This window comes from Felis catus, chromosome B1 (assembly GCF_018350175.1).
Source record: "Felis catus isolate Fca126 chromosome B1, F.catus_Fca126_mat1.0, whole genome shotgun sequence".
In the NCBI taxonomy this organism is placed as follows: Eukaryota; Metazoa; Chordata; class Mammalia; order Carnivora; family Felidae; genus Felis; species Felis catus.
In genome coordinates, this window is record NC_058371.1 from 129,087,959 (window position 1) to 129,160,047 (window position 72,089).

General features: G+C 35.5%; 1 pseudogene; it reads right to left on the reverse strand.

The window, feature by feature from the left end:
- Positions 1-24,351: 24,351 nt before the first annotated feature.
- LOC101090937 lies at positions 24,352-33,943 on the reverse strand (annotated as a pseudogene).
- Between the last annotated feature and the right edge of the window lie 38,146 nt (positions 33,944-72,089).

The window sequence follows — 72,089 nt, forward strand, 5'->3', positions numbered from 1 at the left end:
AAATATATGTTGCTTAGTGAAAGACATGAATCTGAAGAGACTACATGCTGTATGATTCCAACTATATGGCAGTCTAAAAAAGGTAAAATTATAGAGACAGTGAAAAAACAATAGCAGCTTCCAGGGTTTCAGGGAGAAGAGTGAGGATGAAAAGGAGGAACACAGGGGATGTTTAAAATAATAAGTCTTTTCTGTATGACACTGTCATGATAGATACATGTCATCATGTATCTGTGAACACACAGGGATGCCTGGTTGGGTCAGTCAGTTAAGAAACTCATTCTTGATCTCAGCTGAGGTCATGATCTCATGGTTCATGAGACTGAGCCCTTCATCAGGCGCCTAGCTGACAGCAAGGAGCCTGCTTGGAATTCTCTCTTTCCCTCTTTATGTGTTCTCATGCATGCTTTCTCTCTCTTACTCAAAACAAATAAACTTAAAAAAAAACATACAGTGTACAACACACAGTGAACCCAAGTTAAAATATGGACTTTAGATAATAATAATAATAATAATAATAATGTATCAGTGTTATTTCGCCAATAGGAACATATGTACCACACTAACGCAAGGTATTAATAATAAGCGAAACTTTTGGTAGGAGGAACAGGGAAGATATAAAGGAAAATTATGTGTTATCTGCTCAATTTTCTATAAGCCTAAACTTCTTTAAAAAATAAGTTCAATTAATATTTTTAGTGTTATCCATATTTGATTTAAAAATTTAATTATATTTATTGATAGTCAGGGCTGTTGGTCCACCAACTACCAGAAGTGGTAATGTGTGTGTGTGTGTGTGTGTGTGTGTGTGTGTGTGTGTGTGTGAGAGAGTGTTTAATATTACTATGGCTAAGAAAAATATTTAAAATGAAAGCTCACCTGCCCCTACCCAAAACTAGACATTTTCAGAGAATAAAATGTAAATGGATAATTGCAGATTGCTTTTAGTGAAGAGAAAAAAATTCTGTCACATAATTTTTCCATGTAACTGCCATAAAGAGTCAAATCTCAGTTAAATCCTCTGACCCAGTTATTGTTTTTTGTTTTGATCACAAACAATAAAATAACTTATTTTCACTAAATTTAGAGGTTGCTGCCCCTCATATATAAAAGTCTCTGGTTTTAATGGGTCCTACTCTTATCAATTATTATGTGGGATTTTGGGGGGATGTAGTTTTATATCAATAAAAGTAAAGAAAATGTGCAGTGACCATTTCCTATTTAATGGTAGTTGAGAGAATTACTTAAACAGTCTAAAAAAACAAAAAAAAGGTGACGGCTATATTCAATGCCTGATCTTAGGTGAGTATTGCCTCTTTCTTTAAATAATGGTGCCAGAGTTAAGACTAATCTTGTTTTGTGTGTCTTTCATTACCTACATTAAAACCAGATGACTAGAAAGGGAAAAAATAAATTTCATTTTAGTGATTGATACAATCAATTTCAATTCTACTTGAATATGTTCCAATGGACTTAATAGAATATGTTTCTTCTATCTTCAAATGATTTGATATAACATGTTATTAGTGGGCTACACATTGTCATTCTCTTGCTGTTTTCCTCCCTTATAATAACAAACTGATAAGCTCACAGTTTTTCCTAAGATCATGAACTAAAGCTGCAATCTATTCAGATATTTAAACCTTTTTTAAAGTTTTTAATTAAATTTCAGTTAGCTAACATAGGGTGTAATGTTAGTTTCAGGTGTACAATTTAGTGATTCAACACTTTCATACAACACCCAATGCTCATCACAAGAACTGCACTCCTTACTCCCCATCACCTATTTCATCCATCCTCCTACCCACTTCCCCTCTGGTAACCACCAGTTTGTTCTCTGTGGTTAAAAGAACCTATTTCTTGGTTTGCCTCCTTTTCTCTTCTTTTTTTTCCCCTAAGCTCATTTGTTTTGTTTCTTACATTCCACATATGAGTGAAATCATACGCTATTTGTTTTTCTCTGACTGACTTATTCGCTTAGCATGATACTCTCTAGATCCATCCATTGTATTGCAAATGTCAAGATTTCATTCTTTTTATGACTGAGTAATATCCCATTTTATATATATATATATATATCACATCTTCTTTATCCATTCATTAGTGAATGGACATTTTGGCTGTTTGTGTAATTTGGCTATTGTAGGTATTGCTGCTACAAACATTGGGGTGCATGTATCCCTTTGAATTAGTGTTTTTGTATTTTCTGAGTAAATACCTAGTAGTGCAATTGCTGAGTAGTTCTATTTTTAACTTTTTGAGGAACCTCCATACTGTTTTCCGGAGTGGCTGCACCAGTTTGCATTCACATCAACAGTGCGAGGTTCCCCTTTCTCCACATCCCCGCCAACACCTGTTGTTTCTTTTTTTGTTGACTTTAGCCATTCTGACAGGTGTGAAGTGACATTTCATTGTAGTTCTGATTTGTATTTCCCTGATGATCAGTGATGTTGGGCATCTTTTCATGTGTCTGTGGGGCATCTGTGTGTCCTCTTTGGAAAAAATATCTATTCGTGTCTTCTGTCCATTTTAAATTGGATTTTTTTCATTTTTGGGGTGATGGGTTTTATAACTTCTTTATATAGTTTGGATACTAACCTGTTATCCATTATGACATTTGCAGATATCTTCTCCCATTCCATAGGTTGGCTTTTACATTTTTTTTATTGTTTTCTTCACTGCACAGAAGCTTCTTATTCTGATGAAATCCCAATAGTTTATTTTTCCTGTTGTTTCCCTTGCCTCAGGAGACATATTTAGTAAGAAGTCGCTATGGCCAATGTCAAAGGGGTTACTGCCTTGCTCTTTTCTAGGATTTTTATGGTTTCCTGTCTCACATTTAGGTCTTTAATTCACTTTGACTTTATTTTTGTGTGTGGTGTAAGAAAGCGGTTCAGTTTCATTCTTTGGTATGTTGTTGTCCTGTTTTCTCAACACTGTTGAAGACACTGTCTTTTTCCTGTTGGATATTCTTTTCTGCTTTGTTGAAGATAAATTGACCATATAGTTGTGGGTTCATTTCTGGGTTTTCTATTCTGTTCCATTGACTTATGTGGCTGTTTCTGTGCCAGTCTTGTGTAGTTCACAATTTATTTATCATTAAATTATAATATCATTTCACAATATCATGCCTGTAACTAAGGAGTAAATAAATATGAGGGCCAATCTTGCTTTCCTCAACCCAAAGGAATGCTTTATAAATAAAGATTTAAATTAAATTGCTAACCTTTTAACTTAATGAAATAAATATTTATATATGCTCAACATTCGATTTCATTATATTCAAACACTCCTTTATAAACCAGTTTTCCTCAGTAATTCTCGAAATGTTTGAATTCAGAACACTGTTAGAATGAAGGTGCTGGATACAAAGCAATGTTGTACACTACATTCCACTCACCAATTATCTGTGTTACTTTTTTTTAAAGTGGATACTTCTGTCAATTTTAATTTCATCCTGGCTGAAACACAAAATGGTGTGAAGGCTAAGCAGATGGTTGTCACAAACAGAGGAACACAAAATTTATGGGAAATTTTCCAGTCTGGTAGTAGCAAAGGAAATTAGTCATCAAAGTCATTTTATTGTTCGTGAGCATTATGTGCCAAACCTTTCTTATAGCATGTGGAAAATAATCCTATTTGTGAACCCAAACAGTTTATAAAACATTTAAATAAACTGTCAGTATGACTGTTTGCAAGTACCTAGTAATTGTCAGAGTACTACAATAATTTTCTTATTAATAATAAAAAGAAAAACTATATATAACAAAATATTGAATTAGGAAATGAATACTATGCTTATCTTTTGCATTGCTAGGCAGCCTTTGCCTTGAACTGAATTGTGGTCCATTCAAGTGAATGAATTTTAAGAGGAATTATTTATATTTGTGTGTTGTGGTGGGTTGGGTAGTGGGAGCATTTGAATTCTTCTTTCTCTTTTTTCTTAGGGTAACTTGCTCCTTAATGTAAGTGGATTCATACTTTGAATTCAAACTTTGTAACAAGAAGAAGAGATGAGAGAGAAAATCTTGTATCTTTCAAGTCCAGAAAAAAACTCTATATGAAGTTTTATATTTTATGAGTTCTGAGACAATTCACATGTTTTAGTATAGAAGAGTGTGGCCAAAATGCATTGGTTCAGATATTTCTCATTTTATAAATTAACCTCAAAGAATGAAAGCTACTCACTTCTGGGGTCACCTCGGTTATTTCTATTAAATGTGTCAAGTTTAACATATAATAGGTATAAACTTACAACATGCAAGTCAGTCACAGAATTTAGGTGCACTTCAAACACAAACACATCAAGTTCAACTGACTGTTGACAAGAACCTGCAGACTCTATCTCTCTTCTCCTTGAGATAAATTTAAATGAGCAAATGCTGAGAAAGAGTTTTATCTCATTTACTCTAAGGAGAGTCACAATATTAAATAGTGATTCTTCAGGAAAATATAAGAGTACAAATTAAATTCACTTGAAAAGAAGAAACAACACATTTATAAATTGTGTCACTGAATTTTTTACTTAGTGTGTTTTTTGGATACAAACCAAATATAGAATTTATCTTTTTGATATTCATTGTATTGTTAATCTTCAGGGTCTATTAAAAATGTACACATCATACTTAATGCTTCTTACTAGAATATTAAAACCAACATATAACTGTATGAATAAAAATACAAAAGGTCATATGCATATGAGAGAAAAGCACTCAAGTTCATTTTGGAGTATGCATTATTGGTTCAAATGTAAGGTAACATTAACTTCTATTTTTGAGTAGGATAGAGTAGTTTAGAATACACAAATGCCTCCCTCACAAATAATTCAAAAATCTGGGCAAACTGTAAAAAAAAAAAGTTGGAATTAAAAAAAAATGACCTGTTTACAGGCATCAGAAAATACTGAAGCAGCCAGGATGTGAAAGACCAATATTACCAAGAAGGGAAGGCCAAAACGTTGAGCCAAAATTCTGCATTTTGTTTTCCTCTGGAAAGCATTTGCCAATTCTGGGTGCAGAGCGAGAAGCTGGGAATCCAGGTTTTCCCAGGCAGAGCTGCTGCTGGAGGACACTGAAACCAGCAGAACTTCTGGAAGAATTACAGAGTTAGAACTGTAAAACTAAAGACATTAGGAGACTGAGCCTACATGGCCATTCTGTATTTTGGGGTGAGGCTTTTTCCACATGGATAAGAGATCATAAAAGTCAGATAACATTTTACTGGTTTCCTTACACTCACTACAAAATGAGTATTTTTTCAGAAGTTGATCTTAGATGAACTCTCAACATTCTATAACAAGGTGTTAGCAATTGACATTTGGTATTATATTAGTTTGCTAGGGCTGCAGTAACAAAATACCAAAAATTGGGGTCCTATACAACAGAAATTTATTGTCTTATAGTTCTGGAGGCTACAAGTCCAAGATAAAGTTGCCAGGAGAGTTTTTCCATCTGGGGAAGAGCCTGTTCCATTTCTATCTCCTAGCTTCTAATGGTTTGCTGGTAGTCTTTGGGATTTCTTGGATTATACATGTATCATCTTGATCCCTGCCTACTTGATCCCATGACATTCTCCCTTTGTGCATATCTGTTTCTGTGTCCAAATCCCTTATTTTATAAGCACACCAGTTATACTGGATTACAGTCCATCCCAAATGATCTCATTTCAATTTATCTAGGTAAGGATCCTGTTTCCAAATAAGGTCGCTTTCTGAGGTACTGGGGGTGAGAGCCTCAACATATTTTGGAAGCACACAAGTGGACCCATAGTGGGGTGTCTAGCCTTTCAGGGATATCATAAGTACCTCTGACTTCTCATTTCTTTTTGCACAAGTTTCTGACACTATCAATATCATGCTGCTGTAGGTGATTTGACACTACTCACTTCTATCTTGGTAATTATTACATTTTATCACTTAGTTTTGTTGCACAGTTTGTCTGAGGGTTTTATTATGCCTACTTGCTCTATCTGTATTTGTAGGTAATATTTTGAAATTCAATGACTGTAATACTACCATTCTGCTGTTAGCCTCCCAATCACATGCAACACTCTGAAATTTTTCGGTTTTGACAATCCAGAAAATTTTCAGGTATTTCCTTCTGTATCATTTTTTCCTCCTCAATTATCTCTGTAAATAATGAGAAATACCTTTAGAACATCCTTATAGTCATTCGTTTGGATGCATTTGGATTAAATTTCCTGTCTGTAACCTCTTACCTATATTGTCTTTATCTTCATTTCTCCGCTTTTCCTACAAATAGATTTGATAACTTTGTTTCTTAATATCCTCTCTTCAATTTGTCAAGATCATAATTTGGAATAAATAATTGCCAGCTGATTCTTTTTAAATCTTACCTACTTGTTAATTCAGAACCTCAGATGATATTATTCTACGTGTCATTTGAGGATTTTGATCATGCTTCATTTAACATATTTTCAAATATTATATTCTCTCCATTTTTTTGAATGTTTTTTAATCTTGGATTTACCTCTCATGGCATAGATTTTCTTAATGAATTTGTAATTTTTGTTTGACATGCAGACTTATGAGAAGAGCTTTCTTTCCCTGTTCAATAGTCTTTATCAATTACTTCGTTCCAAGGTCTTCTCAGTTCATTTCTCCAAATTGAATCTTGTATTAACAGCTATAGGTCAGAGGCTCATTCTGTCTCCGACCTTTAATATGTGCCTCTGATTCTTTTTTCTGCATGTAAGCAACTGTAAATTTTCTGTTGAATCTTCCTAGGTGAATGGGTGGAGACATTTTCTCTCCTGTTTATCGTTCACAAGTGTAATCTCAGTACTCACCTCAAACATGGATGTCAGTATCATTTTTCTGACATTGATCATACGTACTTGACCTGAGGGTTCAGGCATAAAAACACTAGTTCTTAAAGCTTGTACCTTATGCCAACTTTTGTAGGACCTTGTGACTTCAATACTAACTCAGAAGCTTGGCTTTTCTTTTAACATAGGTTTATGGAAAACTTCATCTTGTTTTTACACACTGACATTTATTTTAATAGTTTTTTTAATTACTCTCATAAGTTTGAAACAGATTGTCAAGTTTTAAAATGTGTTAATGCTACCATCTTGTCTCAAAATTCCAAGAATAAAAAAAAATTCCAATAATACGTAGGGGATTATAAATGCACTCACTATTCAGTAACCAAGCATAGAGATCTTTCTTTTAAATGTTAGCCCAACTAATTACAGCTTTATTATTGATCCCATTTGCGACAGCTAAGCAACTCAGTTTATGTGCTTACACATGATGCGTATCTTAAATTTTGGTCCTGTGTCTATCTCCCTATTTCACCAAAGTTGAGAATGGCCATTTTATTCTTGCAGTTAGCCTAAAAATGAGGTTGTACATGTCTTCCTCCAAGGAAGATGATGAGTTTGTGAAGGCAGAAATAGAACACCTTACTTCCAAAGAAGGCAATATAGGGATGAGCAAAGTTCCTTCTTCTCTAGGTCACTTGCCAGATGGATCACCACACGCCTCCTAAATATTCCTCCTATGATTAATTAGTCACTTGGCACAACCAAACATGGCTTAGTCATACTTTCAGGGATGAAACCCGTAAGAGACTATTATATTTGGACGCCAGAAAGGTCACAGTTCAGAATGGCTCCAAGTGACTTTTCACTGAAAATTTTGTGAACTTGACAATACTACTAAGTTTATGAAAGTATCAATTTGTCTTAAAATCCTAATTATAATTCAAAAAGAGTTTCATAATTTTAGACAGTATCATAAAAAAATTAAGAAGCATGCATGTGGCTACCAGCTCTGTCGTCATACAAATATAGTTTGCCATGTAATAATTTTAATGCTTGAAATTAAATTTTATGTAAAATATGAAAAGTCTAGAATAAGTTATCCTAAAATTACATTGTAGCAAGTCAGTGGCAATATCTGCTAAGGTAATCAAAAATGTCAGGTTTAATTTTAACATGCTTGAAGCATTTATTTAACCATCTGCCTACCTCCCTTAGTAATATAGAAAAAAAATTAAGAAATCATGTGGATATCAGTGAAACACACAAGGTAAGAACAGACCTTCAATGAAATGTTATTATGCTGTTTAAAAAATATACTCTAGGCTAACCTTATTCTACATCATGGGAGTACAGAACTTTAGGAACTCATGAGCAACAAACACACTAATATTGAACTAAAGCCCAGAGCACATATATCAGAATTGTTGGCTAGAAAAGAAACACACAAACTCTTTTGTTTATATTTTACCCTTAAAAAAACTTGTACCTAGTTACATACTCCTGAAAATTCACATCAATCATAAAGCAAACCAAGTTTTCCAGTTTCTATAACAGCAGCCATTGTGTCAAATCTTTTATTTTTATACCAGTGTTCCCCAAAATACATTTAATGGAAAAATGGTTTTGCAGCATGTTGACAGGTGTTAGAGAAGTTCCCTTTATCTCAGTAAAACTGGTAGCAGGAAAAGTCCAATTTAACTGAATCCACTTACAGAAGGTAACTGCATGGTAAATAATTATAATACTTTGATTTGCACACATATCTTACAAAATAAGATGAAAAATAATGGAAATCAGTTAAGAGCATTACCTTTTTAACAAATTTTAGGTTATCATTATACTAATTTTAGAAATAAAGGATAGCATCTTGATTTTTGCACCATTTTTCAATACCATGCAATAGGATGGGATCACCTACTGGATTTCACATTTGACTTATATACAAAACCATGATCATTTTTGCAAAAATATCTGAAAATGAATTCAGTTTTCTTAAAGGCTTCTTAACACTTTGATATTCAATCAGTCATTGTGTTATTTGCAACATTTTCCTTTCATTTGCACCGATTGTAACTGTATTTGCTTTGTTTAACCATACAATACGATCAGCCACAGGCTGTGCCACTGCTGTGTTAGCTCGTTACCTGTCTTTCAGTGTCAAACTGCTGAGGATGAGAGTCTCACACTCTTTCCCAGTCTGCCTTGCTAAGGGCTTTCTCTAGGCACTGCCAACAGGAAACAGTGGTGGGAAATCACAAGGCAGAAAAAAGAGAGAAACATCTGTCTTCTTTCTCTGTAAATATGTGAGTTGCTGGAGGTCGCCTTGTGCAACAGGAGGGATAAGGTAAGTTTGGATTCCTGCAACCTGAGCAGAGGCAGCACGCCTGTTGACACCCTAGCTCTGGTCACAGCTGCACTGTTTGGGCTGGATCCAAAACCAAATGTAACAAAGTGTCCAGAATATGGCAGCAGTTGCACACTTCTGAGTTCCAGAATAAGAGCTGAACAATTTCTCAATATTACCTTTCTTTTGCTCATCTAAGGACACTTTGTTTTTCCTTTGCTCTTGTAGCCCTTTCAACAACTTTAGAACTATTTTTTTTTATCTGGGTTAAATTCTGCCTATTTGAAATTAGCAAAATGACTTCTGTTTTCTTGATTGTGTCACACTGACCCAATGACTGAAATGTCAATCACATTGGGCAGGGATAAATTTTCCTTTGAAGACTGTGGGAATAGACACTAATTTTTAAGAGACTGTTTTGAGAATATTGTAGTATAAGGACTACTTTTATTTCTCCCAAATAAAAGGTACTTTGGAAACCAATCTGATGAATTCTTAGACATCAGAGATGTCCTTTAATCTGAGTAGAGGTTACCACAGTCAAATCATTTCTGGAAAGGTGGGTGTTATGGACTGAATCATGTTTCCCTTACATTCAAATGTTGAAGCCTTAAACCCTAGTACCTCAGAATATGATTATATTTGGAGATAGGGCCTTTACAGAGGTAATTAAAGTTAAATGAGGTCATATAGGTGGCACTAATCCAAAATGCCTGGTGTCTTTATAAGAAGAAGAGAATAGGACTTACAAAAAAGAGGCACCAGGGAACATGAACACACAGAGAAAAGGACAGATGAGGACATAATAAGGCAGCCATCTGCAAGATGAGAGAGGCCTCAGCATCAACCAAAGCTGCCAACACTTTGATCTTGGACTAAAGGTTCAAAAGTATAAGAGGATAAATTTCTCTTGTTTAAGCCATCCGTCCTGTCCTGTGGTATTTTGTTATTGCATTCCAAAGAGACTGACAAAGAAGGTGAAAATTAGGTAAATAAGTTTCTTTACTGTGCAAATCCCCACTGTGATTTTTTCAAAGAGATTGTGCCGTATTTTCAAAATATCTCACTCACCTCTTTTTCTTCCCAGAACATGTCACACATCTGGTATCAGCAGAACACTGATACCAAATCTTAGCCCCATGCCTTTTGCTCCTTGTCTCATTTCTTCTCTTTATCCCCAAGTTTTCAATTCATTGATAAGACATTTAGGTCTGTGACTCTTGAATCCAGGCAGCACTTTTTTTTTTCATAATTGTAGCTACAGATGTCACATTGCAAGTCCTAATACATACTTCTCAGACAGCTTCTCCATCAGTCCCTTTTCAAAGGTGAATTTCCATCTGTGAGCATGACTTTATGACTCCCTTATCTCCTCCTCAACATACACCAGAAAAAAAATAGGAAATTAACTAGAAGTCTCAAAACGAACAAAAGGATATATTTAACATAATGTCAGTAGACTTGAATCTCAAAAATATATCAATATTTTGTCCAAGTGTATAATATAAAACGCTCACATATTTGAAAGATTTATTAATTTCTTGTATTTTTTAAATAACATATTTGTTTTTATTGTTGTATAACAAATTTCCCCAAAACGTACAGTGTTTATTATCTCACAGCCTCCATAAGCTTGGAACTTGGTAATTGGGGCTCAGAGTTTCTCATGAGGTTTTAGTCCAGATATTGGCCAGAGATGCAGTCCTCTGAAGGACTCAGGAAGGCTGGAGCATCTGCTTCCTAACTCATGTGGCTGCTAGTAGGATAAGATGCCTTTGTCCCTTATTAGCTTGTCTCCAGAAACCTCAGTTCCTTACCACACGGACTTCCTACTTTGTGAGAACTAGCTTTCCCGGAACCACTGATCCGACAGAGAGGAAAAAGCCACAATGTCTTTAAAGATCTACCTTAGAAGTGACATGCCATCATTTCTGGCATATTCTATTGGTTATAGAGACTAGCCATGATATAAGGTGGGAGGGGACTGACTGTAAAAGAATGTGAATACCAGGAGGTCAAGATTATTGGGGCCATCTTGGAGGCTAGCTCCCACAATAGAAATATGTAAAATAAATTGTCAAATTAAATTTTGACCCAAATTACTTATGTCTTCCTTAGGTTTTTATTTTAAATATATTTGTCAGGATTTTTTACTCTGTGATTCTTGATATTTTCATTTCATGAGCTGTTCCAATAATTTTATACCAACCACAATAAAATAAATATTAAGAAAGCTTTGCTCACACTTGTGGAAAAATAGAGTATCTGAAAAAAATGTGGGTGGTATGAACTTGTCTTGCTTCACTCAGATCTCACACATTAATTTTATATCAGGCTTGTTCTTCATGTTACAAAAAAGTAATTCATAATAGACTGGAAAATGAATAATAAATTTATGTATCAGATAATGCACATTAGACTACTTCTAACAATTTAAATAATAGAAAATTCCCCCTCCCAAGACAATATTTTCCTTGTGAGTATCCCTAGGATTTTTAGCTGTCAGAGAAATTCATTGTGTCAGCCTCCATCATTATAGAACTTGATAGTATTTCCCGCAATCTTGGTGAATGTCTCATCATACATATAATTGCTTGAGCCTGAAATCTGTGCCTTCCTTTTTGATTTCTGATTTTACCTCATTCCTCCACATTCATTTCATCAGCAAATTCTATTGATTCGACCTCCAAATTACATGATGAATCTGTCCACTTTTATCAGTCTCCGCCTCATCAATCCTACAGCATGTCATTAATATTCCTTCCTTGGTATATGTGACATTCTCTTGTCTCCTTTCCTACCATTTTTCTTCAATCCAATTTAGTCTTCACTCAGGAACCAGAGCCATTATTTTAACAGAAAACCCAAAGTTTACAATTATCAATGGCTTCCCATTGCATTTAGATTAATATCCAAACTCCTTACAATGAACTTCAAGGCCTATATTATATTTGCATCCTTGACTCATTTCTCTTGAAGTTCCAGGCCCACTAGTCCTTCATTTACTCAAAATGAACCATTTTTTTTAATTCCTTAAACTCTTCACACATGCACTGTTCTCTTTTAAAAAAGTTTTTCCCTACTCTTCCTATGATTGATGTTTCTCACTCTTCAAGTTTCAACTTAAATATTATCTCCTCATAGGTTTTCCTGAACAACTCTCTCTTGTTAGAAAGAGGTAAATTCTCTTGATAGCAACATCTTTTTCAACCAATAATCCCTAGCTTCTATGATAACAATATCCACCCCATTGCTTCCCTTACTGATTTTTCTATTTTTCCATTGTCATCTAGAATGTACAAATTCTTTCATTCATCCTGAGGCTGAAATGCCTACCACCATGGCCTTGCATACTTTTGAATAAATATATGGCTAAATATATAGCCAAAGATTCATGACAAATTATTACACAAATAAATAAAATAATTGGAGTAGTTCCTCCTTAGCAGATCCATTCAGAGCCTGGCCATTTGACCTGTTAGTCTGCCCCACTGTCTTTCTGCCCTCCACCGTGCATAGCTTTATCAAGCAGGGAAATTTTCACATCTCAACCACGTTCTTTCCAATTTCCAGTATCGCATCAGACACAGTTTTTCTATATGGAAAATAGCTTTTGAGATCCGAAAAAAAAAAAACTCAAATAATTAAAATATTTTATTGTAAGTCAAGTATTTTTTATAAGTCAAAAACTTAAATGTTAACTGGGCTGGAGCCAAAAATAAAATATAACCTTAACTTACATTTAAAAAAAGCTGTATATAGAACTATTTCCCTGTGGTCTGGAAGTCACTCAGTACTCTTAAAAGGTTTTTACCCACTGAAACTAATATGACATTAGAGACACTAAAAACATTTGCAGATAACAGGGAATCTAACTCGTGGAAACTAATAAAAGGTATTACCACAGTACACCATTTATAAACCTTATAAAATGTCTTGGGGTCATTCATGCTTCCTAGCAGTTCAAAAATCATGAATGTTTTCAACATCTCAGAAGCAGCAGACACAGCAGGATAAAGAAGTGTGTACTCTATTGGTACTTTCAGCCATGTTTTTGGATGACCTTACTCAGACAAATGTTGACATATTTAAATAAAGTGCCTATGTCATGGCTAATAGGCAGGAAATGAGGCAGACCAATAAATTCAAGACAGAAAATTCTGAAGTCAGAACAAGTAAGTGATTGTTCAACTATTTAAGACATTTTTTAAGTTTTAAACATCATAAACATCATAAAAATAATTCATTTATATACCAAAATAAAGCAATTTTCACTTTTTCTTGTCCCATAGTTCAGTGAAGAAATTTTTACATTTATATTTATTATTTGACATTCTAGTCAGATATAGGATTTGGAGTGTTTTGAAATAGTTACTTAGAGTAGGTTTTTATCTCTCTTCCCTGATAAATAGTTTTACTCCGAATGTTGTCTAGTAAGTCTTTCCCTAATGATTTTCATTTTTATTGAATGTAAGAGTGTGATTATCATACTTTGGTGTATTCAGTTGGGAGATTACCTTGCTCTCAATCAATACCTAATACTAATTGAATGTCTATTATGTCTATTGTGTGTTAACTATACATTATTATGTGCCTGGCAATTTGTTAGGCTTTGTATAAAACTCAGACGGATTTATGTCCTGGAGATGAATCAGGCAGAGATAAATCTGAACACCTCAAGGCTTTATTCTTTCCACTCTGCCCCTGAAAAATCTCTAGTTTCACTTGGAAGTAATGCTGCCTTCTGAATTTGTTTCAGAGATGTCTTGGATCAAATACATGGACTCCATCTCCATTTTTTCTGAAATGTGTTCTTCAGAACAGAAGAGCACAGTGCAGATGCCATGAGAAAGACTCATGATAATCCTGCTGCATACAACAGATATTGTCTTAGCACAACTCACTTTTAGACCCTCTGAGTTGCACATGACTGAAGGCTTCCACTAGATTTTTATCACAAGAAAAATTCAACCTGTATAGTAGAAAAGTTATAGCTATAAAAGTATGGTATCAAATTGAGCTAGACTGAAAATTTGAATCAATTTAATGTTGGCTTTCAATGAACATACTCCGTGAAATTATGATTCACATAGTATAAAGATATAAATAGCCTGCTATTAAAAACAGACACATATAAGATATTAGTTTAAAAGTTGCATTTTATATTAGTTTATAGGTAACTCACCTCACCTTAACACTGTCCATTCATAGAAAAAGTTCCTCCTCTATAACACTTTATAACTACCACTATTTCAACCATATTGTTCTGAGGTTTTGTTAGATATTTTTTCCAGGTTAATGAAACGTCTAAATATCATAAAGAAGACACTGCCTCCATCAATGTCTGAAATTCCCAGGAAGACTTGGCCCATTAATAAAAATCCAAAACTATTCAGACTTGAATACTTATCATTTCTCTAAGAGGCTTATTAAAGATAACAACACTAAGTATTTGTTTACAACTGAATTGCTAGAAACATGTTCCAACACTCCCAAGGAGGCAATCATCCAAGAAACATCTTGCACAACAAATCTCTTTGGAATGATCTGACACTATTGTTGGCCCCTTGATTTCTCTGATGACTAGAAACAGAGCATAGTGTGTGTTTTGGAGGTATTCTGTGATTTATGTGGGAATGATGATCTTACTTTCCTGGCTCAACAATTTGCTCATCATTGCTTTTCTACTTTATCTTTGTTATGCTTATCTGCTTCACACTCATGAGCCATTAATTTACCTGTATGTTTTTGAAGTTATTCTCATAGTAGAACAAATGATCTGAAAATTAGTTCTTTAAAACCGGCAACTAAATCAAAGGGAATGTTTTCTTTTTCTAAATTAAAAAGGGAAATTTATAGAAATTATGTATTTTTGTTAGCATAAATGTAAAAATCGAGTTTTTTTTCTAATGAATATGGAAGTCAGTACTCTAAAAATGGCCCTCCAAGATTACCTGCACTAATACTTGAAACTGTGGACATGATCATATTTCATGACTGTGAATATGTTACACACCATAGCAAAAAGGATTTTGAAGAGGGGTTCCTGGCTGGCTCAGTCTTGATCTGTGACTGAGAAAGAAACTGTGACTCTTGATCTTGGGGTTGTAGATTTGAGTCCCAGGTTGGGTGTAGAGATTACTTAAAAATAAAATCTTAAAAAAAATTTTTTTAAATGACCCTGCATATATAATTATGGTCAATTTACATTACAATCAAGAGATTACTTTGGATTATCATGTGGGCCTAATCACATAAGCCTTTTAAAAGAGAGTTTTCTCCAGCTACTAAGAACAGGTGGAAGTTAGAAAAATAGAAAGCCTGAGATTGACATGCTGTTGTTGACTTGAAATGCAGGGCATCATGTGGAGGGACTGGAAAGTGGTCTCTACTCGCTGAGAGTGGTCCATGCTGATAGTCAATAAGGAGGGACTTCATGTCTCCAAGTCATGGAACTGAATTTAGCCAACTTAGGTGAGCCTGAAAGGGGATTCTTCCCCAAAGCCTCCAGAGAAGAGCTCATCCTTCCCAACACCTTGATTTCCACATTGTAAGACCACAATCGGAGATCCCAGTTGAGTCTTTTCTGTCCTATAGGAGTTTTGAGATAATACACGAGTGTTGTCCTAAGCCACTAAAATGTAAAACAGCAAAGAATAATTAATGCAGACATATTCTGAATTGACCTTTGGATTCCTTCTTAGAATTTTTTTTATATGAAATTTATTGACAAATTAGTTTCCATACAACACCCAGTGCTCATCCCAAAAGGTGCCCTACTCAATACCCATCACCCACCCTCCCCCATCCCCCATCAACCCTCAGTTTGTTCTCAGTTTTTAAGAGTCTCTTATGCTTTGGCTCTCTCCCACTCTAACCTGTTTTTTTTTTTCCTTCCCCTCCCCCATGGGTTCCTGTTAATTTCTCAGGGTCCACATAAGAGTGAAACCATATGGTATCTGTCTTTCTCTGTATGGCTTATTTCACTTAGCATCACACTCTCCAGTTCCATCCACGTTGCTACAAAAGGCCATATTTCATTTTTTCTCATTGCCACGTAATATTCCATTGTGTATATAAACCACAATTTCTTTATCCATTCATCAGTTGATGGACATTTAGGCTCTTTCCATAATTTGGCTATTGTTGAGAGTGCTGCTATGAACATTGGGGTACAAGTGGCCCTATGCATCAGTACTCCTGTATCCCTTGGATAAATTCCTAGCAGTGCTATTGCTGGGTCATAGGATAGGTCTATTTTTAATTTTCTGAGGAACCTCCACACTGCTTTCCAGAGCGGCTGCACCAATTTGCATTCCCACCAACAGTGCAAGAGGGTTCCTGTTTCTCCACATACTCTCCAGCATCTAGAGTCTCCTGATTTGTTCATTTTGGCCACTCTGACTGGCGTGAGGTGATACCTGAGTGTGGTTTTGATTTGTATTTCCCTGATAAGGAGCGACGCTGAACATCTTTTCATGTGCCTGTTGGCCATCCGGATGTCTTCTTTAGAGAAGTGTCTATTCATGTTTTCTGCCCATTTCTTCACTGGGTTATTTGTTTTTCGGGTGTGGAGTTTGGTGAGCTCTTTATAGATTTTGGATACTAGCCCTTTGTCCGATATGTCATTTGCGAATATCTTTTCCCATTCCGTTGGTTGCCTTTTAGTTTTGTTGGTTGTTTCCTTTGCTGTGCAGAAGCTTTTTATCTTCATAAGGTCCCAGTAATTCACTTTTGCTTTTAATTCCCTTGCCTTGGGGGATGTGTCGAGTAAGAGATTGCTACGGCTGAGGTCAGAGAGGTCTTTTCCTGCTTTCTCCTCTAAGGTTTTGATGGTTTCCTGTCTCACATTCAGGTCCTTTATCCATTTTGAGTTTATTTTTGTGAATGGTGTGAGAAAGTGGTCTAGTTTCAACCTTCTGCATGTTGCTGTTTAGTTCTCCCAGCACCATTTGTTAAAGAGGCTGTCTTTTTTCCATTGGATGTTCTTTCCTGCTTTGTCAAAGATGAGTTGGCCATACGTTTGTGGGTCTAGTTCTGGGGTTTCTATTCTATTCCATTGGTCTATGTGTCTGTTTCTGTGCCAATACCATGCTGTCTTGAGGATGACAACTTTGTAGTAGAGGCTAGAGTCTGGGATTGTGATGCCTCCTGCTTTGGTCTTCTTGTTCAAAATTCCTTTGGCTATTCGGGGCCTTTTGTGGTTCCATATGAATTTTAGGATTGCTTGTTCTAGTTTCGAGAAGAATGCTGGTGCATTTTTGATTGGGATTGCATTGAATGTGTAGATAGCTTTGGGTAGTATTGACATTTTGACAATATTTATTTTTCCAATCCATGAGCAGGGAATGTCTTTCCATTTCTTTAAATCTTCTTCAATTTCCTTCATAAGCTTTCTATAGTTTTCAGCATACAGATCCTTTACATCTTTGCTTAGATTTATTCCTAGGTATTTTATGCTTCTTGGTGCAATTGTGAATGGGATCAGTTTCTTTATTTGTCTTCCTGTTGCTTCATTGTTAGTGTATAAGAATGCAACTGATTTCTGTACATTGATTTTGTATCCTGCAACTTTGCTGAATTCATGTATCAGTTCTAGTAGACTTTTGGTGGAGTCTATCGGATTTTCCATGTATAATATCATGTCATCTGCAAAAAGCGAAAGCTTGACTTCGTCTTTGCCAATTTTGATGCCTTTGATTTCCTTTTGTTGTCTGATTGCTGATGCTAGAACTTCCAGCACTATGTTAAACAGCAGCGGTGAGAGTGGGCATCCTTGTCGTGTTCCTGATCTCAGGGAAAAAGCTCTCAGTTTTTCCCCGTTGAGGATGATGTTAGCTGTGGGCTTTTCATAAATGGCTTTTATGATCTTTAAGTATGTTCCTTCTATCCCGACTTTCTCAAGGGTTTTTATTAAGAAAGGGTGCTGGATTTTGTCAAAGGCCTTTTCTGCATCGATTGACAGGATCATATGGTTCTTCTCTTTTTTTTTGTTAATGTGATGTATCACGTTGATTGATTTGCGAATGTTGAACCAGCCCTGCATCCCAGGAATGAATCCCACTTGATCATGGTGAATAATTCTTTTTATATGCCATTGAATTCGATTTGCTAGTATCTTATTGAGAATTTTTGCATCCATATTCATCAGGGATATTGGCCTATAGTTCTCTTTTTTGACTGGGTCTCTGTCTGGTTTAGGAATCAAAGTAATACTGGCTTCATAGAATGAGTCTGGAAGTTTTCCTTCCCTTTCTATTTCATGGAATAGCTTGAGAAGGATAGGTATTATCTCTGCTTTAAACGTCTGGTAGAACTCCCCTGGGAAGCCATCTGGTCCTGGACTCTTATTTGTTGGGAGATTTTTGATAACCGATTCAATTTCTTCGCTGGTTATGGGTCTGTTCAAGCTTTCTATTTCCTCCTGATTGAGTTTTGGAAGAGTGTGGGTGTTCAGGAATTTGTCCATTTCTTCCAGGTTGTCCAATTTGTTGGCATATAATTTTTCATAGTATTCCCTGATAATTGTTTGTATCTCTGAGGGATTGGTTGTAATAATTCCATTTTCATTCATGATTTTGTCTATTGGGTCATTTCCCTTTTCTTTTTGAGAAGCCTGGTTAGAGGTTTGTCAATTTTGTTTATTTTTTCAAAAAACCAACTCTTGGTTTCGTTGATCTGCTCTACAGTTTTTTTAGATTCTATATTGTTTATTTCTGCTCTGATCTTTATTATTTCTCTTCTTCTGCTGGGTTTAGGCTGCCTTTGCTGTTCTGCTTCTAGTTCCTTTAGGTGTGCTGTTAGATTTTGTATTTGGGATTTTTCTTGTTTCTTGAGATAGGCCTGGATTGCAATGTATTTTCCTCTCAGGACTGCCTTCGCTGCGTCCCAAAGCGTTTGGATTGTTGTATTTTCATTTTCGTTTGTTTCCATATATTTTGTAATTTCTTCTCTAACTACCTGGTTGACCCACTCATTCGTTAGTAGGGTGTTCTTTAACCTCCATGCCTTTGGAGGTTTTCCAGACTTTTTCCTGTGGTTGATTTCAAGCTTCATAGCATTGTGGTCTGAAAGTATGCATGGTATAATTTCAATTCTTGTAAACTTATGAAGGGCTGTTTTGTGACCCAGTATATGATCTATCTTGGAGAATGTTCCATGTGCACTCGAGAAGAAAGTATATTCTGTTGCTTTGGGATGCAGAGTTCTAAATATATCTGTCAAGTCCATCTGATCCAATGTCTCATTCAGGGCCCTTGTTTCTTTATTGACCATGTGTCTAGATGATCTGTCCATTTCTGTAAGTGGGGTGTTAAAGTCCCCTGCAATTACCACATTCTTATCAATAAGGTTGCTTATGTTTATGAGTAATTGTTTTATATATTTGGGGGCTCCGGTATTCGGCGCATAGACATTTATAATTGTTAGCTCTTCCTGATGGATAGACCCTGTAACTATTATATAATGTCCTTCTTCATCTCTTGTTACAGCCTTTAATTTAAAGTCTAGTTTGTCTGATATAAGTATGGCTACTCCAGCTTTCTTTTGGCTTCCAGTCGCATGATAAATAGTTCTCCATCCCCTCACTCTCAATCTAAAGGTGTCCTCAGGTCTAAAATGAGTCTCTTGTAGACAGCAAATAGATGGGTCTTGTTTTTTTATCCATTCTGATACCCTATGTCTTTTGGTTGGCACATTTATTCCATTTACATTCAGTGTTATTATAGAAATATACGGGTTTAGAGTCATTATGATGTCTGTATGTCTTATATTGTAGTGATGCCTCTGTACTTTGTCTCACAGGGTCCCCCTTAGGATCTCTTGTAGGGCTGGTTTAGTGGTGACAAATTCCTTCAGTTTTTGTTTGTTTGGGAAGACCTTTATCTCTCCTTCTATTCTAAATGACAGACTTGCTGGATAAAGGATTCTCGGCTGCATATTTTTTCTGTCTAGAACCCTGAAAATCTCGTGCCAATTCTTTCTGGCCTGCCAAATTTCAAAAGAGAGATCAGTCACGAGTCTTATAGGTCTCCCTTTATATGTGAGGGCACGTTTACCCCTTGCTGCTTTCAGAATTTTCTCTTTATCCTTGTATTTTGCCAGTTTCACTATGATATGTTGTGCAGAAGATCGATTCAAGTTACGTCTGAAGGGAGTTCTCTGTGCCTCTTGGATTTCAATGCCTTTTTCCTTCCCCAGTTCAGGGAAGTTCTCAGCTATTATTTCTTCAAGTACCCCTTCAGCACCTTTCCCTCTCTCTTCCTCCTCTGGGATACCAATTATGCGTATATTATTTCTTTTTAGTGTATCACTTAGTTCTCTAATTTTCCCCTCATACTCCTGGATTTTTTTATCTCTCTTTTTCTCAGCTTCCTCTTTTTCCATAACTTTATCTTCTAGTTCACCTATTCTCTCCTCTGCCTCTTCAAGCCGAGCTGTGGTGGTTTCCATTTTGTTATGCATTTCGTTTAAAGCGTTTTTCAGCTCCTCGTGACTGTTCCTTAGTCCCTTGATCTCTGTAGCAAGAGATTCTCTGCTGTCCTGTATACTGTTTTCAAGCCCAGCGATTAATTTTATGACTATTATTCTAAATTCACTTTCTGTTATATTATTTAAATCCTTTTTGATCAGCTCATTAGCTGTTGTTATTTCCTGGAGATTCTTCTGAGGGGAATTCTTCCGCTTGGTCATTTTGGATAGTCCCTGGCATGGTGAGGACCTGCAGGGCACTTCCCCTGCGTTTTGGTGTATAACTGGAGTTGGTGGGCGGGGCCGCAGTCAGACCTGATGTCTGCCCCCAGCCCACCGCTGGGGCCACAGTCAGACTGGTGTGTGCCTTCTCTTCCCCTCTCCTAGGGGCGGGATTCACTGTGGGGTGGTGTGGCCCATCTGGGCTACTTGCACACTGCCAGGCTTGTGATGCTGGGGATCTGGCGTATTAGCTGGGGTGGGTAGTCAAGGTGCACAGGGGCAGGAGGGGCAGGCTTAGATCGCTTCTCCTTAGGTGATCCTCTTCAGGAGGGGCCCTGTGGCAGCGGGAGGGAGTCAGATCCGCTGCCGGAGGTTTGGCTCCGCAGAAGCACAGAGTTGGGTGTTTGCGCGGAGCGAGCAAGTTCCCTGGCAGGAACTGGATCTCTTTGGGATTTTGGCTGGGGGATGGGCGGGGGAGATGGCGCTGGCGAGCGCCTTTGTTCCCCACCAAACTGAGCTCTGTCGTCAGGGGGCTCAGCAGCTCTCCCTCCCTTTGTCCTCCAGCCTTCCCGCTTTCCGAGCAGAGCTGTTAACTTATGACCTCCCAGACGCTAAGTCGCGCTTGTTGTGGGAACACAGTCCGTCAGGCCCCTCCGCTTTTGCCAGCCAGACTCGGGGGCTCTGCTTGGCCGGTGAGCCGCCCCTCCGCCCCGGCTCCCTCCCGCCAGTCCGTGGAGCGCGCACCGCCTCGCAGCCCTTCCTACCCTCTTCCGTGGGCCTCTCGTCTGCGTTTGGCTCCGGCGACTCCGTTCTGCTAATCCTCTGGCGGTTTTCTGGGTTATTTAGGCAGGTGTAGGTGGAATCTAAGTGATCAGCAGGACGCGCGGTGAGCCCAGCGTCCTCCTAAGCCGCCATCTTGCCGCTTCTCTCCTTCTTAGAATTTTTATAAGATTTATTGTAACTATCCAAAATATCACAATATTCATTAATTTCCTTTGCAATGAATTTAATGAAAATGTTCTCTATACTGTCAAATTAGAGAATAGTTATCACTTAGGATATTTCAGTCTATACATCTTCAATAATTATGTTAGGGTGTGTTATTCAAGCATAAAAGTAAGCAAGAATCCACTATGAGTGGTACTATAAAACATTAGGATTAAACTTTAATGAAAATTTAAAATGGAAAACTTTTATTTTTAAAGTTTGTACATTTGATTTATGTCACTCCTGGCTTCTACCTTATCTCTAAGCTCAGATAAAGTATATAGAATGGTACTTATAAAATCAGTTTTCATCAGATTTTTATTTTAAAAATTCTATTATAAAATGGAATTTCATATGAAAACTCCCTGCAGTGTTTTGCATATATTTAATTTTTCTTAAGTAAATCTGTTTCAGAGCCATGTACATCAGTCAGCACTGTTTATTATGTATTAACTCAATTCTACCATTATTTCCGTGCCCTCAAACTCTGAAAAAAGTTCAAATTAAGTATAATGAAAATAATTTTACTTTGAGAAAAATCACCTATTTCATTCACAAGAAGGTTAATCTATTTCCTATCTTTTAATTGTGTTTCTCAAAGTTCCCTTATCCTTATTTTCTCAAATTCAAGTCTCTTTAATATGGAGAGAATTAAAGAAATAACAGCTCAAAAACTTAGTGAAATACATATCACCTTTTTAATCATGATTATATATTTCTGTGTCTATAAGGTGCCATTTGAGCTTTATATCCCATTGAATTAGTGTTGTTTAAAAGGGTTAGATTCATTAAATCAAATAATTAATTTGGTACATCTCATAATTAACATATGAATTATTATTTCCTGTTTTTGTACTGTCTCTGTAGCCAAAGTAAGATTTTAGGATAAATTGAGAAGTGCCTACCTACAAGGCATAATTTGAGGGATGTTTTATAACCTAAAAATATTTTGACTCCTTCCACAGCCTCTATACCAACCCCTCTTTCTGAAAGAGTTTCAATTTGGGAGATACAAAATGTCATTAATTCATCCGTTCATCTATTCATCTATATTCATTCTTTTAATAAATTTTTATTCAGCATTGGTATAGATTATGGAGGCTAAAATGGTGAATAAGAAGTATTTATTGCATTTCTATTCCATTTTGAAGATAGAGAAAATGATGACAATAACATGTAATGTGTGCTCACTTGACAGATGAAAATAGTAATATGGGATCATGAATATTGTCTTAAAATATTAGGAGATGCTTCCTAAGATGTGAAATTTAAGGAGGATCCTTAAGAACAATGTAAGTTAGATAAGCAAGGTGAGAAGCAATTATATTTATTTCTGTGAACTTTCCTGGGGAAGAACAGGACAAATTCTATGTGTAGAAGGTGGGAGAGGTTAAGAAAATTATGATACCTCTAAGGAACAGCAAGATTGGTGCCTTTGGAAATATACAAAACCTTGTAGTCCATATGGCTAGGAGTGTAGAGTATAAAGCTGGATTTGAAGTTAGGATGTTGAGGTTGGAAATATAAGCTTATCCATACTTTAAAGGACTTTGCTCTGTTGAGAAGTTCAGAGTGCAGATGTTACCAATATAATTTAACAATGTATCTTGATATTTTGCCTCATTAGATTCTGTGTGTCTGTGCATGTGAGTATACATATGGTTTTATTGTAACAAAGAAACTTGTACACTTTTAACATTTAAAACTGAGCACCCTTTTTCCTCTCCAGTGAAAACAAAAAGAAAATTTAAAAATAAACAGGATACTTATTTACTTAAAAATAAATACAAATAAACATTGTCTATTACAATAGACAGTGTCAACTCCAAATAAGATCCTACAGGTTCTGCCGATTCTCCCATCGAGTGACAGGGCTCAAGTCATTAGGAGAGAATTTTATTTTAAAAAGTTACTTTCAACTGCAAGGATGTCTGTGAAACATCACAACCAAGCATGCCAAAGGAGAAGCCATGTTGTCAAAATGCCCACTTAACCCACCCAAACATCTCAAATCCTGAACTTCTAAAACCCCATTTTTAAAAGGTTTTTTTTTTTCTTTAAACAAGAGAAAGTAGACAGATACATGTTGGTAAATGCTAACTGTCCATACTCACATAGAGACACAGTGTAATCTCTGAGCCCAATATACAAAGAAGGGAGGGGAAAAGCTAGAACTCTGTGCCCTACTACACAGGGGACCAGCACCCTCCAGCTTCCAACAGAGCTAGGGGAGCAGAAGGTTTTTCTTTTTTCCCACAGAGCACGATGGTGTTGATTCCATCAAGTTTTTGTGGAGACAGAAAGGGATATAAACAAATTTGGATCAGAAAGGGGTAGAGATTCTTTTCCCACTGTATTCTGCTCAAGGTATCTCCCTCCCCAACCCCCCAAAATAAATTGAGAAACATGGTATAAAGGGAGAGAAAAAAGTCTTCAAAAAATAGGGCAAATGAGCACAAGAGGAGGAAAAAAAAAAAGACTGCAACTGCCTCCCAGGGACTGGAGAAAATTAATAAAGAAGGATGGAATCCATCAGTGTTTCGTTAGTCATCTTCTCCTTCATCCTCCTCTCCTTCCTCCCCCTCATCATCTTCATCTTCTTCAGCTTCATCCTCATCCCCTTCTTCATCGATATCTTCCAATCCTTCTTCATCATCATCATCTTCTTCTTCTCCTTCCCCTTCATCATCCATATTGGGAACCAGGTAGTACTGTAATGGATTTGGCCAAATATCACCTTTGATGACCTCTCCTAACTCATCTGCACCCATATCAGAATGGTCGGTAAACCAGGTGAAGAAGCTCTCTGGTTCCTCACGCTGTCTCTTCCTGCTGGCCTTATTCTATGTCTGACTTGAACGTTTGTCAAATCCTTTCCAGATTTCCATTTGATTTCAGTGGACTTTAAAGATAGATCATCACTCTCATTCCTACGATATTCTTTGGAGAAAACTTTATTTTCGAAGTGAGGGTTTTCATCAAAATAAAAATCTATTCTGTAACCTGATGTAACATCTTCAAATTCTGTCACTTCAACTCTTGTCAAATAATGCAGCGCCTCTTCATCCTCCTCCCAAGCAGTAAAAGCACTTGTGAATGGTTGACAAATGTTGTTACCCCAAATTTGGGATTTGGGTGATCAATTCCAACCAATCTCTTCTGAAAAAAAAAAGTTTGGTGGAATTTGTTATATTTCTGTTCTACTTCAAAAATCTCCCCACAGGCTTTTTCATTTAGTCTGTCTATTTCATTTTGTACTTCATCAATATGCTTAGTTGTTTCTTGCTGTCCTTTTTCTTTGGCAAGTGCTGAGAGGACAACGTCTCTTCTGGCTTGGGGACATGAGGCACTAGCGGTTTCTCGGTTTGAGGAGGGAGTGAAGACGTGTTTGGGGCCCATGCTGCGAGGAAAATCCACAAAACAAAGGCAGGCACATGTCTTGGAGAAACTCAGATTATTTGCCTAATTAGATTCTTATCACAGTGTTAAAAGTTATCAAAATGAATTTCTCATGATGTAGAAAACCTTTGGAAGTTATGATAAGTATATCCCTAAGCTGGAAGATTATTTTAATGCTTTCTTGAAATGCTTGTTTATATGTGTATTAACTAACTTATGTATTATTTCATATGTACCAATATTATCAGAGTATCTTGTATTGGAATAACTATTCCAAGATAGCAATGATAAAATTGGGACAATATGTTTAAAATATACATTTCAAGGTACTTGTGGATGAATAAACAAACCTGAAGGTGAGCCAGATTTTAGAAGAGGATATTTGATCCAAGTGAGATTTACATTTATGTGGCATTTTGCCTGAGGGACTCATTAGTACTCAGGGCTCAGGATAGGTGGAACTTAAGGAAAAACCCAGGGGGTTATTGATTTGGGGAGTCAATGGATGGAGACTAGGATTGTTTAGGTAGCTGAAACATGAGGTTGAATATGCCACAAAAGTACAGAGCTACAGAAAAGGTGACCTCAAATATCTGGGTTTCAGTTAATTTGGCTTATTTATAAATGAGGTATTCTATATAAAGTTTCTCACCTGAGGCCTGATGTTAACATTAGCTGAATAGCTGAAAAAATTCAGTGGAGGTTTCAACTGTTGCCCACTGCATGGAAAGACAGTTTAGAAAATAAGCCCAGTGAAGTTAACTGACTCTTTCAACATAAAGCAGTACTTTCCAGAGCAGGATAACACAATCCACTGTCTCTGCAATATCTCCCACAATGTTCAATAAACAATAAAAAAGATATTAGTTATCCAAAGAAACCACAAAGTGGGACCCATAGCAGAGAGAATATGCTGCTAATAGAAATAGGTCTTCATATTTGTTGATTATTAAGGACACAGGAACTTTAAATTGGATTAGGAGGCATGAATGTTAATTCAGCTAATATAAATATGTTCAAGGACATAGATAACCTTATCTAATGTGTTGCCAAATATTATTTATATGTCTGCATAAACCAAATAGTGTTGCTTTGTACAAATGCATTTTTAGTTATGTAAATGGAATCGCTTATGTATTTTGTTGCTTTTTGCTTTTTTCATTGAACAAGATGTTTTTCAAGATCTATAGATGCACCATATATACATCATATTTCTCTAACCCCCATATTTTACCTCACCTTTGTCCCAGGAATGGTCACATTGATTGACCGCATTTCAACCATAATGATAAAATGAGCATTCTCGTAAGTTGCTTTTATGGCCCTGTGTGACAATTTCTTGGAGTATATATCCATGAATAGAATTTTTGTGTAATAAGGTAGGTGAATACTTAGTGTGGGTAAAGTTCTATAGCTAACCCAAATGATTATACCAATCCACATTCCTGGTAGCAGCACATAAGACTTCTTATATTCTCTTATCTTCAAAAAGGTTTGGATTAGCCAGCTCCCTAATTTGCATAAAGTAAAATCTCCTTATAGATATAGTTTGCCAATGAATGTGACCATCTCTTCAATATGCATATTAGCCTTCAGAATTTTCTGTTCCGTAAATTACCTGTTCATGATCTTTGCCAATTATTTTTTCTGACAGAGTTGTGTTTTTCTAGTTGTTTTGGAGAAGCAACACGTACATTGTACATATTAATCAACTTTTACTTTTGGATATTGCAAATTCCATTCCCTAGTTTGCCTAATAAATTTGTCCTTGGTTAACTGTGTTGAACATAAAACCATAATTTTGATGTCATACAATTTGTTCCTGACTTTAATTTTTGCAGTTCTTCTCCACTCCAGTTCACAAAGCTATTTTCCTAAATTTTCTTCTATTTGCTTTGTAGTTTTTCCTTTCAAAATTATGTCTCTAATCCATTAGAAGTCCACTTTTGTGCCTGTTTCTTAATCAAAACTGAGGAACACTGAAGACAACCTATTCTTTCTTAAGTTTAATTAATATATAGTGCTAGTCATAGGGGTACACACTGTCCCTCAAGAACATGTGTCAGCTGTTCTTCCTTTTAGAGCTTCTAGAATGACTTCCTGATAAATTAACAATTGTCTACAACCTTGCCTTCTGTTGGGTAACTGAAATCTACAATAAGGCAATCCAATGTAGAGAGAATATCGTGTTTTAAGTTTGCTTTCAGATTGATTTTAAGCAAGTTTTCTAATGGCGAGCACTTCATGATAAGGCAGAGCCATGCTAAAACAAGCAAACACAAATGCAACCCCCCAAAACCAAAAGCTTTCTTCTAAGGATCATGAAACATGATCTATCTCACTTTATGTTTTCCTTGCTGTCTCCAACTTTTCTCCCATGCAAACATAATGTATCATATGTGTGCTTCCCAACAAAGGAACAACTTTTACAAAACAAAAACAAACAAAACAACTTTTAGGGGTTGCCAATTCGTTAAGTTTCAACCAGAGCCTGAATTTTATGATTTCTATACCGATTTTCTATTATGTTCAAATTCTATATATCTTGTCGTAGTCACATTTTGAAAACTTATCTTTAGTCTGTCATATTTTGTTCCATCATGAAATACCAAAAATGCTTTAATTTTTTAAAGTATAGTTAGATATACTATGACAAATATTACACTTAGAATTTTTCCGTAGATGAAGATTGAATAAGTAAATGGAACAGTTTAAAACACAGAAAATATTTTGTGTTGAAAAAGACAATGCTTTTCTCACTTAGTCTTCTGTAAGCTTTTCCTTAAGGATTTGTAGAAACAGAAGAATCATAAACAGTTTCATATGTACATTATCTGCACTAGCAATTTCATTTTAATATTAATGCCATCTTCATTTTTCTATCAATGTAACTTTGCCTGAAAAGCTTTTGATTAAGTATTATATCTTTTTCTGTTTTGTTTCTCTTGATACTCACCCTCTTCTCTCACTTTCTCTGAGTTTAAAGTAAATATTTAATAGGGGCACCTGGGTGGCGCATTCGGTTAAGCGTCCGACTTCAGCCAGGTCACGATCTCGCGGTCCGTGAGTTAGAGCCCCGCGACAGGCTCTGGGCTGATGGCTCAGAGCCTGGAGCCTGTTTCCGATTCTGTGTCTCCCTCTCTCTCTGCCCCTCCCCCGTTCATGCTCTGTCTCTCTCTGTCCCAAAAATAAATAAACGTTGAAAAAAAATTTTTTTTTAAAGTAAATATTTAATAGATAATATTCAGAGAAGGAAATACGGATGCATTAAAATATTGTTAGGATAGTACTCTGAGCAACCTTGCAGGAAAATATTTTAAAATAAATATTGTAATGCCATTAAAAGTTGGTTTGGTTTGTGTGTTTGTTTGTTTTACTTAGCCTTATAATTCCTGGTTGAGGGCATACAGTGGTAAAATTGTAAATCTATTTATTGAAAATAAATATTGATATTTTGACACTCATGTTATAAGGGTCAATGATAAAAGCCATAATACTAAAGATTCAATTTGTGGTGACAAACAATTTACTAATGACATTAATTTATCAAGTTTTCAAAACCTTATGTAGAAAGAAAAATAGGAGGTCAAAAGGACTTAGGTATTTTGAGAATGTACAGGATTGATCCTCAGATAGTCACCCTTGAAATATGAAATTATTTTCATTGTAAAACACACACACACACACACACACACACACACATACACACACTCACATATGCCATAGATACATCAGAACATTCTCTCTTCAAAACACATTTAAAATACATCAACAGAAATAATAATAGAACTGCATCTATTAATGAAGCTTAAGACATTTTTTCCTGATGCCATTGAATTTCAGGGGTTCTTATTATCTGTGTAAGAAAATATTATAGCTGTTTAAATTATCCCTGTTTAATCTAAAACCTATAATAATCAAAATGACTAAGAATGATTTAGACTCCATGACAGAAGTGGTGGTGATAAAATTGTGGAGTTAATGCATTGTGCAGATCAGAATGTTTTTTGGAGTTAGATGTAGGAAGGCAGATTAATAAGAAATAAGGATAATGCATTTGGGTTTATACTTTCATAAATCTTTTCCCTGAACAGCAGTAGGAATTTACAGAGGATACATCTAAACTATAGACAGTGCTCCAAAGATAATCAGGGCTTAGAAAACTAATCATAGAATGGTATTCAAGTTTTTATGTTGAGTTGGATTTCTGGGATAGGATTTAATACATTCAAATGATTATCATCATGTTAAAAAAACAAAAAAAGAAACAAATAAACAAAAACTTTCTTGTGTACTACTCACAAGGAAGAATGAAATTTTGCATCTCTTAACCATAAAACTGCCCTTCATACACGTAATATCCATAACTCATGTTGACTTTCACTTTCAAATTCTGACTGATCAAGCACAGAAATTGTGTTTTGATCTTTGAGTCAGTAAAATTTATTTTATAAAAATCAGTTTTATATTTTGTTAAAGAGATGGAAAAGAAATGCAAAATTTCTGCTTTTCCTGTATGGAAAATATGATTAACTTGCTCAACATCCTTTCCAATCTCCTTAAAGTTTGGGTTCTGCAACCAGTTCTGACAATTCAAAGCTGAGGTATGTGAAAAGGGAAGTGAAGTGCAGGATACGTATTTTATGCACATTCATGATGGGATGGTTTTGAAACTAGAATATTTTTGATTCCACAGCTTACTACAGAGATGTACCTTTCTGATATCACAGCTCTGATTGCAATAGTGATAGCAGTGGCCTTGTGCATAAAGTGGTAGTTGTAGCTATCCCAAATTTGGCAACGGCAGAGAGCCCTTACCTGGGTTTTGCTTTAGAATTTTATTCCTGAATAATATTCCATTGTGTGTTCATCCTAGAGCTTGCTCCGCTAGCTCCCAACAATGGTTTTCTATGCACCTATCAAACCTTCTGCATAATATAAACCACACAGAGGTATGAGAAGTGTTTGTAGTCACTGAACTTCAAAGAAAGGAAAATCTGTGATTGCCTCTTTGACCTGATCTGATTAGTTTTGACACTAGTGAAAGTCAGCTTACTGTTAGTAAATGCGACACAATTCCCATAAGTGTTAAAGAGCTCAAACAGAAAAAAATATATATTTATGTTTCAATCTTCAGATCACGACAAATTCAGAAAATCAGAGTTTTTATGACTTACCCAAAGATGATTTCTTAAATTTTTTCATCAAAACTTGTTTTAATATTCACAATAACACCAAGGACAGTGTTCCAGTTTTGGCATATCAGGAACAAGGTCATAAAAAGAAAACTTCTAAGTCCTAAATTGTCTCTTTAATATTGATGCTAAGTATCTTATAGGCAAACTCTAATTTGAGATAATAAGATTGGGAAAATATATGATTAACTTCTTAGTGTAATTTTTACCCAAACTACCCTAAATTACTTAATATAAGCATGCTCATGTATCTCAACTACCCTTTGGAAAACAGTGATAGGACAGTTTGGATAAACAAGGCTTCATATTTTTCTTGCTATCAGCAGTTTTCCAAAGTTTAATGAGACTTTCCCAATAAAATATCAGAATTCCATGGCCTTCTCAACAAATTATACCTAGAAGTAGAGCTTAGTATACATTATCTATAGGATGCATACTTTTGGATAAAGTTTTGTTAGGTTATTTCTTTTATTGAGTTATCTTCTATTTAATGTAAAATTTACCATATTTATCAGTTTTATGTGTACAATTGAGTGGCAGTAACTACCTTTATAATGCAACCATCACCACAATTTATTTCCTTTTTTTGAGGGGGGAAGTCCATTTAAACCCAAACTCATGGTTATGTTTCATACAAATAGAATCACACAATAAACGTTTCTTGTGTATCTGGCTTATTTACCTAACAATGTTTTCAAAGTATATCCAGAATTTTATTCCTGAATCATATTCCATTGTGTGTATATGCCAGATTTTCTTTATCCATTCTTCAGCTGATGGACACTTGGGTTTCATCCACTTTTGACTATAAGGGAATGGAATAAGCTTTTATGAATATTCATTTACATATACTTGTCTGAACATTCCTTTCCAATCATTTGGAGATATGTACATAGGAGTGGAATTGGGGGAGGTAATAAATATAGTAATTTTACATTTAAGTTTTTAAAAAGTTATTTATTCAACTTTGAGAGAAAGAGCATGAGTGGCATCCAGGCAGAGAGAGAGAGGGACAGAAGATCCAAAGTGGATTCTGTACTGACAGCAGTGAGACGATGTAGGGTTTGAACTCATGAACTGTGTGATTATGACCTGAGCTGAAGTTGGACACTCAACTGACTGAGCCAACTAGGCACCCCGACATTTAGCTTTTTGAGGAACCGCAAAATTCTTTCCTATGGTGATTAAGCCATTTTATATTCTCACCATCAGTTTATGAGAGTTCCAATTTCTTTCCATATTTACCAATTTATTTTCCTTTTTTTAAAAAAATAGTTATTCTAATAAGTATGATATGATATCTCATTATTGTTTGATATGCATTTCCCTAATGATTAGTAATGTTGAGAATCTTTTTATGTGCTTGATGGCCATTTGTATATATTTTGGGGGGAAACGTCTATAATATTTTAGCTTTTTAAAAAAATTGGGTCATTTGTCTTCTTGTTGGTGAGTTGTTTGTTTTCATATATTTTTCATACTGGACCCTTATTAGATACATAATTGGTAAATATTTTCTCTCATTCTGTAAATTATCTTGTTGCTATATTGATAATATCTTTTGATCCACAAAGGTTTTTAATTTTTATGAAGTCTTATTTATCTATTTTTTTCTTTTTCTGCTTATACATTTGGTGTCACATCAAAGAATTCATTGCCTGATCAGGATCATGAAGGCTTACTCTTGTGTTTTGTTCTTGAGTTTTATGGTTAGAGCTGGTATATTTATGTCATTTATTATGCCATCCATTTTGAGTTAATTTTTATGTATGAGGTGAAGGAGGAATCTAACTTCATTTTTTTTTTGCATATGAACCATACCATTGTCCCAGCAATATTCATTGAATAGATTATTTTTTTCCCTTTGAGTGATGTTGGCATGTTTATCAAAAATAAATTGGTTAAGGATACATGAATGTATTGTTGGACTCTCAGTTCTATTCTATTGGTAGATTTATCCATCCGTATGCCAGAGCAATACTGTTTAGATTACTGTAGTTTTGTAGTAAGATTTGCAATCAGGAAATGTGAGTCTTGTACCTTTGCTTTTATTTTTCAGTATTTTTTTTTGGCCATTTGAGATTCCTTGAAATTCCATATAAATTTGAAGATCAGCTTTTCCATTTTTGAAAAAACACCTTTGGAATTTTGATGGAGATTGTATTGATTCTATAGATTGCTTTGGATAGTCTTGACATCTTAGCAATATTAAGTCTTCCAATCCATGAACAAGGGATTTCTTCCCATTTATTTAGTTCTTTTTAATTTCTTCCAGCACTGTTTTATAGTGTGTAGTGCAGAATTCTTTCATTTCTTGGTTAAATTAATTCCTATTGATTCTATCCTTTTGGACAGTGTTGTGAATGTGATTGTTTTCTTATTTTCCTTTTTGAAATATTCATTCCTAGTATATAGAAACCAATCCTGCAATTTTTCAGATTTCATTTATTAGCTTTACTAGCTTTTTTTTTGGTGGATTCATTGGTATTTTGTATACAGTGGATCAGATCATCTGTGAATAGAAATAGTTTTACTTCTTTCTTTCCAATTAAGATTTTTAAGAAAGTCTTTTCTTTCTTTCTTTTTGCTCTTTTTTATGTAGAAAATCAATTTGTTGTATTATAAGCACTTATACAGTTAGTTATGGGCAATAACAGGCCTGGTGGTGAAACAGATCACCCAAATTAGAGATGGTATCAAACTGGTGGTCAATAACTAACTCCTAAAAATGTAACACTTATTCATGATTAATTTAATTTAAAAAAATGCAAGGTTTATTTTATAGACTTAACTAGACAGACCTCTTAACTAACTAAAGAGGTATAGCTATCAGGTAAAAACATACATCTTTACAACTTGGTTCAGGTTTAAAAAAAAGTCCAGAAGGGAAATAAATACTATGAAAACAGCTTTAAAAATGCACTCCTAAGCGAAAATATATGAAGAAAGAGGAACACATAGTTTTGCCTTAACTGAAGAACAGGAGAGGAGACTGGTCTGCCTAGGAAAATGTGCATCTTGTGAAGTAAGATATGAAGATATTAGACTAGGAATATGTATGTATTGAATCTTTCCCATTTCCTGTGTAAAACTAATAGTCTGCAGTGTTATACATCATACCTCAGACACCTACCTCTCTTGGCTTTATTCTTATTCAAGCGTTTACCTACATGAGACTAAAAACTTAGAGAAATAGCATAAGAAAAATAACTACACACAATATTTCCCTTTATGTGACTACTTTAGATGTGGCTTGATTACTAGGAAATTACTGAAGAAAATTTAAGTATAAATCTGTGGCTTTGCTGAATTAAGCCCCCCCCAATTAATGTCTAGAAAACATTCACTCCTCGGGCCAATACCATTGCTAGTGGTACCTGTTATAGAAGGATATTCAGACAAAACTCTGAGTGTCTCAAAACCATTGTTAAATAAATCTCAGAGTTAAGAGTGGGGGGAAGGAGAGTCTAAAATCACAAGAAATGCAGAAATATCTAAGAACTTGTCTTTCTGGATCCATACTTCCCTTCAGGGTCTTCATCACTGTAAATATTCCCTATCATTTCCACATTTGCATAATGTTGTGGTGTGACACAAAACAAATTACCCAAGCCTCAGGATTCCAGAAGAAATCAGATATTGGTAATGTGATCACTATGAATAAACAATTCTGGTGGCCTATCTTCTCCATTGTCATGGGATCATTCCTCTCAATTTTACTTAAGTCTTACACGTTCAGTCTGTGATCAGTACTATGGGAAGTACTATGGGGAGAGGACCCATTGTCATAGAGAAGAAAAGAGATAAGAACACACAGGGGAATGCACAAGAAGGTTTCCCTGAAGCCACTGGCTTGCTAAACAAGACAGGCTGAATTTCCTGAGTTTTTACAACTAGCGGTCTTAAAGCCTGGTGTTTAAAGGTCAGCAGGCATGACTAGCATAGAACCTGGAGAGTACCGCTTGCCTGCTCCTGGAAAGAAGGCAGGCAAACAGTACAAGGGCAGGTAGCATGGAAACAACAATCTGAAGAATGCCTGGGCCACACAGGATGAAGATTTTTCACTTTTCCCAGGGTGCATCTCTGAGAGGCAGTGTTCACTCTTCACAGAGACGCCTCTTCAGGAACGAAGGCGCTGGCTAGCACCATTGCCATCCCCTGCCACTCAGCATAAGCAGAGTCACTGCTGGAAGCAGAACAACACCACACTGGCTGCCTAACTTGCTTACATCAAGCTCTATCCCTAAGCACTCTGGTGGGACTGGCCTTCTCAGTCAAGCTTGTGTCATTCCTAGCATGGTGCGCCTCTCTCCACAGAAGACAAGACCAAACTCCTACTCACATCGTGTCTTCCTAACAGAGAGTTCTGCAGGGACTCAGTTCCATGGATACTGGCAAGTCTCATTTCACAAGCAGACCAGAGCACACCTAGTTAAAACTCACCACATTCAGGCCAGAGACCAATCACTGCCCACAGCAGGCAAGGAGAACCTCTGCAGACAACTGGCCTGAAGGATGGAGCAGCCAAACCACATCAGCAGAGCACACACAACACACACTAAAGACACTCCCTGAAGCCCCAGGACCTGGCAATACATGACTCTTCTTCATAAGACCATTACTTTCAGTAGCAGGGGACATAACTAGCTCTTCTAACACAGGGAAGGAGCCAGAGACTTAGACAAAATGCCAAGACAGTGGCACTTATCCTAAGTAAAAGAACAAGATAAGGCCATGGCCAGAGACCTAAGTGAAACAGATATAAGTAACATACCTAATGGAGAATTTAAAGCAACAACCACAAGAATACTCACTGGGCTTGAGAAAAGAATAGAAGACATCAGTGAGACCCTTACCACAAAGATAAAAGAATTAAAAAGGAATTAGTCATAGATGAAGAATACAATAAATGAGATTAGAAACATGCTTGACGCATGCAGGGGGCTGGAAGAAGAAGAGAAATGAATTACTGACCTAGATTGCAAATTAATACAAAGCAATAAAGCTGAACAAAGGAGAGAAAGAAGAATTATGCAACAGGAGCATAGACTTACAGAACTCAGTGATACCATCAAAATTAAAATACCATTCATATTAAAGGAGTCTTAGAAGAAGAAGAGAGGGGGCTCCTGGGTGGCTCAGTTGGTTGAGCATCTCACTTCGACTCAGGTCATGATCTTGTGGTCTGTGAGTCTGAGCCCCACGTCAGGCTCTGTGCTGACAGCTCAGATTCTGTGTCTCCCTCTCTCTCTGCCCCTCCCCCCACTCATGCTCTGTCTCTCTCTCTCTGTCAAAAATAAAAAAAAACATTTAAAAAATAAAAAAAAAAAAAGAAGAAGAGAGAGCAAAGGGAGCAGAAAATTTATTTCAAGAAATAACAGCAGAAAACTTCCCTAATCTGGAAAGGAAACAGACATTCGGATCCGGGTGACATAGAGAACTCTCTTTTTAGAAAAGCAGCTCAACACCAAGACATACTGTGATTAAACTTGCAAGATACAGTGTTAAAGAAAAGAATCTTAAGCAGCAAAACAAAAGAAGTCCTTAACTCGTGGGAAAAACCAATAAGAGTAGCTGGAGTTTTCCCAACAGAAATTTGGCAAGCCAGAAGAGTGGCATGATATATTCAAAGTGCTGAATAGGAAAAATTCTGCAGCCAAAAATAGTCTATCCAGAAAGGCTATCATTCAGGAAAGGAGATGTAAAGTTTTCCAGACAAACGAAAACTAAATGAGTTCTTGACCACTAAACCAGCTCGGCAAGAAATTTTAAAGGGGACTCTTTGAGTGGAAACAAGAACAAAAGTGACAAAGACAAGAAAGAATCAGAGGAAATCTCTAGAAACAATGACAAAACAAGTAATAATTGGCCATAAATACATATATATTGATAATTACTTTGAATGTAAATGGACTAAACATGCCAATCAAAAGACATAGTGTGCTGGAGCGCCTGGGTGGCTCAGTCAGTTAAGCACCAGACTTTGGCTTGGGTCATGACTTTGCAGTTCGTGGGTTTGAGCCCTGTGTCAGGCTCTGTGCTGACAGCTTGGAGCCTGGAACTTGCTTTGGATTCTGTGTCATCCTCTCTCTCTGCCCTTCCCCTGCTCAAGCTCTCTTTCTCTGTCTCAAAAATAAATAAACATTAAAAAAAAAGACAGGGTGCCAAAATGGATTAAAATAACAGACTCATCTAGGGGCACCTTGGTGGTTAAGCGTTTGACTTCATCTCAGACCATGATCTCAGGGTTGGTGGGTTTAAGCTACGCATTAGGCTCTGTGCTGACAGCTGGGAGCCTGGAGCCAGTTTTGGATTCTGTGTCTCCCTCTCTCTTTGCCCCTCACCCACTCACGTTCTGTCTCTCTCTCTTTCTCAAAAATGAATAAACATTAAAACAAAGACTCGTCTATATGTTGCCTACAAGAGACTCATTTTAGATCTAAAGACTCACCTGCAGATTGAAAGAAGTTAAACTAAGCCCAGCGTGATAGAAGGAAGTAAATAGCAAAGATTAGAGCACACTTAAAATCAATAGAAATATATAGTATTTTCAATACAATAGATCTTATGCTATTAACCAAAATAGGAAACAGTATCACAAATTAATGAAATTAAGAGTTGGTGTTTGGAAACTCTTGACAAGCCTTTAGCTAGACTAAGCAAAAATAGATAAGACTCATATAAATACTTAAAAATGAAAGAGGAGACATTCTAAATAATGCCAAAGATATAAAAAGGATTATAAGGAACTACTATGAGCAATTTTATGCCAATAAACTAGGTGATCTTGAAGAAATGGATAAATTCCCAGAAATATTCAACCCATCAAGATGGAATCATGAAAAATAGAGAGTTTGAACATGTCTATAACTAAAATGGAGATAGAATAGTTAATGAAAAACCTATCAATAAGAGACCTATTAGAGTAGCTCAGTTAGTTAAGCGTCTAGCTCTTGGTTTCAGCTCAGGTCATGATCTCACAGTTTCGTGGGTTCAAGTCCTGCATTGAGCTGACAGTGTGTAGCCTGCTTGGGATTCTCTGTCTCCCTCTTTCTCTGCCCCTTCCTCATTTGCACTGTATCTGTCTCCCTCAAAATAAATAAATAAATAAACAAACAACAACAACAACAAAAGCCCTTTGAATAAAACAAAGCTCCAGATAACTTCGTTGATGAATTACACCAAATATTTAAAGAAGAATTAATAACAGTCCTCAAACGCTTCCACAAAATTAAAACAGAGAACATATTTATGAACACATTTTAAAACGCAAGCATTACCCTGATACTAAAGGCAAAATGCCACAAAAGAAGAAAAGTATAGGACAATATCCATTACAAAACAGGTGCAGAAATCCCCAACAAATTACTAGGAAATCAAATTCAAAAACACATCAAAAGGATCAAGTGAAAGTTATTCCTGGCATGCAAAGATGGTTCAATATGTGAAAATTGGTTAATGTGATATATCATATTAATAAATAAATAATGCAAATCACATGATCATCTCAAAAATATTAACTAATTTCAACAAAGTTTTATGATAAAAGCTCTCAACAAACTAATAATAGAAGAAAAACATCTCAGTATACCAAAGACCATATATGAAAAGTCCACATCTAACATCATACCTAATGGTGAAAAATTGAAAACTTTTTTTCTAAGATCAGGAACAAGTCCAGGATGCAAATGATATGACTTCTACATGGAAAAATCTAAATACTACAAAAGAAATTCTGTTAGAACTAATAAATTAGGTAAAGTTGCAGGATACAAAATGTACAAAAATCAGCTTTGTTTCACAAACTAACAACAAACTATTTGAAAAGGAGATTAGGAAAACAATCTTATTTACAATACCACCAAAAGAGAATAAAATACTTAGGAATAAATTTAGCTAATGATGAGAAAAACATATGTAATGAAAATTCCAAAACATTGATGAAATAATTTAAAGAAGACACAAATAAATGAAAAAAGTATCTCATACACATGGATAGGAAGACTTAATAGTATTAAAATGTACATACTACACAAAGTGATCTACAAATTCAATATAATCCTTATAAAAATACCAGTGAGAATTTTTTAGTATAAATAGAAATTACAATTCTACAATTCATATGAAACCACAAAAGACCACATAACCAACCTTGAGAAAGAACAGGATGGAAGCATCACACTCCCTGATTTCAAAATATGTTAGAAAGCTACAATAATCAAAGTGGTATAGTACAGGCATAAGAACTGATGTATCAAAGGAACGGCATAGTGAGCCCAGAAATAAACAAAATAAACATGCATGTTAGGTCAAGTGATCTCAAAGGTGCAAAAATTTCACAATTGGAAAGAATAATTTCTTTAATAAATGGTGTCGAGAAAACTGGATAGCCGCATACAAAAGAATGTAATTAGATCCTCATCTTACCATAGTAAAAAATCAACTCAAAATGGATTAAGGACTTACATATAAACTTGAAACTAAAAATCTTAGAACAAAACAGGAGGAAAGTTTCAAGACATTAATCTTGACAATGAATTCTGGGATATGACACCAAAAGCACAGGGAATGAAAACAAAAATTAAAAAGTGGGGGACCACATCAAACTAAAATGATTCTGTGCAAAAAAGTAAACAATCAACAAAGTGAATGCCAACCCTCAAGTTGGGAGAAAATATTTTCAGCCTTGGTATCTGATAAGGGGTTAATCTCCAACATACATAAAGAACCTCTAAAACTCAATAGAAAATAATAACCCAATTAAAAATGGGCAAAGTACTTGAATTGGCATTTCTCCAAAGAAGACACACAAATAGCCAACAGGTATATAAAATATGCTCAGTGTCATTAGAGAAATACACATCAAAAACATAATTAAATATAACTTTACACCTGTCAAGATGGCTATTATTTAAAAAAAAAGAAAAGTTTGGAAAAGATGCTAAAAAATTGAAACCTTTGTGTATTTTCTGACAGGAATGCAAAATGTTATAGCCACTATGGAAACAGCACAGAGGTTACTTAAAAAAATTAAAAATAGATCTCCAATATGATTGAACAAAATCTTCTGCAAATTTATCCAAAAGAATTGAAATTAGAATCTTAAGGAGAAATTGGTAACCTCATGGTCATTGCAACACCATTTGCAATAATCATTGATAAATGGAAAAAGAAAATATGGTATGACTTTTATTCCTTTATTTTCTTTCTGATCCCCAGTATCATTTCAATAGTACCATATTTGAGTACATTCATTCTTTGTTCCGTCTGCTTAATTATGCTGCTGAATACTAATGAATTCTTCATTTCAGTTATTTTACTTCGTAGCTGTGTACTTTCTGTCTGCTTCCTTCTGATAATTTCAGCTTCATTATTAATATTCTTATTCAGTTTATAAATTTTTTTCTTGATTTTCTTCTCCACTTTTTCGATGGTTTTCTTCAGCTCTTGGAACATATTTGAGGCAGTTTATAGAAGTATTTGTCTAGTAAACCTAATGTTTGTGTGCTTCCTCAGAAACAGTTTCCATTAATTTCTTCTATGAATAAACTATGCTTCCTTTTTTCTTTGTATACTTACTATTTTTTTTCCTGACGGTGGCAAATTATGAATATTATAATATGGTGACTCTGGAAATCATATTCTTTCTCATCCTCAGAGTTTGTTTTTTGGTTGCTGTAGGCAGTAGTTGCTTAATGATCTTTCTAAACAACTTTTGTGAAATTTGTATTCTTCGTCATGTATGCTCTCTGAGGTCTCTTTTCGATTATTGGCTAGTGGTTTGATAGGGATTTTCTTGAAAACAAAAAGCCAAAGAAAGAGACAATGAAAATGAAAGCAAGAATGAAAGGAGGAAGTGAGGGGGAGAGAGAGAGAGAGAGAGAGAGAGAGAGAGAAGAAACGAGAAGGAGAAGAAGGAGGGAGAGGAGAGCAAGGGAGAGGGGAAAAAGAGAAAAGAAAGAAAGAGAAAGAAAGAAAGAGAGAGGAAGGAAAGTAGGAAGGAAGGAAAAGGAAAAGGGAAATGAAGGGAAAAGCAAAGAAAGGGAAAGGGAAAGAGAAAGGGAAAAGAAAGGAGAGGAGAGGAAAGGAGAGGAGAGGAGAGGAGAGGAGAGGAGAGGAGAGGAGAGGAGAGAGAGGGAAGGAAAGGAAAGAAAAGGAAGGAAAAAACCTCTCCTAGTTTTGCAGATGGGTTCTGTTATGTGTTCTCTTTCAATGCTTGGCTAGAATTGCTCTGAGCCTGGAGATGAGCCAGAGGTGAAAGTTTAGGGTCTTCTCAGTTTTTTGCATCAACAACAGAGTTAAAATGTTGGTAAGATTTATTCATATTATCATAGTGATGTGAGGTTTTTCCTACACAATGGGAGCATAGGGTGAATGGAATTAATATTATTTCTATGCCTAATATTAAAACCTATGAAGACAACAGCAGAATATTATGGGTACATCATCAAGGATTCAGAAACATCAAAAATGAAGGTTAGGTTATCCTATAAAATAACCCATCAGTTCAGCTAGAATTCTAGAAAACAAATGCATGGAATATGTATAGAACAAAATTATGGATACAAACTATGGTCTTGTGCTTGTTGTAGCAACAAAGGCTATATGAGCTACTCATATTTTTATTAGTTATATATTTATATAATTTAACTAATTTTCTTCTGTATTTTCCTCTCTTCTTTTACAGTATTATTTTATATAGGATGGAGTAGTGGTTTTATTTCATAGGTTACTAGAAATCAAGGATGGATTGTTACTGGACTAAAAGGGATAATGCACATCACTCAGATACGGAAATGTGACAGATGAGAATTTAAGTCTCTTCTTTGGGAAAAGGGTGATACCATACAATGAATTATTTGTGTTAGGTTAATTGGTAGCAGCTTGTTGCTCTAACTGTTATTCAAGAATTTACGCTTAAGAAGAAAATGTGTGTTTAGATGTGGCCATTGAGTATTTTGATGGTGGCAAATACTGGAATTGGCTCACTCAACATCCACTTATGTAATCTCTCAGGAGCCGATAGCAGACAGGTATAAAGTACTTGTCCCGATTTCTTTGTATCTGGACTTTTGAATATATTTCAGTTTATGGCAATTGGATGCATTTATGCAAGACTGATCAGATAGAGACAGAGTATAGGGTATTCATTTTTCTAGCATTGGTCATGGCAGTGGTGGAATGGTTCAGACGCCAGCAGATTTCTTGATTAATCAATTTCTGCAATGATGAGATAACTTTCTTGATCTGGGCAGAGGCACAACAGATCTGGGTACTGAAAATATTTCCTGGAACCTCAACGTAGTCACCTCTCTCCATTTCATCAATTATATATGCACCAAATTTTCTGTATTAAGTTCTTTCCTAGCTTAGACAGATTATAATGCATTCTGTTTGTAATTGATCACTCTCCAATACAGTCTCTAAATGAAAAATTGTGTAATTTTTATCAGAACAAAAGGGTTCAAACTGTAACAAGAATAGTCAGTCACCTGACCAAAAAAAAAAAAAAAAAAAAAAAGAACATTGGATGTGGAAAATCCTTCCATGAACTAACAACAATGTATTTCCAATCTATTAAGGATAGGCTTAGGTAGGTGAAGATAAAATATATTACAATGTTAAAAGAAAAAGAAAATATATTACATGTTTCTCTAACTCAGCAACGGTAAGTAGAAAATGGAGATAGCATTATTGTAGTTTTTCAATAAAAAAAATATGGTATTTAAAAAACCTGAAACCATGCTCTGCAAGTGTAGGCAGTGGACACTTGCTAAGCAATTTGCAATCACATCTTTGGGTCAATTTGAGTTATCTATTAATCTTATAAGATTTATAACTGCCACTATGCTGTATCTCACCATCAATTAGTAAAATGAACCAGAAAAACTTATGTGATTTATCTACATACATCCTAATTGTCTCAAAAGCACTATGACAAAAGAGATTATATAACATGAAGTGTACAGACAGCAGCAATTGCTAAAATGAAAAAAGCAACATTCACATATCTGAGCTTTATAGTCAGAAAGACAAAGTGAGGGGCGCTTCGGTGGCTCAGTCGGTTGAGCGTCTGACTTCCGCTCAGGTCATGATCTCACGGTTCGTGGGTTCCAGCCCCGCATCGGGCTCTGTGCTGACAGCTCAGAGCCCGGATCCTGCTTCCGATTCTGTGTCTCCCTCTCTCTCTGCCCCTCCCCCACTCACACTCTGTGTGTCTCTCTCCAAAAATAAATAAACATTAAAAAAATTAAAAAAAAAAAAAAAGAAAAAGTGAAAATGCAGATATGTTAGTGTAAAGAAGTATGGAGTTACTGCCAGCCCCTTCAGACCTCTAGCAATCATAAATACGAGTTTCCTACAGAAAGTATTTTAAAATTCACTTTATAGCTCAATTTACACTTAAGATAGTTAGAAATGTACACATTAAATAGATACAGGTCTCTTGTGATAAGCCATACTTAGAATTGAGAGTCTGTTCTATATCCAGAAAATTGAAGTAGAAGCTTAACATACACAATACATATAGGATTTGTAAAAAAAAAATCACAAGAATATGAAAATCACCTTGCAAAGAATAGTCTCATTTATTCTATCAGTCAGTCCAACTAATTGATACTTTGCAAGATATATTCAAATTAGTTTAAACAGTAATGTTAATATGTTTGTTAATATTTTTTATAATACATTAAAATCTTTGACTTTACAAAAACAATTTGCAATTATACAGAGATTAAAGCACTAGAGATCACTAGAAATTACATACATGTTAGATATATATGATATACTTATCATACATCTACATATGCAAAATTTGATTCCAGTTTTTCATAGTAGTTATGTTCTATAAAGTTGTTGTGAACACCAAAGTAGGCAATATGAAAGCATTTGAAACATTGTTCCTGGGAAAATAGGGTTAGGTTCATGCTAACAGCTCTGGTTACATTTTCATCAATTAATGAGTATGTTTCTGCTTAAATAAATCTTATTTAATATATATTGTTGATCCATACCATTGAGCTCACAGCCAGCTGCACTATAACTCATGTGTGAACAAAGTGTATATAACACATGCTTTTTTTTTTTTTTTTTTTTTTTTTTCCTGCAACACATATCACAGCCTTCATGCATTTAGCAATATTTCAGGCACTATACTCAGGGACTACTTAGTGATGAAATCACTAACAAAAAAAACAAAAAATAATGTGAGAAATGTGGAACTATATAGATTATGAAAAGGACATTTGTTTAAAGTATGAGAATTGAAACAAGAAGGGACAGCATCACTTTGTTCAACCTCAAGTGCTAATGTGTATTGGGCTACTCAAATTTTTCACTGCTCTGTATATATTCGTGAATGACTGAATAAGTATTGATTTAAAGGTTACAAATAAATTTTAGCAAGACACTCACACAAACCACTCTGTATATATGTGTATATATATATATATGTGTGTGTGTGTGTGTGTGTGTACGTATATATATATACACACACACGTATATACACGTATATACACATACACACACACACATATATATGTACACACATGTGTGTGTATATATATAACTATGTATCCATATATGTATAAATATATGTATACATATTTGCAGCATAAAGTATACAAAATATAACATACAATATACAAAATAATTCTATTAATAATGTTACATTAATGCTACCTAAAAATAGATAAATTGCCAGAAGAAACAAGCTACCATCCATCATTTCAATGAGATTTCAGATCACTTTACTTTGTTGGACTGAAGCAAACAAAAAGGAAAATTAAAAATATGAAATTCTCAAAGAGCGCAATGAGAGTGTAGGTCCATTATTTTCACATTTAAGAAAATACTGAATTTCTTCAAAAATACATGGAACTTTATGAACACTAACCATATAATAAAGTTAGTTTCGATGGATTTTAATTTAAAGAGTCAGGTATAGGCTACATTATCTGTCATGCAATTAAATTAGAAATTGATAGAAACAATAACAGACCAATAGATTTAGAATTCAAAAAGAAAAGTTCATTTTGGAAATTTAAAATTATTTAGAAATGACAAAAAATATGCCAAAACTTATACAAAACAGTGTAAGTGGTTCTTAGAATATTATTTAAATGCTATTAGAAAGCAAAAAAAACAAAAAATAATTTTTAAAAACCTAAAATGCTCCTTTAATGATTACATGAAAACAATAAAACAATCTCAAAAAAGAAGAAATAAAATAATAAATATGTGTATAGATAAAATGTAAAATAAAAATAATAAAAAAGCAAAATCTTTGAAAAAAACTAGTAATATTGGCAATTACTCATGACAAACTGAGAAAAAAAAAGGAAATCGAAAATTAAAACTATTAGCAATATAGAAGAGGTAATACCAATACTAAAATATAAAAATTACAAAAATAAAAATGAAAAACTATACCTAAATAGTTGAATACCAAAAATAGACAATTTTCTAGAAAGATACTAATTAAAAAACATTACTCAAGAGGAAATAGGAAATAAGAAGCATCTTTAATCACCAGAGAAGTTTAGACAATAATTAAAAATCTATTCACCAAAGAAAACAGTCCTAGATTTTTAGGAGATTGATACCAAATATTTAAGTGGAAAAAATTTCAATATTATAAACATTCTTCCTGAGAAAAACCAAAAAGGGAAAACAGATCTTATGCATTTTATGATACCAACCTAATCAGGGTCACACAATCAGAAAGGCCCCTACCAAAAAAAAAAAAAAAAAAAAATACAATCTATCTCATGAACATGGGTGCAAAAATCCTAAATAAAATGTCACTAAACCAAATTAAGCATATGATCATTTTACTATTTACAGAATTAGTATCCAAAAAAGTTCAAAAACATTTTTGATAAAAACTGTTAACAAGTTAGGATGGGAGGAAATTATCCTAACCTGATTAAGGATATCTTTGTCTTTTATAGCCCTACAGAAGATATACTTAATAATGAAAAAAGAAGGGTATCTATTAATATTATGCTTGTCCAGCATACTACTGAAAGTCCTAACTAGTGCTATGGAAAAAAAAAAAAAAAAATATATATATATATATGCATGAAAAAGAAAAAAAAACACATAGCTTTTATTATTTGAATTGTATAATTATCTAAATAAATAGCTAGGGGCGCCTGGGTGGCTCAGTCGGTTAAGTGTCCGACTTCAGCTCAGGTCACGATCTCATGGTCTGTGAGTTTGAGCCCCGCGTTGGGCTCTGTGCTGACTGCTCAGAGCCTGGAGCCTGTTTCAGATTCTGTGTCTCCCTCTCTCTCTGACCCTCCCCCGTTCATGCTCTGTCTCTCTCTGTCTCAAAAATAAATAAATGTTAAAAAAAAGTTTTTTTTAAAAAAATAAAAATAAATAAATAAATAAATAAATAAATAAATAAATAAACAAATAGCTAAACAGAATCTATAGCAGAATTATTGGAAATTTTAAAAAAGTGTAATAATTTTCCTGATTGTAAATTTTAAAATTTCAATTGTGATGCTTTATACGAATAATAATCATTTAAAATGTAAAAAAAAAATGTAATACAAAATACTGTTCAGCAGTAAAAATATATAATTAGAATAATTCCAATTAAAAACATGCATTACTTTTTAGGCATAAATTTTAACATTTTCAAATATATGACATACAATTTCAATAAATGGAAAGGGAAGTTTCCTGGATGGAAATATTTAACCCTACAGAAATGTCATTCTTACAAAATTAATTTATATTTTCAATGCACTTTTCTATTTAAAGTTTCAACAAGGTCCTTCAAAAAAGCTTGCTAATATAATCCCAAAATCTATAGGGAAGAGCAAAAGACTAAGTATAACTGAAATAATTCTAAACAAGAAAGGGGGGGACTAATTATGAGAAAATTCTCCTATCAGATATCAATATCTATAGAGACCTACTGCATTTAAGGTAGTAAGGTGTTGGCACAGGAAGAGATAAGCCAACAATGGAAGACATTATTAGAACCCCTCCCTCAATATTAGTACATATCTAATAGTTTGGTTTATGATAAGGGATTGGGGTAACAGAGGAATTGCATATGAGTGGGGAAAATAATACAGTCTAAAATAAATAATACTAGGAAAGCTTATTATACTTACATTAAGAGATTGATTCTTACTTTAGACTACAGACACACATACAAAATCTCAGCTGCAAATGGAAAATATATCTAAACTTTAAGAATAATATTAAAGTTTCATATAACTTCAATGTAGAGATATATGGTGACTCAGTATTTGCATCAAATGGTACAATTACTTTGATACCTTTAATTAAATGATGATATATAAGTTAGCTATTAATGTATAACAAACCACCATGAAATTAATGACTTACAATAACAACCATTTATTTTTGTGCATGAAATACAGAAGGCCGGGAAATTAATCTGGGCAGGTTTGGTGGATTTTGTTTGGGCTTGTTCAGCATGTGTTATAAACTAGTGGCCCTACTGGTATTTCACTGGTTTGGAATGGCCTTGGTGGAAATGATTGGGCTCTGCCGCATGTGGTTTCTAATCCTTCTATAGACTCACATAAACTTATATTCATGGCAGAGGTAGGTTCCAAAGTCTTTTGAGGTCTATTATTATAACCAACACAGTGTTATTTCCTCCACACTGTATCAGTCAAAACAAGTCACAAAGACAGATATGATTCGAGGAATAGGAAACTAGACTCTACCTCATGATGTGTGGAGCAGAAACATAGAAATGTCCAAGAAGGTAGATTCAGAGAAGGGGACAGAATTTTCTTCCACTTTTGTAATCAATGTAACTTCAGAGAGTACAATTTTCTCTTCTTTATTTAATTCCTTTTAATTAGAAGTAAGTATAATAGTAGAGATGTTTCTTAGAAGACATCTTTTATCTTTCCAATATTAGGTAGTAATGTAATTTTTTTCTATCATTGATATGGACTAATAATATATTAAAAGGAAACAAAGTAAACTTCTCACCTAAAAAACTTCACTGGATCATCACACTTTCTCACTTCAATTTCCATCTTGCTTTTGTGGAATTTAATGAGAACCATATTATGTGTCTGGTTATAAACTATCAAATTTATTCTGGTTATACCACGTGAAATACAGATCAATCACAAACCTATGTTTTAAGGGGTGTTTGGTAATATATGCTTTTAAAAACATACAAATGTATAATTTAGGCAAATACATTTAAGCTTCTGTTTAGATGTATTTCAGTAAACATTTACTTGTTGCCAACAGAAGACACTGAAAGAAGATTAATTTAATTCTTCGGGCAAATATTTCATGGTATTGCTGACCCAAAAAATTAAAAATACAATAAGTAAATAAAACTTTTTAAAATCTAGTGAAAAATATCATGTTTGCAACAAACATTATGAGAGTATTAGGTGTTTCCTTGAATTGCATTATATTTTACTATAAATGAATTATGAGAAGTTTGAAACATGGTTTATCCTCTGATAAACTTCTCTTTTTTGTATTTTACTATGTCCTTAAGTAACTTAAGTAGAATTAGGAAACTATTTTCAATGAAACAAAAAAGAAAGAAAACAATTTTCGAAATATCATTCATAGCAAGAATTGTTCAAAGGATAAATGTTTCTAATTATTTACTTCAAAATAGGCCAGACATCCAATTCTTTTTTGGTTCTCATAAATTTTGCTACAAATTGATACTAAAAGTATGTAAAATTCCATTTCTCCTGATAATTCATGGTTATTATTACTAAAAATCCACATTAGAAAATTCCTAAAAGTATTTTTAGACAGCAGCATAATAATGAAGTTTCAAAATAGTTACCACTTTATAAAAAAATATTAATTTTGTCTATGAAGGAATTAAAGATTTATGGAATGTTTATAAATGTATGTGCTAAAATTAGGATATAAATCTCTTGAAATTATACTCTAAAAGTAGCTATATGCTGGCGTGCCTGGGTTGTTCAGTTGGCTAAGTGTCCAACTTCAGCTCAGGTCATGATCTCGCAAGTTCATGAGGTTGAGCCCCACCTCAGGCTCTGTGCTGACAGCTCAGAGCCTGGAGCCTGCTTTGGATTCTGTGTGTGTGTGTCTCTCTCTCACTCTCACTCTCTCTCACTCTCTTTCTGCCCCTTTATTTAAATAAATAAAAGTAGTTATATGCTGAAGAACATGAAATAAACATTTCATGATATAAACAATTATAGATAGAGAGAAGTCTGAAATTATGTGCCAAATGAGTAATGCAAATATTTTAACAGGCTGAAATCCTTAACCAATTTGATTGCCTTGATAAAACATGGCAAAAGGTAAAATGCTAAACAACTTTTAATTAATTATAACTTACAATGAACTTTTATTAACATAATTGCATTTTTTAAAAATCCATGAAATCAGCTTTGAAAAAGAGTAAACCAAAATGTAGAGTTGTTTGTAATTTTTTATTCATTTATTATATCTTTTTGGTAAAGCTGAGGTTTATATCTGGAAAAATGTACAACCTAAGTATATAATTTGATTAATTTAAATGAATGAATACACTCATGAAACTACTACATCAGTCAAAATATGGCATATTTCCATCACACCAAAAAGGCTCATTTTGTGCCCTCCAGTCAATTCCCATTTCTCTGATTTTTAATACCATTATTTCGACTTCTTGATCTTCATGTGAATGGATTATACATTTTAAAGCATGAATTAAATTTATCTGCATATATTGACATTTAAAGATTTTCTCTTTCAAATTGTTTTTTTTTAATTTATTGAGATATAATTGACATATAATATTATGTTAGTTTCAGGTATACAACATAGTGATTTGTCATTTCTATACATTGCAAAATGGTCACCACAGTAAGTCTAGTTACCATCTATCACATTAGAAAGTTAATAAAATATTATTGAATATTCATATGGTATATATTATACCTCCATGACTTATTTATTTTATAGCTGGCAGTTTGAACTTCCTAATCCCCTTCACCCATTCCTTCTGACTCCCCAGCTCTTGCAACCACCAATCTGTTCTCTGTATTTATGAGTTTAGGTTTTATTTTATTCATTCATTCATTAATTCATTCATTCCACATATAGGTGAAACAATGCAGTATTTGTCTTTCTCTGACTTATTTCACTTAGGACCCTCAAGGTTCATCCATGTTGTCACAAATGGCAAGATTTCATTCTTAATGGCTGAATAATGTTCCAGTGTGTGTGTGTGTGGGGGGGGGGTATCTCACATCTTCTTTATCCATTTATCCATCAGTGAAATGCCAGGTTGTTTTCATATCTGGGCTGTTGTAAATAATGTTGCAATGAACACAGGGGTGTGTATATCTTTTTGAATTAGTGTTTTTGTTTTCTTTGGATAGATATACGGTAGTGGAATTGCTGGATAATATGGTAGCTCTTAATTTTAATTTTAAGTTTTTTGAGGAACATCCATAGTGTTTTCCATAGTGATTGCACCAATTTACATTACCAAAATTGCACAAGTGTTCCCTTTTCTCCACATCCCTGTCAACACTTGTTTCTTATGTTTTTGATTTTGGCCATTCTGACAAGTGTAAAGTGGTAATCACATCGTGGTTTTAGTTAGTGTATCCCCAGTGATTAGTGATTTTGAGCATCTTTTCATGTGACTTTTGCCCAACTGTGTATCTTCTTGGGAAAAAAAAAATGTCTATTCAGATACTCTGTCCTTTTTCTTAATTAGATTGTTTTTGTTATTACATTTTATGAGTTCTTTATATATTTTCTGTATTGATCCTTTATCAGATTTACCACTTGTAAATATCTTATACTATTCAGTAGATTGTCTTTTCATTTTGCTGATGATTTCCTTTCCTGTACTGAAGATTTCTACTTTGACATAGTCCTATTTATTCATTTTTGCTTTTGTTTCCCTTGCCTTTGGAGTCAGATTCAGGAAAACAAAACAAAACAAAACAAACAAACAAAAAAAAACATTGCTAAGACTCATGTCAAGTATTTGACCAACCTTGTTCTCTTTGAGGAGGTTTATGGTTTCAGGTCTTACATTCCAGTTTTTAATCCATTTTGAGCTAATTTTTGTACATTCTGTAAGATAGAGGTCTGGTTACTTTCTTTTGCATGCAGCTGTCCAGTTTACCCAGCAACGTTTATTGAAGAGAATATCCTTTCCCCATTATATATTCTTGCCTCTTTTTCCATGGATTATTTGACCTTGTATGTGTGGGTATATGTCTGAGATGTCCATTTTGTTCTATTGCTTCCTGTCCGTTTGCATATTAATACCATACTGTTTGGATTACTATAACTGTGGAAGATCTTTTCTACCAGTCTTTGGGTCATTTTGAGAGTGAGTTACATCACAGGTAGTTGTTGCCTCAGTGTGTCAGTGGGAGCAGAAGAGCTAAGGATCCTCCTACTCTGCCATCTCCTGAAATATCTTCAAAAATTGTGTTTCGTTGTCCAGTAGTTCATAAATATTTTTTGAGTTACATGTTTGAGTAGTGGATAAAGCAGATGGGTCGCTTTTCTCATAGAACTCAATTTAACAGGGAAAACAAACTTTAAGCAGCAAAATCACAGAGTAGTGAGTTCCAAGGACAGATACAGGGATCATTATCATAATCTATAGTCTGTCTTCTCCTATCTCAGACTACCCCTATATGTTCACTCCATGTGGAGTTATTCCTCCTTTGTACCTCCTTAATATAGCTAGTCAATTTTCTGATGTCAGTTTAATTACCATATTTTAAAGGAAATTTTCTCTGGTTTATCTTTTTTTAAAAACAAAAATCTCTCGGGGCGCCTGGGTGGCTCAGTCGATTGAGTGTCAGACTTCGACTCAGGTCATGATCTCGCAGTCTGTGGGTTCAAGCCCCGCGTCGGGCTCTGTGCTGACGGCTCAGCCTGGAGCCTGTTTTGGATTCTGTGTCTCCCTCTTTCTCTGACCCTCCCCTGTTCATACTCTCTCTCTCTGTCTCAAAAATAAATAAATGTTAAAAAAATACATAAATAAAAAGAGAAATAAAAACAAAAATCTCTCAAGTCTAGATTAGAAAATTTTGCTGGGCTTTATAGTACCTTAAATCCCGTATCAGAGCAATTCACATAGTCTATTATTATTGTCTGTTTGCATATTTGTAATTCCTACTAGGCCACATTCTATTATTTTCACCTTAACTGTAATCTGTTTCTCACAAAAGCTATATGTGATTGGTATATTCACTCCCATTATATACATGAGCAAATGGAGATTCAGAGGGTTTATATATTTGTCAAGATAATGAAATTTAGTGAGTAGTAGAGTCGGGATTAAACCCAAGTAAATGAAGGTTGGCTATTGTGAGTAATCACAAATAAGTCACCCTCAACAAAATCATGACTGACTATTTTTTTTAATGTTTATTTGTTTTTGAGAGAGACAGAGTGTGAGTGGGGGAGGGGCAGAGAGAGAGGGAGACACAGATTCCTAGGCAGGCGCCAGGCTCTGAACTGTCAGCACAGTACCCAACGTGGGGCTCGAATTCACAAACCGTGAGATAGTGACTTGAGCCAAAGTCAGATACTTAACTGACTGAGCCACCCAGGCACCCTGATGACTGACTACTTTGAAGGAAAAGGCTTTCAGAAATAAATAATCAAGGAATAATAACTTAGAAACCATTATTTGTAATTGTGCTTTTCTTTCAAGATATCCAGATTCTTAAAAAAGTATATTTATTTCTGAGAGAGAGAGAGAGAGAGCATGCGTGGACAGGGGAAGGGCAGAGAGAAGGAAACAGAGACTCTGAAGCTGGCTCTGTGCTGACAGCAGAGAGCCCCATGTGGGGCTTGACTCACAAACTGTGAGATCATGAGCAGAGCTGAAGTCAGACACTCAACCAAATGAGCTCCCAAATGCCCTATCCAACATTTTCCCCTAATAAACTCCACAATTTCTTCTTGTATATTCCTACAGACCAAATTTAAGATATTTTCTTTTATATTAGTTTAGAGCCAGAGTATACAAGAAAATGCTTTGTTAAAGCATTTTCAAGAGTCTTGTAATATCCCCAACATACATTTCATAGAACTTATATATTTCCCTTATGGTTTATTTTAATCAAAAGATATAGTTTCAGTACTCCATGAAGAATCACACACAGATAGTATTGCAATTTCAAGAGAGAGAGAAGTTACCCTTATGTCCATTATTTAATCATTAATTATACTCTGATCTTGATGGTTGAAAGGGATTTGGCAATGGAGGGTAAATGATGCAAAATACAATATATTGGTTTTATATTTGTAACAAGGGGTATTTTCTAAGAATATCTCTGCACAAAAAAATCCAGTTATGCTATGAAGTGACTTATTCTTCATTACTCTTCTCTCTATTTTATATCTGTCAAGAGCATGATCTCTTTTCTTCAACTGCTAGCAAAACCAGATCTTAAAGGTAAAACAACTGATTGCATCCATTCTTCCATATATAGGAGATGTAGGCTATAATATTAAATGTAACCTGTGTCCCATGGGCAGCCTCTGTTTTCTTCCAAGCCAACTTTGAAGTAGTACTCAGCACTTCATAGCATCTTTTTAAATTTTTTTTTTCAACGTTTATTTATTTTTGGGACAGAGAGAGACAGAGCATGAACGGGGGAGGGGCAGAGAGAGAGGGAGACACAGAATCGGAAACAGGCTCCAGACTCTGAGCCATCAGCCCAGAGCCTGACGCGGGGCTCGAACTCCCGAACCGCGAGATCCGTGACCTGGCTGAAGTCCGACGCTTAACCGACTGCGCCACCCAGGCGCCCCTTTAGTGGTCATTTTAGATGGGCCAGAGATAAAAGTGTGGAGGATATGCTCAGTACTGAAAATCTATCAGGACTTAAAATTTTATAAGAGACTTTACATAAAATTAACTAGAATCTAGAATCCTGTGTTTGGATAATCTTTCTCTTCTATAGAGAAATAACTCTGCTTTATCCATACTATCACATCATCAAGGTGAAACTGTAAGAAATCTTAATGATTGTCTTGCAAGAATATTTTGTATCTAATTATTGTGCCCCTGAAACAACATACAAAAGACTTCATGATAAATTATAGATCATTTTGTAGAATTACCACAGACCTACAGATTAACAATTTATTTACAATAGAGCATGGTCATTTTTGAACTTACCATGGCAAGCAATTCTTAAGTACATTGTTAGCTCAAAGGTAAAAGCTGTCACTAAATTATGCTATGCTGTGATTCCAAATGGTGTATCAATAAACCGGAATTAGAAATTCATATGAAGAGAGCCAATGTGTCCTCTTGGCAGACCAGTATTTTGATATTAATCTGCCTTTGATTTTCAGAATAGGTTCACAAGGTATAATGGGGCCAGTACTGATGCCAAGAACATCACCTGGGAAGTTGTTAAAAATGCAAAATCTAGGGCCTCATTTCAGACTTATTTAATGAAAATGTGAATTTTAACAAGATTCCCTAGGTGATTCAAAGGAACATTAAATTGCAAGAAGCACTACTCTAGTTTACAACATTCACCATACAGTGAGGGCACTATGTGTCTCAAATGGTGCAATTTGTCTGAGACCCACAGCTGGTTAGAGGCAGAGCTGAAAGTAGTACCCAGTTCTCCGGACTCCTAGCCCATCATTCTTCCAACACCTTTATTTCTCATGTCAAAATAAGCCCTTAAATTTGGAGAACGATGACATTAAACATGAACTGAGGATGTAGGTGTTCGACTTTTTATGCAATATGAATTTATTTCAGAATCCTACTTCTACATGGTAAACTAAAGGAAATGACTACAATACAAGAGAAGCAAAAGTTCTCTCACACTGCTAATTTCTGAAAACAAAGAGTGATGAATTTCAGAAAGGCAGGCAAAAGAATAGGCTAATTTACTATGAAAATAGCATAGCCAAACCCAATGCATATAAAAATGAGGCTGAATCTCTTAACCATTGTATATCTGCTCAATGGCAAAGATTCACTTTTCTAAAAAACTATTTCTCTCAGTTCCTAATATCTACAGAGGTCACATAGTGTGGAATTAAAAAACCTTGTGATTATGATAACACAATCTCTTCAGTGAGTTTCTAAATCCAGGGAAAAATAAACCTGTAATTAAGGTGAAACGGTTTAGTTTACATTTGAATTTCTTGTTATTACGCACAATAATAACTTTCCACTTGTGTGTGTGTGTACCATTTTCGCTTCTTAAAATGGGTGTAGAAGGTCAATACTGCACCTTTTGCAAGGGTTAAAGGAGAGTGACCATAAGATAGTTTATCACTTAATGCTAGAAAACTAAATAAAAGGGGGTTAATTTTGTTCAATCTTTAGCTAAGCAATTAACAGGAGAAAAGAAGGCTCTCTGTTCTTCCATCAGTTAAAGAATATTTTACTCCAGTAACAGTACTAGCCTAAGGAATTTAAAGACTTTACTCTTTACAACCTTCTTGCATATCCATAACTATCTGACACTTAAAATAGGAAGTGCCTGTGTGTGTATATATACATATACACGTGCATAATATATATGTGTGTATATATATATGTATGTGTATATATACACATACATGTGTATAATATATATGTGTATGTATATATGTGTGTGTATATATACATATACATGTGTATAATGTATATGTATATATATACATACATACAAATGTGTATATACAGTGATGATTATAAAACCAACATAGTTAAATGATACTTCTGCCCCAATAAACTATTTAATCACTTCTAAATTTAACATGGAGTTAACTTTCAAAGTTAACCAGGAATAATTTCATATATCTGTACAAAAACTCCCAAGATAACAGTGATTCTCCCCATAGTCTAATATAACTAACAAATAATGTCAGAACAGGTTTTCCTGAAAACAACTTAAGAGTTTTATATAATGCCTCCATTCTATGTAAGCTTGTTTGCTGATTGGCATGAACCATATTTTTCTAGTTTCTGGAAACTTTTATTATTATTTGAATTCTATGGGGCTCCTCTGTGGCTCAGTTGGTTGACCCGCCAACTTCAGCTCAGGTCATGATCTCACAGTTAGTGAGTTCGAGCCCTGCGTTGTGCTCTGTGCTGACAGCTCAGAGCCTGGAGCCTGCTTCGGATTCTGTGTCTCCCTCTCTCTCTGCCCCTCCCCCACTCATGCTCTGTCTCTCTCTGTCTCCCAAAAATAAATAAAAACATTTTAAAAAGTTTAAAAAAATAAACTCTATTGGGATAAATACTAAATAGGAATTCAAAGAAGTGTTATGTGTAGGTTCTATTGTAGACTCTTCTCTTAGGTTAACAGTGTTCTGTTCCTTTTCTAGTCCTATTTATCTTCATCTTGAAATGAGCTTGGGATATTGATTTTTATGGTACTCTATCCTGCCTTTCATTTGATATTTATTTTTATTGACTCTGTTTTCTTCTCTTTTTTTTTTGTTTTTTTTTTTTTTTTTGTTTTTTTTGCTTATTGTATCTTTGAGGTAAATGCTTCTTAGGTTGCTTAAAAGGAAAGATCCTTGCTGTTATTCTGGAATGAATAATTTATCTATTCTTTAGAAATGTCTTAAGGCTCTGAGAGTTTTTTAATTATATATGTAAATGGTTTAATTTTATCCTCTTTTCAAAGAAGATATGAGAAAAATTTTACATTAAATTTTCTATATGTTATTTTAAATTGTTTTGTATTTGCTTACAGGAGAGAACTTATGTTTTTATGTTAATTCTACTGGATCAAAAGTTAGACACAATCTATTTAATAAAGGTTATGAGGAAGATGAAATATATACTATGAAAGTGTGATATGACTAAAGTACTATCACGCACAAGGCATACGAATGGATTAGCACAGGGTTTCTTAAATTTGGCACTACTGAGATTTGCCCACATAATTCTTTCTTACAGGATGCTGTCTTGTGCATTGTAGCATATTGAGGAGCACCTGTGCCCCTACCTACGAGATGCCAGAAGCACATTCTTTTCCTGACCCACTCATGACAATCAACAATGTCTACAGTTATTGATACTGTCTCCAAAGGGGCAAAATTACCCGTGGATGAGAAGTACTGATTCAGGAAAAGGGAACTGTTTAAAACTAAGAATATCTGGAAATCACAGTGAAAGGATTTAATAGGATAATTACAACAAAACATTCATCTCAAGATGATTAAATTTCACTTGTAATTGGTCAAAATAGAATCTTAATTAATACCATTTTGAGGCAATTTAAATCCTTGGTAGGGTAAGTGATTCAAGAATAATAGGTATTTTTCCTGACTAGTAGACTAAGATATAATTCAAGGTATACTGAAGGTCATAGTGCTGAAATTAGGGAAGCAAAGTAGGCAAGACTGATTGTGGACAGATTCACCTCTAGAACGATGTATGAGAAGTATCATGGACTTGCCTATGAGGAAAGCAACTATATATAACTGGTGAAAGTTACTGTAAGAACCAAACATGTATTTATGCTCCCAGAAATGTCCTAGAATTATACAGATGAAGTAGCATTTATTCAAAAATTCTACTAAATATCAGTAAGATCATCAATAGTCTTTGGTAATTAACCACAACCCACTTCCTCCCTCTATACATCTAACTTCATCCTGACGGATGCTTGACTCTGGGCAGGTGTGGCCAAAAAAATGGGGCTTCTCATCCCCTAGCTCTCAGTCAAAGGTATTTATCTGAAAGGGGCAAGATTCATATTGTGGATGAAATAGATTTTACTAAAAATGTCCAACTCAGTCACTAAACAGATAAATGGGAAATCAACAGCCCAATGTGGGATATGGGGATTTAATATCCAGAATGGCTTCAATATATTATCTGAAATTTCCAGTTTTGATATGAAATTACTAGACATGAAAAGAAATAGAAAAGTGTGACCCATAGTAGGGAAAGAAGCATATAACAGAAACTGGCTGTGAGAGGGCTCAGATATCAGCTTTAACAAAAGGTCTTCAAAGCAGCCATATATATGTTAAAAGAATTAAAAGACCTTATGCTTAAAGAAGTAAATAAATACGTGGTGGTAATCAACCATCAAAAATAAACTATTAATACAGAGATATACATGTTTAATTGTATTTAAATGTAAGTTATTTAACATACCATGTACAATTGGTTTCAGGAGTAGAACCCAGTGATTCAACACTTACATATAACACCCAGTGCTCATCCCAAGTGCTCTCCCTAATGCCCATCACCCATTTAGCCCATCCTCCCTCCAACAACTCCTCCAGTGACCCTCAGTTTATTCTGTATTTAAGAGTCTCTTATGGTGTACCTTCCTCTGCTTTTATCTTATTTTTCCTTCCCTACCCATATGTTCATTTGTTTTGTTTCTTAAATTCCACGTATGGATGCAATCATATGATATTTGTCTTTCTATGACTGACTTATTTTGCTTAGCATAATACACTCTAGTTCCATCCATGTCATTGCAAATGGCAAGATTTTATTCTTTTTGATTGCTGAGTAATATTCCATTGTATATACATCCCACATCTTCTTTTTCCATTTGTCAGCCAATGGATATTTAGGCTCTTTCCATAATTTGGCTATTGTTGATAGCACTACTATAAACATTGGGGTCGATGTGCCTTTTCAAATCAGCATTTCTGCATCCTTTGGATAAATACCTACTAGTGCAATTACTGGGTAATAGGGTAGTTCTATGTTTAATTTTTTTGGAACCTCCATACTGTTTTCCAGAGTGGCTGCACCAATTAGCATTTCCACCAACAAAGCTAAAGTGTTCCCCTTTCTCCACATCCTCACCAACATTGGTTGTTTCCTGCATTGTTAATTTTAGCCATTCTGAGAAGTGTGAGGTGGTATTTGTATTGTGTTGATTTGTATTTCCCCGATGATGAGTGATGTTGAGCATCTTTTTATGTGTCTCTTAGCCATCTGGACATCTTCTTTGGAAAATTGTCTATTTGTGTCTTTTACCCATATCTTCATGTGATTGTGTTTTTTTGGGGCGGGGGTGTTAAGTTTGATAAGTTCTTTATAGATTTTGGATACTAACCTTTTATCTGATATGTCATGTGCAAATATCTTCTCCCATTCCATTGGTTGCCTTTTAGTTCTGTTTATTGTTCCCTTCCCTGTGCAGAAGGTTTTCATCTTGATGAGGTCCCAATAGTTCATTTTTTGCTTTTATTTCCCTTGTCTTCAGAGACATGTCAAGTAAGAAGTTGTGGCTGAGATCAAAGAGATTGTTGCCTGTTTTCTCCTCTAGGATTTTGATGGCTTCCTGTCTTACATTTAGGTCTTTCATCCATTTTGAGTTTATTTTTGTATATGGTGTAAGGAAGTTGTCCAGGTTCATTTTTCTAAATGTGGCTGTCCAGTTTTCTCAACACCATTTGCTGAAGAGACTGTCTTTTTTCCATTGGATATTCTGCTTAGTCAAAGATTAGTTAGCCATACATTTGTGGGTCCATTTCTGGGTTCTCTGTTCCATTGATCTGAGGGTCTGTTTTTGTGCCAGTACCATACTGTCTTGATGATTACAACTTTGTAATAAAGCTTGAAGTCTGGAATTGTGATGCCTCCAGCTTTGGTTTTCTTTTTTAACATTATCTTGGCTATTCGGGGTCCTTTCTCATTCCATACAAATTTTAGAATTGTTTGTTCTAGCTCTTTGAAGAATGCTAGTGTCATTTTGATAGGGATTGCATTGAATATGTAGATTGCTTGGGGTGGTATTGACATTTTAACAATTTTTGTTCTTCCAGTCCATGAGCATGGAATGTTTTTCCATTTCTTTTTGTCTTCTTCAATTTCTTTCCTAAGCTTTCTATAGTTTTCAGCATATAGATCTTTTACCTCTTTGGTTAAGTTTATTCCTAGTTATTGTGTGGTTTATGGTGCAATTGTAAATGGGGTTGATTCCTTGATTTCTCTTTCTGCTGCTTCATTATTGGTGTATACAAAGGTCATTGTTTTTTGGTGTAGTTTTTTGGGTTTTCCACATAGAGTATTATGTCATCTGTGTAGAGTGAATGTTTCACTTCTTCCTGGCCAGTTTGCATGCCTTTTATTTCTTTTTGTTGTCTTATTGCTGGGGCTAAAACATCCAGTACTATGCTGAACGACAGTGATGCAAGTGGACACCCCTGTTGTAATTCTGACTCTAAGGGGAAAGCTCTCAGTTTTTCCCCATTGAGGGTGATATTAGCTGTGAGCCTTTTTTATATGGCCTTTATAATATTGAGGTATGCTCCTTCTATCCTTACTTTCTTAAAAGGTTTTGTCACGAAAGGCTGTTGTATTTTGTCAAGTGGTTCTTTTTTTTTCTGTATCTATTGAGAGGATCATATGGTTCTTATCCTTTTATTAATGTAATGTGTCACGTCGGTTGATTTTTAAATACTGAACTATCCCTGCAGTCCAGGAATGAATCCCACTTGATTGTGGTGGGTATTTCTTATACTGTATTGTTAGATTTGGTTGGCTAGTATCTTTTTTTTTAAAAAAAATTTTTAACCTTTTTATTTATTTTTGAGACAGAGAGAGACAGAGCGTGAATGGGGGAGGGTCAGACAGAGAGAGAGGGAGACACGGAATCTGAAACAGGCTCCAGGCTCTGAGCTGTTAGCACAGAGCCCGAAGCGGGGCTTGAACTCATGAACCGCGAGATCATGACCTGAGCCGAAATCAGATGCTTAGCAGACTGAGCCACCCAGGCGCCCCCCCTTTTTCTTTTTTCAAAAAAAGACTTGGTTTTAATTTTGCCTTTGTATCACTAGCATATTTTTAAGGCAATTTTTTCTTTTGGACTTTAAAATTAGTTTCCAGAGCCTAGACATTTGTGGTGACATGTTGATGGCCAGTCAGAATGCCTGGGAGACGTTTTAGGTCAACAATCAACATGCTCTTCCAATCTGGTTGTTTTCCAGGCCTCTTGAGTTTGGAATGCAGGTTAAAAAAGTCTGCATCCTGGTCTCATTTTTTTCATGAAAGTTTCAGAGGGATAAACAAAGACTTTCACATAAGAAAGCCTCAGGCTGGAACTTCGCTCACGTTCTATCTGTATGAAAAGTTACTTGCAGGGTGCCTGAGTAGCTCAGTGGGTTGAGTGTCTGACTCTTCAGTTGTAGTCATGAACCCAAGTTCATGGGATCGAGCCTGGTGTTGGGTTGCACTGAGCATGCAGCCTTCTTGGGATTCTCTCTCTCTTTCCCTCTTCCCCTCTCCCCTCCTCTCACTCTCTTTTTCCCTCAAAAACAAAAGTTACTTGCTTTCTCTGAATCTCAATTTCCTCATGTGCAAAATGCAGATAAAACCTGCTTGATATCCTTTTAAATATTGTGATCTTGTCTATAAAATACCCAGCTCAATGTCTGATAATATTGCATAGGAGATGTTTGCTTACCCCTGTTCCCTCAATCCCTCCATGTCTGTCTATTGGCCCTTCTCCTTTTTTTTTTCTGTTTTTTTTCAATATATGAAGTTTATTGTCAAATTGGTTTCCATACAACACCCAGTGCTCATCCCAAAAGGTGCCCTCCTCAATACCCATCACCCACCCTCCCACCCCCATCAACCCTCAGTTTGTTCTCAGGTTTTTTTTTTTTAATTTTTTTTAACGTTTATTTATTTTGAGACAGAGAGAGACAGAGCATGAACGGGAGAGGGGCAGAGAGAGAGGGAGACACAGAACTGGAAGCAGGCTCCAGGCTCTGAGCCATCAGCCCAGAGCCTGACGAGGGGCTCGAACTCACGGAACGTGAGATCGTGACCTGAGCTGAAGTCGGACGCTTAACCAACTGAGCCACCCAGGCGCCCCTGTTCTCAGTTTTTAAGAGTCTCTTATGCTTAGCTCTCTTCCACTCTAACACCTTTTTTTTCCTTCCTTCCGCTCCCTCATGGGTTTCTGTTAAGTTTCTCAGGATCCACATAAGAGTGAAAGCATATGGTATCTGTCTTTCTCTGTATGGCTTATTTCACTTAGCATAACACTCTCCAGTTCCATCCACGTTGCTACAAAGGGCCATATTTCGTTCTTTCTCATTGCCCTGTAGTACTCCATTGTGTATATAAACCACAATTTCTTTATCCATTCATCAGTTGATGGACATTTCGGCTCTGTCCATAATTTGGCTATTGTTGAGAGTGCTGCTATAAACATTGGGGTACAAGTGCCCCATGCATCAGTACTCCTTATCCCTTGGGTAAATTCCTAGCAGTGCTATTGTTGGGTCATAGGTAGGTCGTAGGTCTATTTTTAATTTTCTGAGGAACCTCCACACTGTTTTCCAGAGTGGCTGTACCAATTTGCATTCCCACCAACAGTGCAAGAGGGTTCCCGTTTCTCCACATCCTCTCCAGCATCTATAGTCTCCTGATGTGTTCATTTTGGCCACTCTGACTGGCGTGAGGTGATATCTCAGTGTGGTTTTAATTTGTATTTCCCTGATAAGGAGCGACGCTGAACATCTTTTCATGTGCATGTTGGCCATCGGATGTCTTCTTTAGAGTAGTGTCTATTCATGTTTTCTGCCCACTTCTTCACTGGGTTATTTGTTTTTTGGGTGTGGAGTTTGGTGAGCTCTTTATAGATTTTGGATACTAGCCCTTTGTCTGATATGTCATTTGCAAATATCTTTTCCCATTCCGTCGGTTGCCTTTTAGTTTTGTTGGTTGTTTCCTTTGCTGTGCAGAAGCTTTTTATCTTCACAAGGTCCCAGTAGTTCATTTTTGCTTTTAATTCCCTTGCCTTTGGGGATGTGTCGAGTAAGAGATTGCTACGGCTGAGGTCAGAGAGGTCTTTTCCTGCTTTTTCCTCTAGGGTTTTGATGGTTTCCTGTCTCACATTCAGGTCCTTTATCCATTTTGAATTTATTTTTGTGAATGGTGTGAGAAAGTGGTCTAGTTTCAACCTTCTGCATGCTGCTGTCCAGTTCTCCCAGCACCATTTGTTAAAGAGGCTGTCTTTTTTCCATTGGATGTTCTTTCCTGCTTTGTCAAAGATGAGTTGGCCATACTTTTGTGGGTCTAGTTCTGGGCTTTCTATTCTATTCCATTGGTCTATGTGTCTGTTTTTGTGCCAATACCATGCTGTCTTGAGGATGACAACTTTGTAGTAGAGGCTAAAGTCTGGGATTGTGATGCCTCCTGCTTTGGTCTTCTTCTTCAAAATTCCTTTGGCTATTCGGGGCCTTTTGTGGTTCCATATGAATTTTAGGATTGCTTGTTCTAGTTTCGAGAAGAATGCTGGTGCATTTTTGATTGGGATTGCATTGAATGTGTAGATAGCTTTGGGTAGTATTGACATTTTGACAATATTTATTTTTCCAATCCATGAGCAGGGAATGTCTTTCCATTTCTTTAAATCTTCTTCAATTTCCTTCATAAGCTTTCTATAGTTTTCAGCATACAGATCCTTTACATCTTTGCTTAGATTTATTCCTAGGTATTTTATGCTTCTTGGTGCAATTGTGAATGGGATCAGTTTCTTTATTTGTCTTTCTGTTGCTTCATTGTGAGTGTATAAGAATGCAACTGATCTGTACATTGATTTTGTATCCTGCAACTTTGGTGAATTCCTGTATCAGTTCTAGCAGACTTTTGGTGGAGTCTATCGGATTTTCCATGTATAATATCATGTCATCTGCAAAAAGTGAAAGCTTAACTTCATCTTTGCCAATTGTGATGCCTTTGATTTCCTTTTGTTGTCTGATTGCTGATGCTAGAACTTCCAGCACTATGTTAAACAACAGCGGTGAGAGTGGACATCCCTGTCGTGTTCCTGATCTCAGGGAAAAAGCTCTCAGTTTTTCCCCATTGAGGATGATGTTAGCTGTGGGCTTTTCATAAATGGCTTTTATGATGTTTAAGTATGTTCCTTCTATCCCGACTTTCTCAAGGGTTTTTATTAAGAAAAGGTGCTGGATTTTGTCAAAGGCCTTTTCTGCATCAATTGACAGGATCATATGGTTCTTATCTTTTCTTTTATTAATGTGATGTATCACGTTGATTGATTTGCGAATGTTGAACCAGCCCTGCATCCCAGGAATGAATCCCACTTGATCATGGTGAATAATTCCTTTTATGTGCTGTTGAATTCGATTTACTAGTATCTTATGAGAATTTTTGCATCCATATTCATCAGGGATATTGGCCTGTAGTTCTCTTTTTTTACTGGGTCTCTGTCTGGTTTAGGAGTCAAATTAATACTGGCTTCATAGAATGAGTCTGGAAGTTTTCCTTCCCTTTTTATTTTTTGGAATAGCTTGAGAAGGATAGGTATTATCTCTGCTTTAAATGCCTGGTAGAACTCCCCTGGAAGCCATCTGGTCCTGGACTCTTATTTGTTGGGAGATTTTTGATGACTGATTCAATTTCTTCACTGATTATGGGTCTGTTCAAGCTTTCTATTTCCTCCTGATTGAGTTTTGGAAGCGTGTGGGTGTTTAGGAATTTGTCCATTTCTTCCAGGTTGTCCAATTTGTTGGCATATAATTTTTCATAGTATTCCCTGATAATTGCTTGTATCTCTGAGGGATTGGTTGTAATAATTCCATTTTAATTCATGATTTTATCTATTTGGGTCATCTCATTTTTCTTTTTGAGAAGCCTGGCTAGAGGTTTATCAATTTTGTTTATTTTTTCAAAAACCAACTCTTGGTTTCGTTGATCTGCTCTACAGTTTTTTTAGATTCTATATTGTTTATTTCTGCTCTGATCTTTATTATTTCTCTTCTTCTGCTGGGTTTAGGCTGCCTTTGCTGTTCTGCTTCTAGTTCCTTTAGGTGTGCTGTTAGATTTTGTATTTGGGATTTTTCTTGTTTCTTGAGATAGGCCTGGATTGCAATGTATTTTCCTCTCAGGACTGCCTTCGCTGCATCCCAAAGCATTTGGATTGTTGTATTTTCATTTTCGTTTGTTTCCATATATTTTTTAATTTCTTCTCTAATTGCCTGGTTGACCCATTCATTCTTTAGTAGGGTGTTCTTTAACCTCCATGCTTTTGGAGGTTTTCCAGACTTTTTCCTGTGGTTGATTTCAAGCTTCATAGCATTGTGGTCTGAAAGTATGCACGGTATGATTTTAATTCTTGTAAACTTATGAAGGGCTGTTTTGTGACCCAGTATGTGACCTATCTTAGAGAATGTTCCATGTGCACTCGAGAAGAAAGTATATTCTGTTGCTTTGGGATGCAGAGTTCTAAATATATCTGTCAAGTCCATCTGATCCAATGTCTCATTCAGGGCCCTTGATTCTTTATTGACCGTGTGTCTAGATGATCTATCCATTTCTGTAAGTGGGGTGTTAAAGTCCCCTGCAATTACCACATTCTTATCAATAAGTTTGCTTATGTTTGTGAGTAATTGTGTTATATATTTGGGGGCTCCTGTATTCGGCACATAGACATTTATAATTGTTAGCTCTTCCTGATGGATAGACCCTGTGATTATTATATAATGCCCTTCTTCATCTTGTTACAGCCTTTAATTTAAACTCTAGTTTGTCTGATATAAGTATGGCTACCCCAGGTTTCTTTTGACTTCCAATGGCATGATAAATAGTTCTCCATCCCCTCACTCTCTATCTTAAGGTGTCCTCAGGTCTAAAATGAGTCTCTTGTAGACAGCAAATAGATGGGTCTTGTTTTTTTATCCATTCTGATACCCTATGTCTTTTGGTTGGTGCATTTAGTCCATTTACATTCAGTGTTATTATAAAAAGATATGGGTTTAGAGTCATTGTGATGTCTGTAGTTTTCATGCTTGTAGCGATATCTCTGGTACTTTGTCTCACAGGATCCCCCTTAGGATCTCTTGTAGGGCTGGTTTAGTGGTGATGAGTTCCTTCAGTTTTTGTTTGGGAAGACCTTTATCTCTCCTTCTATTCTAAATGACAGACTTGCTGGATAAAGGATTCTCGGCTGCATATTTTTTCTGTTCATCCCATTAAAGATCTCCTGCCATTCCTTTCTGGCCTGCCAAGTTTCAGTAGAGAGATCGGTCACGAGTCTTATAGGTCTCCCTTTATATGTTAGAGCACGTTTATCTCTAGCTGCTTTCAGAATTCTCTCTTTATCCTTGTATTTTGCCAGTTTCACTATGATATGTTGTGCAGAAGATCGATTCAAGTTACGTCTGAAGGGAGTTCTCTGTGCCTCTTGGATTTCAATGTCTTTTTCCTTCCCCCGATCCAGGAAGTTCTCAGCTATTATTTCTTCAAGTACTCGTTGGCTAGTATCTAGTTGAGAATTTTTGCATCCATGTTCATCAGGGAAATTGGTCTGTTGAATAATTCTTTTAATGTAATTTTGGATTCGATTTGCAACTATGTTTTTGAGAATTTTTGCATCTAGTTTCATCAAGGATATTGTCCTGTAGTTCTTCTTTTTAGTGGGTCTTTGTCTCGTTTTGGAATCAAGGTAATCCTGGCTTTATAGAATAAGTTTGGAACCTTTCCTTGCATTATTATTTTTTTGGAACAGCTTGAGAAGAATAAGTATTTACACCTTTAAATATCTGGTAGAATTTCCCTGGGAAGCCATATGGGCCAGGACTCTTATTTGTTGGTAGATTTTTAATAGCTGATGCAATTTCTTTGCTGGTTATGGTCCAGTTCAAATTTTCTATTTTTACCTGTTTCAGTTTTCTTAGTGTGTGAGTTTCTAGGAATTTGTCTATTTCTTCCAGATTGCCCAGTTTGTTGGCATATAATTTTTCATAATATTCTCTTGTAATTGTTTATATTTCAGTGGTGTTGGTTTGATCTCTCCTCTTTCACCTGCAATTTGATCTATTTGCGTTCTTTCTCTTTTCTTTTTGATAAGCCTGGCTAGAGACTTTATCAATTTTGTTTATTCTTTCAAAGAACCAGCTCTTAGTTTCATTGATCTGTTCTACTCTTTTTTGTTTGCTTATTTGTTTCTCTATCATTTATTTCTGCTCTAATCTTCATTTTTTCCCTTCTGCTGGCTTTAGGCTTTATTTTTAGGTGTAAGGTTAGATTGTTTATTAGTAACTTTCTTGCTTCTTAAGGTAGGTCTGCAATATGCTTTCCTCTTAGCACTGTCTTTGCTGACCCCAAAGGGTTTACACTGTAATGTTTTCATTTTATTGGCTTCCATGTATTTATTTTTATTTCTTCTTTAATTTCCTTGTTAGCCCATTCAAAATTTAGTAGGATGTCTTTAACCTCCATGTAGCTGAGGGCTTTCCAAATTTTTAATGTGGTTGATTTCAAGTTTCATAGTGTTGTGATCTGAAACTATGCATGGTATGTTCTCAGTGTTTTTGTACCTGTTGAGGGCTGATTTTTGATCTCAATGTTTTTGTACGTGTTGAGGGCTGAATATGTGATCTATTCTGGAGAATATTCCATATACACTCAAGAAGAATGTGTATTCTGTTGTTGTAGGATGAAATGTTCTGAATACATCTGTTAAATCCAACCAGTCCAGTGGTGCCTGGGTTTCTCAGTCTGTTAAGCATCCAGCTTCAGCTTAGGTCATCATCTCACAGTTCATGAGATCAAACCCCACATTGGGCTCTTGGCTGTCACTACAGAGCACACTTCAGATCCTCTGTCTCCCTTTCTGTCTGCCCTTCCCCTGTCGTGTGCTCTCTTTCTTTCTCTCTCTGTCTCTCAAAAATGAATAAATATTTTTTTTAAAAGCCCAACCAGTCCAGTGCATCATCCAAAGCCTTGTTGATCTTCTGCTTAGATGACTTGCCCATTACTGTTAGTGGATTATTAAAGACCTCTATTATTATAGTATTATTGTTAATGAGTTTTGTATGTTTGTTACTAAATGATTTATATATTTGGTTTCCTTAAGGTTGGGGGCATAAATATTTATAATTATTATATCTTCCTGATGCATAGACCCCTTAATTATGATATAATGCCCATCTTCACCTCTTGTTACAGTCTTTGATCTAGTTTGTCTAAGTATGGCTACTCTGACTTTTCAGTTTCACTATGATATGTTGTGTTCACCTATGTTTATTGATTTTGAGAGCAGTTCTCTGTGCCCTTTGGACTTGAGTGCATGTTTCCTTCTCAAGATTAGGCAAGTTCTCAGCTATAATTTGTTCAAATAAACCTTCTGCCCCCTTTTCCCACTTTACTTCTGGGATTCCTTTGATATGGATGTTCTTTCATTTTATGGAATCACTAAGTTCTCTAAGTCTCCCCTCATGATTTAATAGTTTTCTTTTACTCTTCTTTTTAGCTTCATTATCTTCCACAATTTTATCTACTATTACCTTTTTAATCCTCATTGTGACCGTATCCAGTCAGTTTTGCAACTCAGTTAGGGCATTTTTTAATTTCAGCCTAATTTTTAGGTCTTTGGTCTCTGCAGATAGAGTTTCTCTAGTGTCTTCTATGCTTTTTTTTCAAGCCCAGTTACTAGTCTTATGAGAATTTTTCTAAATATTTGTTCAAATATATTGTTTATATCTGGTTTGAGCAAGTCCCTGGCTGTAATTTCTCCTTGACCTTTCCTTTGGGGAGAATTCCTCCAACTTGTCATTTTGGCTAAGTTTCTGTCTTTAATGTATTTTAAAAGCTTGTTATGTTTCCTGGACCTGAAACTACTACTCTATTAAAAAGGAGTCATGCACTGTCCAGAGCTTGATACTTCAGAAAGTGTTTCTGGTGTATGCTGTGTGCACTCTGATGTCTTTTGGATGCTCTTTCCCACTGGTCAGTCTTCTGCAGATCTCCTCCTTGCTTGCAGTGGAGAGTGCTAGTAAGTGCCTGGAACTTTAATTAGGTGTACTTCAATTTTGTTGTTGTTGTTGTTGTTGTTGTTGTTGTTGTTGTTGTTAAAACAAGCATGGGAAAAAGAAAGAACAAAAACCTGATTCCAAATAAAGATAAAAGGAAAGGGAACAAAGAAATCTAAACAGTCAATCAAAAAAATGTAAGGCTGATTACAAAGAAAAAGGAAAAAAAAAGAAGAAAAGAAAAACGAAAGAAAAAAACAAAAAAAATAAAGAAGCCTGATCCTAGAGAGAGAGAGAAAAGGAAATGAAAACAAACAGAACTATGAGTCTGATTCCAAAAGACAGAAAACAACAACAGCAACAACAAAAACCAAAAAGGTAAGCTTGGTCCAGTTCCACCAGAGCTGTAGGTGTCATTTTGAGGCATTCAATTTTTAGTGCACTTGGTGCATGAGGAGGCTGGCTGTCCTGGTCTTCTGGAGGAGAAGCCTGCCACTTTGGGTCAGAGTCAGTCTTGCCCTGGTAAATAAGCAGTTGCCAGGCACATGGTGGGCAGGGTTTGGTGTGAACAGGTCCTGCCTTCACTGGGAAACAACTGTGTTGCTCTCTAAAATCTGTCTTGGTGTTGGGGGAAAGTGGTGCAACCCCAATCTCTTGTCCCAGGACAGAGGATCTCAGACCCTCTGCTGTTCACAGAATAGCGAGGACAATTGGCTTGCCCTGTGGCACAACTCTCTTGAATTTTTTTAATTTGGCACCAGGCTGGGACTCAACACTCGAAGTCCTAAACGACCCAGCACCTTGCACACTCATCCCCCTTCTCTGGAGTAGAGCCTCTCCACACTGTGTCTGAAGTCCTTTTTTCCTGAAAAACAGTTCCATGCCTGCTCAGTGCAGGGAATCAATGGTGTAGCACTGTTAAAAGCAGAAAAGGCTATATTCCCTCTGGGTGTGCCCTGTCCCCTGCTGATGAAAGTCCTTTTGCTGGTGTCTGCATGGTGTTTTGTCCTTGGGGAGGCAAGGAAAATACCCTCTTCTAAACTACTTCAGGAAGGAGAATGATTTCTCCCAATGTGCCCTGGGGTCTCTACACCATGCTATGCACTCCGGGCCAGCTCCTTCCTCCCCAGGAGCACATGCCACAGCTCTGCTCCAGAGAAAGTCATACACCCCCAAAACCTCAGAGTGTGAGCCCTGAATGCTGTTTGAAACAAACAAACAAACAAACAAACAAAAACAGGTGCACCTGGGTGGCTCAGTCAGTTGAGCATCTGACTTTGGCTCAGGTCATGATCTTGCATTTGTGGGTTAAAGCCCCACATCAGACTCTGTGGTGACAGGTCAGAGCCTGAAGCTTGTTTGGGATTCTGTGTTTCCCTCTCTCTCTGCCCCACTCCTGCTCATGCTCTGTCTGTCTCTCAAAAAAATATTATGTTAAAAAAATTTAAAAAGAAAAGAAAAAGAAAAACAAAAAACTTGCAACACTCCCAGTCTGTGGTCCAGACAGGTTTTCCTTTTGTGCAAACTGATGCTACACTCTGTCAATCCCTCTGTCTTTCCTTCCTTTTGTCTCTCTACAGAAAGGGTACTCACCCCTTCACAGGACTGCCATTTTTTTTCTGTCCCCCAATTCAGTCTCATGCACCTTATATCTGCCACTATCTCCCTCCAACCGTGGAGACCTTTCTGCCAGTCTGCAAATTGATTTCCAAGTGATCTGACCTCAATACAACTGTGTTTGAAGTACTAGGAAAGCCCAGGTTTCTCTACTTCACCACCATCTTAACTCCTCTTTAAAGAGATCCACATTTTTTTTAAATAACCAAGTGAAAACTTGGGGCACTTGGGTGGCTCAGTCAAAGTCCAACTTTGATTCAGGTCATGATCTCATTGTTCATGGGTACAACCCCCACCTGGGGCTCTGTGCTGACTGCTCAGAGCCTGGAGCCTGCCTCGGATTCTCTGTCTCCCTCTCTCTCTCTGCCCCACTTGTGCTCTCTCTCTCAAAAATAAATACATAAATATTTTTTTAAGTTAAAATAACCAAGTGAAAACTCAAGTTAAAAGTACAATAACTCAATGAAAATTCATGAGAGGATCTCAACAATAGATATGAAGTAGCAGAAGAAAAAATCAGCAAATGTGAAGACTGATCAATAGAAATTATGCAATCCAAAGAACGAGTGTAAGAATAAAGAAAAATGAACAGATTCGCAGAGAAGTATGCAAAATATTAACCAATTTAAAATACATGTAATATGAGGGGACCCTGGGTGTCTTAGCTGTTTGAGTGTCTGACTTTGGCTCAGGTAATGATCTCATATTCTGTGAGTTTGAGCCCCGCATCAGGCTCTGTGTGGACAGCTCAGAGCCTGGAACCTGCTTTGCATCCTGTGTCTCCCTCTCTCTCTGCCTCTCCCCCACTCGCACTCTTTCTCTCTCTCTCAAGAATAAAATTAAAAAAAAAAATTAAAAAAATAAAATAAAACACATAACATGAATAACAGAAGAGGTAAAGAAGGAGAAAAAATTCTTGAAAAAACAGTACCTGAATACTTCACAAATTTGATGATAAATATTGATCCATATATCCCAAAGTTCAACAAAGTCCAAATAGTATAAACAAAAATATATTCACACACAGATACATCATAGTAAAACTATTGAAAGACAAATTCTTAGAAAGATACCAGCTACCAAAAACAACTCTGGGATAAATGTAAAATGTCAATAGGCCAATAGTAAGTAAAGCAATTAAATTAGTTATTTAAAAAACTTTTTTTCCACAAACTAATGCTCAGAAAGGTTTACTGGTGTAGCCTACTAAATAGAAAAAATAAACCATACCGATTTTTCACAGGGTCTTCTAAAAGGATAAGAGAGAACATTTTCTAACTAATGCCATGATACCTTGATATCAAAACCAGACAAAGATGTCACAAGAAAATAAAACTACTATCTAATTTGTTTTTATGAATATAGATACAAAATTTATGAACAAGATACTAGCAAATCATACCCATCAACAACAATAAAAAATAAGCACCATACCATGACCAAGTGAAATATATCCCAGAAAATGAGAGTTAGATTAACATTCAAAGTAAATTCATGTAATACACTACATCTATAGAATAAAAGACAAAATCATATGATCATTTCAAAAGATACAGAAAAAGTATTTGACAAAATCTGACACTCTTTTATAATAAAAACAAAACAAAACAATGAGTAGTAGGTAACTTTCTCAACTGATAAAGGGCATAAATAAAAAACCTACAGTTAAGGTCATATTTAAGTTAGAAACAATGAATGCTTTTACTCTAAGATCAGGAACAAGTTAAGGACATCCACTCTTGCCATTTATACTCATCATTGTACAGCAAGTTCTATCCAGGGCAATTAGGCAAGAAAACTAAACAAACACATTAAGATTGGAAAAATAAAAATAAAATTGTTTCACAGATTATATAATGTATATCCTTAAGAATACAAAAAATAATCCTACAATAAATTTACCAAAAAAATCACTAAGACAGATGACTATTAGCTAAAATAATACAATGCAGTCTTATTCTTACTTTTAATTACTTTTGTTAAAAGACTATCACCTAAGTAAACATTGAAAAGTTATTCATAAATGAAAAAGCAAGTGGGAATTCAATATTTTTGCAGTTCTTTATTACTAAAAAACATGTATCTTTAACATAAATATGTTACTAGTTAATAAGGAAAACTTTAATAAATCGGTTGATCAAAGGAGCTAAGTAATTTGCTAAAGGAGAAACACAGATGGCCAAGTAACACTTAAGCCTTAATCTTAAATGAACACTTCACCAGTCATATCTGTCACAAAAATGTTCAATCATCTCAGCATTAGTAAATGTCTTAGGAAGGCTACTTTAAGACCACAACTTGAGATTCTGGGATTTCTATTCTAGTGATTTCTTGGGAGAGGGCATAGGAATTTAGAAGTG